At 43.9% G+C, this 68975-nt stretch overlaps 1 protein-coding gene across 2 annotated transcripts; it reads right to left on the minus strand.

Moving 5' to 3' along the window:
• Window positions 1-20596: 20596 nt before the first annotated feature.
• Window positions 20597-60437, minus strand: LOC121283276 (solute carrier family 13 member 2-like). 2 transcript variants are annotated; one of them, XM_041197675.1, is made up of 12 exons: window positions 60336-60437; window positions 45722-45850; window positions 39915-40051; window positions 38135-38369; window positions 34520-34659; window positions 30699-30821; window positions 29640-29852; window positions 28985-29094; window positions 27471-27592; window positions 27202-27363; window positions 25475-25612; window positions 20597-20731 (listed from the first exon to the last, which is right to left on the minus strand). In XM_041197675.1, exons 1-12 carry the CDS (start codon window positions 60435-60437, stop codon window positions 20597-20599), a joined length of 1746 nt encoding a protein of 581 aa, XP_041053609.1. The 2 variants fall into 2 exon arrangements, with proteins under 2 accessions (XP_041053609.1, XP_041053608.1); XM_041197674.1 differs by having other exon boundaries at window positions 27471-27631; window positions 29015-29094; window positions 34520-34675; window positions 38133-38369.
• Window positions 60438-68975: the final 8538 nt, after the last annotated feature.

Below are 68975 nucleotides of genomic sequence, written 5' to 3' on the forward strand. Positions count from 1 at the left end.
CATGGCAGCAGTTCAAGAAGGCAGCTCATCACCACCTACTCAAGGACAATTAGGGGTGGGCAATAAATACTGGCCTAGCCAGAGATGCCCACATCCCATAAATGAATAAAAGGTAAAGACCTCTACACTACACCTCCCCAACTCTTTATCCAATGTATTTAAGTGATTATAGTTTGCGTATGTCTTATATTGTTATTACTATCATACATTTACGTTGTCATTTACTACATTATCCCTCCCCCATTTCCCTCCTTCAAGTCCTTGAATTCAAAGTTTCAGGCAGCCTAGAGGCCTTTTAACCCTTCCATATCTCCTTCACATTAATGTCGGTGGAGAGGTGGCCTCTGTTGCTGCTGGTTCTTTCTGTCTGGTTTGGAGGTTGTTCTGGCATCTGGGTATATTTTCATACTTTTCTTCCGTTTTCCCATGTTGAATTGCACCAGGTCAATTCGGCTGTTGTGCTGGCTGGCGGTTGCTGCCCTAACCCCTTTCTTGCGGGACAGTATTCATCTCCTTGTCATTTCTTTTGTTTCTTCCATCACTGTATGGGCCGTGGCGATGTCCTCAGTGGCAGAGGATGAGCATTCCTGTCTCTGGAATGAAGCTTAGTGGTACGCTCACCTCTGCATTTCGCTGTCAGCAATGCACGTCTGCTACCAGCTTCCAGCATCTCTTGTGGCTTTGACATGCTGGCTAGGAGTTACAGTGTATGTGCGGTGGTTGCAGTGTTGACCTGCTCTACTGTCGTCAGAGCTGGAGATTGAAGCTTATCGGACTGCTGGTCGTTCTCTTTTGCATCCTTCACTGCAGGTGTCGTGGTTGCTTCCTGGATGGTCGGCTGGTCGGCTGGTCTGACCATTGAAGGTTTTCTGGCACCTGTAACAAGAATGAACAAACCTGCTCCACAAAGTGAAAAGACAGTTCAGACCTGAAGTCCCAGTCAGGATACTCTGTTTTGTTTGAATATTCAGGAACTTACAGTTCCATATGATTAATGACAGTGGTTGTCTTGACATCCTCTGCTGTTTTGAGGAGATCCAGGACTACACAGCTTTGCTCAAGAGAGAGAAAGGCTGGTTATAGATGATGTACATCAGCTCAAAGATTTGTTTGGGGTCATACCTTAGTGGTTCCAGAATAATGCCAATGTCCAGAAGTCAGATTCCTCTGGGCGCATAGAATGGTATGTCTGTTGTTCGAAGCCGGAGGTCTTTTAGCCACAGTTCTTTGCCCAAAGACTGTTACACTAGCTCCTGTGTCTAATTTAAAATTTGTTAAATGTCCATTGACTGAAATGTCCTGCAGTCCAACATGAGAAACCAAGATTTTTGACCTCACTCAAGAAACATGGCTATGTGTCTTCCAGGCTTTCAGTCTCGACTCTTTGGATAACCTTTGAGCCTTCTGTGCATTTCACAGCTTTTGTGTTGCACAGTTTGCTGCAATGTCCAATTCTGTTGCAGTTAAAGCATTGGGCTGAAATTGCAGGACGTTGATCTTGCCTGTGGGAGTTCTTTGCTTCACAGAGTTGTCAAAATTGCTTTGCTGGCTGGTTTGGGTATTGCTTTCCCTGGTCTGGAGTGTCCCTGTGTCTTAGTTGCTTAACTAGATGAACTGTGGGCTGGCCTCTGCACCACTGTTTATTTTCTCCCTTAAAACGATTCTGTGCTGGTCACAGAGTCCTGACTGCCTAACTATCTGGATTGCCTTTTGCAGGGTTAGACCTTCCTATGCTTGCATGAGGTTGGGGAGTGTGCCGTCTGCTACTCCTACCACTATTCTGCCTCTGATGAGCTCAGATTTTAAGTCTCCATGTTCGCAACCTTCTGCCATCCTGTACGGATAGTGGATGAATGAATCATCAGGTCCTCCTGGCTGCTGAACTTGCTTGTTAAATTTAGCTCTTTCGAGTATTTTATTGCTTCTTAGACTGAAATAAGGGTTGAAATATTTTGTGCTTCTTCAAATTTAACAGATGATTTATTGATTCCCTGTCTTGCAATAATGTCGTCCGCAATCTTGTTTATGACATCTTCTGCAATCTCTCCTTTGCCTCCACCTATCACTGGCCTGCCATCCAGCTTCACCTGTCCCACCCCCTTTAACAGTAAATATTTCACCACAGTTCTACTTCTCTTTAGTCCTGACGAAGAGTCTTGAAACATTAACTCTGTCTTTCTCTGCACAGATGCTGTCAGACCTGCTGAGTTTTTCCAGCAATTTTTGTGTTTGTTTCTGTATCTTGAGAATATTTTCCTCCAAAGTCTGCAATGTTGTGATTTACTGGAGCCTTGGATTAGTCTGAATTGACTCAGGAAGTACGGAATTCTGATCCATGTTCAAAATTTTAATACTGTAGGTTCTGCTTTAAGAACTTACTGAATTTCAAGATGGCATTGCCATTCACTTGGAGCCAAAGGGATTTCCCGCACTTTCCTGTATGGTGTGCTCCATAATAATGACGATGGTGCTCAGTTAGAATGTTTTTTTTAACAATGGCTGCCTGCATCAGCTGCCTGCAGACTTCTCTTGTTCAGCATTTTACTTTCTTGACTCATGAGTCCATCAAATTGTAGCTTGCTTGCCTTTTGCTGAGTTGAACTGTCATGATATTCCTGAAATATTTAAGAAACTCTTTTTTTTCTGTTTCTAACAAGCTCAAAAGACGCTGTGTGTTCAAGCTCCAACTTGGGGATCAGGTTTTAGCGATGGGCGCCTCACAAACTCCTCTTCTGACTCGGAATTACTTTAAAGATTTCTCAGGACTTGCTGCAGCCTGGAATTTTAAAATATTTAGCTCACCCTTGCAAGTTCTGCCAACTCTGCATTCTGAAGCTGGACTTCCAAAGGAGATTCCATGGAGTCTTCTGCTGCAGTAAGTAATTTTAACTTTCTGCCTACAGCTTTCAAGCCTTTCTTTAGAGATTTTCCTGGTGATTTTTCCTCAGCGCCCTTGCTTCCGGAGCTACTTTCAAGTAAGAATGCTTTTTTGAATTTTTTCTCAGTCTACCAGCACTTTTGTTTGTCTCCACATTTTAGTAAAGTTTTGACTGCTTCCTATGAGCTGCCACCATGTTGCAGGGTGTTGGTTACACTTCGGTAGGCCTGAAGAAGTCTTTGTTGTCATATGTAGGCTAACTGTAAGTCTTTATTGACTCTTAGAACTGTTTACAAATATACAGTACAAGCTAGGAACTGGCTCCATGATTGCTGGTACACACGGCTCTGTCCAACATCCAAATGATGCTCGGTGCTGGTCATGTATTTTTTTATATCATGTGTGAGCAGTACTGTAGTCAGTCCTACATTAACCCTATATGTGCCAGACATATATACTACACAAGGGGTCAATGAAATTCTTCCCATTGTCACCCAGGACATGAGGCAGCTTGTGGAAGGTGCAAATCCTAAACACAGCCGCCCTCTCTCTCACTCTGTCACTTTCCCTGTCCCTATCCATTCCTTTACTTTTCCAAGTATTTATATTCCAGTTGTCAATGACTCTCAGTTGGTGGCACTGAATCTCAAGGTTGGAGGTTTAAGTCCTACTCCAGAGACCCGAGCACAAATAGATTTCCATTTACATTGTACCTTTCATGGGTCCTCTACGCCAAAGGCTGTGTCGAGAATGTGCTTCCTTTTCTTCATTTTTTTTCAACACGCTTCATAGCAACTCCCACAGTGCAGCACTACCTCAGTACTGACCCTCCGACAGTACAGCATTCGCTTAGTACTGAACTCTGAGAGTGCAGCACTCCCTCAGCACTGACCCTCCGACAGTGCGGTGCTCCCTCAGTACTGATCCTCTGACAGTGCAGCACTCCCTCAGCACTGACCCTCCAACAGTGCAACACACACTCAGTACTGACCCTATGATAGTGCAGCACTCCCACAGTGCTGACCTGCTGACAGTGCAGCACTCCCTCAGTACTGCACTGTAGGGTCGGCTGGGATTCAGATCTCTGAAATGGGATTTTTTTGTGGTTGGGCTAAGATTGCTGAATGAGTTTTTTCAGTATCAAGTATTTTTCATCTAATGGGGAGAGTTTACAAAAACAAATGTTAAATACAGGGCACAATGGAGACATGTTGAAATAATGTTGGAATGCAGTGAAAGCATTGCCCATTTAGCACAATGTAATTACCAGGGAGTGGCCCAGGATTGTACATAGAATGTGCCAGAAAATATTATCCTTGCCTGATATTCTACTTGCAATGGATTGTTTTCCCTGAAGTCTTTTAGCTGCCATATCTTACAGAGTCTCTACAAAGAGAGGCCACTGATCCTGTGGGACTTGCTGCTTCTCTCAGGGTCTTCAGAATGGCTGAGCTCTGTGCTGCTGAAACAAGTTTGTTCCTAGTGTTGAGGCCTGTTACAGCAGAGCAGGGGAACACGTCATCTTTTCCAGGTACCAGTGATGGCATCAAACACTCCCTGGACAGGTATAGCACAGTGTTCGATACAGAGTAAAGCCCCCTCTACACTGTCCCCATCAAACACTCGCAGGGCAGGTACAGCACGGGTTAGATACAGAGTAAAGCTCCCTCTACACTGTCCTCATCAAACACTCTCATGACAGGTACAGCACGGGATTGGATACAGAGTAAAGCTCCCCCTACATTGTCCCCATCAAACACTCCCAGGACAGGTACAGCATGGGGTTAGATACAGAGTAAAGTCCCCTCTACATTGCCCACATCAAACACTGCCAGGACAGGTACAGCACAGGGTTAGATACAGAGTAAAGTCCCCTCTACATTGCCCACATCAAACACTGCCAGGACAGGTACAGCACAGGGTTAGATATAGAGTAAAGTCCCCTCTACATTGCCCACATCAAACACTCCCAGGACAGGTACAGCACAGGGTTAGATACAGAGTAAAGCCCTCTCTACACTGCCCACATCAAACGCTCCCAGGACAGGTACAGCACGGACAGGGGTGTAGTACTGCAGGAGTGCTCCAGAGCATCGCTCTGGCACTTATATGCCCCACTTGATTTTTCTTTCCACTGATCTCAGTGGAATCCTTCCATTAATTGTCTGACTGGATTTTAATCCTCATTGCCTCCAATATTGAAGCTACTTGTTCCCAGGGGTAACACATGCATGGGTATTAGGCTTATTGATGTCAACAATCAGGATTGGAGAGAAGTCCTCCTGCAATCACGTGGGACTGCAGGACTTGTGGAGCAGAGGTGGCCGGCGCGAGCACCATGTTGAGTGAATTCTACCTGCAATATTATGTGGGGCACAAGGGCAAGTTTGGCCTCAAGTTCCTGGAGTTTGAGTTCAACCCAGATGGCAAGAGTTGACTGGAATGTCTGGAGCTCATGTTGTGGCTGTGAATCTGGAGCCTGGGGAAGTTAAGAGGTGGTGGAGAGACCTAGAGTCCCGGGCCTCACACTGCTGCTGCTGAACATCTCTGAATCACTGTGCAGCAGCAGCAACAGCAGTAACCCTCCCGTACAAATCCCTGACTGTAAAAAGTATAGACCTAACAACTCCCTGCACACAGCTTTTTCATAAATAGGCATTTCAGGGTCTTTGAAGCTCAACATTCTCGGGATCTAAAGCAGCATCAATATCCCCAAACACCCTGCCGCAATTGCCTACTGAACATTAATTCCCTGGCTTTGATGTCCTGTGCTTGTGAAACGCAGTATAGGCCAGGATTTTCCCCTCAGCGATTTGGGGGCGGGGACCGTTCGCCGAGGGGAAAATGATGTGGGATGACGGCAGGAGGAATCCCCAACGTCATCCCGGGCCATTTAAATCTTAAGGAAGGTGGGCGGACAGCGAAATCAGCTGTCTGCCCGCCGACCTGTCAATGACCAATTGAGGCCATTGACGGACTCATTAAGGTGATTAAATGCCCTGCCTGGCCAACCTTAAGGCTGGCGGAGCCCCAGCAGCTTGTAGATTATTCATGAAACTTCATACCCTGGCGGGATGAAGTTTCATTACCGTTTTGTAAAAAATTATGAGTTTGTTATCAACATGTCCCATCTCGTGTGACATTGTCACATGAGGGGGACATGTTAATAACTTTAAAATGTCTCTATTTTTTGACTTTACTTACCTTTTACTAAACTCCCTGAGACAGGACTTTGCCTCAGGGAGCAGTGTGCACTCTGACAGTTGGCGATTCCTTCCCCTCCCAGAACAGGAAGCGCATAGCGGGCCCCATTTCGACAGTGGGGTTCAGCTGCCTGCCCTCCTCCGAGCCGGTGGGGCCCGCCCGCCAGCCAAGGGCTAAATTCTGCCCATTGTGTTTGTATTCCCTGCTGGCAGCTTTACATTGGAATTTACAGCAAAGAAACAAGCCATTTGGTCCACCTTATCTATGTTAGTGTTTATGTTCAACACAAGCCTCCTTCCGCTATTCTTGGTCACACTATCAGGGTAACCTTCAGCTTCTTTCTTCCTCATGTGTCTATCAAGGTCCTTGAATGTATTTATACCAGAATCAAAGAATGGGCTGCAGCACAGAAGGAGGCCATTCAGCACATTGTTTTTGTGTCAGTTCTCTGCAACAGCAATTCAGCTGGTCTCAATCCTTGACCTTTTCCCTGTAGCCCTGTAAAATCTTTTCTCTTCAGATAATTACCCAGTTTCCTTTTGAAAATAATGAAATGAGGAGTGGAATTTCAGTTGAAATCCACGTGGGGTATTTCGGAGACGGAAACAGTCACTGAGAAAGGAGATATGGCTGTGAAAACCGGTTTTAGTAAACATCTTGTCAAACACCAGGAGAGAAATGGAAAGCAATGAAGGTGAACAAGGCAAAAGTGAGATACAGAAATCTTGTCACAGAGATGAACAGAACTTCTTCAAGGAGGTAGGCATTTCTTGAAGAGCAGTGGCAGTCAATTAAACACAGAGATAAAAACAAAAACAAAAAACTGCGGATGCTGGAAATCCAAAACAAAAACAGAATTACCTGGAAAAATTCAGCAGGTCTGGCAGCATTGGCGGAGAAGAATAGAGTTGACGCTTCGAGTCCTCATGACCCTTCGACAGAATTCTGTGCTGTTCTGTCGAAGGGTCATGAGGACTCAAAATGTCATTTCTTTTCTTCTCCGCCGATGCTGCCAGACCTGCTGAGTTTTTCCAGGTAATTCTGTTTTTGTTTTGGATTTCCAGCATCCGCAGTTTTTTGTTTTTGTTTTTATCCCTTTTGAAAACAGCATTTGAGTCTGTCTCCATCACACACTCATGCAGTGCATTCCAGATCGTAAAGAGAATACAATTTTTCCTAATATTACTGTGGGATACTGTGAAGCAGGCTTTTGGGGGCTGTGTGTGTGCTGTGTGTGTATGTGCGTGTGACTAATTTAATTAAATTGAAGACAGTCAGACTGCAAGGTAAATTAGCAAAGCGGTTAGGTGGAAAACAGGCATTTGAAGTGGAAATGGACGAGCTATGATGGGATACAGGTAAATAGGTTAGAGCTAACATTTTCATTTGTAGATAAGTTGAGAGGTTGATTGAAAAAGGGGAATTTGAAGGTGACAAGAAAATGGTTTGCTTCTTGCAGGAGTTTTCATAGGTAAACAGGTAGTGACTATTTCATATTTTTATTGACCCAAAAGCAAAGACAGGATGGAAACATGAAAGACCTTATATTTGGAAGAGTTGGCGTTTCAAAGGAGTGTGAGAACAGTGGGTTTAAAGATTACAGAGGAAAATATATTTAAGGAAAGATTGACAGCTGAATGGTGAGTGGCCAAGTAAGATCTTGAAAGGTGGGCTGTGCAAAGACAGACCTGTGAAAAGCAGCCTGTAGCCACCCCAGAGAAGTGCTTGTTTGTTCCAGAAGGCAAGATTTTGTCACAAGCCTTGGATTTGCATTGTTGAGTGAGAGGGAGAGGGGAGCTTGTGAAACACTGTTACGACTGGGATGGGAGGAGTGCGCGAGTTATCAACCCCCATTACTCCGAAGCCCGTACCATTAAGTTAAATGCTTAATTTTCTCACCAAAATGGCCAATTGTTTACCTATACCTCTCATACCCAGAAGAAAAGAGACTCTGACCAGGCTTCTTTCAAAAACTCAATGACTAATTTATTTTGAAACAAAATTTCATTTAACACTGGTTAGAAACTTCGAAAATGGGAGCAGGAGTATGTCACTCGGCCCTTCGAGCCTGCTCCACCATTCAATATGATCATGGCTGACCTTCTATCTCAAAATCATGCTCCCACGCTCTCCCCATTCCCCTTCACACCTTTAGAGTCCAGAAATCTATCTATTTGCTTCTTAAATATATTCAATGACTTGGCCCCACAGCCTTCTGTGGTAGAGAATTCCACAGGTTCACCACCCTCTGAGTGAAGAAGTTTCACCTCATCTCAGTCCTAAATGGTCTACCCTGTAGCCTGAGACTGTGACCCCTTGTTCTAGAGCCCCAGCCAGAGGAAATATCATCCCTGCAACCAGTCTGTCCACCCATGTCAGAATTTTATATATTTCAATGAGATTTCCTCTCATTCATAAGACCATAGGACGTAGGAGCAGAAGTAGGCGATTCAGCCCATCGAGTCTGCTCCACCATTCAATGAGATCATGGCTGATCTGATAATTCTCAACTCCACTTCCTGCCTTTTTCCCATAACCTTTGATCCCCTTACTGATTAAAAATCTGCCTATCTCAGCCATGAATATACTTAATGACCCAGCCTCTACAGCCCTCTGCAGTAGAGAATTCTACAGACTAACTACCCTCTGAGACAAGGAATCCCTCCTCATCTCTGTCTTAAATGGATGACCCCTTACTCTGAGATTATGCCCTCTGGTCCTAGACTCTCCCACAAGGGGAACAGCCTCTCAGCATCTATGCTGTCAAGCCCCCTAAGAATCTTACATGTTTCAATAAGGTCGGCTCTCATTCTTCTAAACTCCAATGAGTACAGGCCCAACCTATTCAACCTCTCCTCATAAGAAAGTCCCTCCATACCCAGGGTCAACCTAATGAACTTTCTCTGGACTACCTCCAATGCCAGTATGTGTTTCCTTAGATAAGAGGACCAAAACTGTTCACAGTATTCTAGGTGTGGTCTAACTAGTGCCTTGTATAGTTTTAGCAATACTTCCCTATGTTATACTCCATTCTCTTTGAAATAAAGGCCAACATTCCATTTGCCTTCCCTATTACCTGCTGAACTTATATGCTAACTTTTTGGGATTGATACGCGAGGATCTCCAAATCCCTCTGTGCTGCAGCTTTCTGCAGTCTTTCTCCATTTAAGTAATATTCAGCTCCTCTATTCTTCCTGTCAAAGTGCATAACCTCACATTTTCCTACATTATATTCCATCTGCCAAGTTTTTGCCCACTCACTTAACCTGTCTACATTGTTATGACACAGCAGTTGGTAAAGGCTGAGTTATTTAAAATCCAGAGGGAAACTTCAAACAACTGTCATAACCTATATTTTCAATTGGTATGTTTGAGATGTGAATTCTCTCTCTGAATTCAGGAATAAAAACTACCATGCCTCAAGAGGTTTTTATATAAATTAATTTAAACATTTATTGTTTAACAACAAATTTAAACACATACACATGCCTACAAATTGCTACCATAATAACTTTTAAACAAACCCCTGAATTAATCACTCCCAGGTAAATATCTTCACCAAGACAACAATAAACCCTGGACACCTAACAGACGCCAGGCAAAGCATATTTTATCTTATGAATTCAAAATGAGGTTCCTTTCAATTTGGTCCTTCATACAGTTGTAGGCTTACAGGTGGCATACCTCTGACCACACACACACAACTCTTTTCTGTATATACCTAACCTTCCCTTTAAATGCAAATTCTCATTGTATCACCAGGCCCTTTAAACACCACCTCTTCAAACAATAAAACTTTTTCATAGTACCAATTTTATTAATAATATGAACATATTGCTTGGGGTTTCCTAGCTAGTTGTGAGAGCTCATCCCTAGTATTTGCATGGTTTATTCAACAAAATGCAAATGTACTCTTTAGCTTAACTTCCTTACTGTTTAACATCTCAAAACTACTATACACCAAAGCATCCAGACTAGCTGGCTTTAATCCAATTAAGGCCCACACATTCACATCCACAGCTACAGACCCTACCACAAGTCCAATTTAAAATAATTTCCAATAACATTATACACATTAATATCTTCATGACAATATCCCTCTATGGACTCCTTGTATCATCCTCACCACTTGCCTTCCCACCTATGTTTGTGTCATCTGCAAACTTGGCAATAGTACATTCATTTCCCTCATCCAAGTCATGAATGTATATTGTAAATAATTGTGGCCCCAGCACTAATCCCTGTGGTACTCCACTAGTTACAGGTTGCCACCCTGAAAATGCCCTCCTTATTCCAACTCTCTATCTCCTATTAGTTAGCCAATCCTCTACCCATGCTAATATACTACCCTGACACCATGGGCTGTTATCTTATTAACTAGCCTTATGTGTGGTACCTTAGCGAACGCCTTTTGGAAATCCAGATATATTACATCTACTGGTTCCCCTTTATCTATCCTGCCTGTTAGCTCCTCAAAGAATTCTAATAAATTTGTCAGGCATGATTTCCCCTTCATAAAGCCATGCTGGACTCTGCTTAATTATACTATACATTTCTAAATGCTCTGCTGTTACATCCTTTATAATAGATTCCAACATTAGCTTCCCTAGCTCTTTTTCTGTAGTGATAGTTATTGTATTTATTTCCTCCCCCTTTTGCCCCTTGATTATTTAGTATTTTTGGAATGCTATTCATGTCTTCTGCTATGATGACTGATGCAAAGTATTTATTCAACTCCTCTGCCATTTCCTGGTTCCCCATTATTATTTCTCCAGCCTCATTCTCATTCTCTAAGGGCTTATGTTCACTTTGGCCTCTTGCTTCCTTTTTATATATTTAAAGAAGCTCTTACTGTCCATTTTTATATTACTTGCTAGTTTACCCTCAAAATTTATTTTCTCCCTCTTTATTATTATTTTTGTTATCTTCTGTTGGTTTTTAAAACTTTCCAAATCCTCTGGCTTATCACTAATTTTTGCCACATTGTATGTTTTTTCTTTCAATTTGATAGTATCCTTAACTTCCTTGGTTAACCATGGTTGGTTTATCCTCTTCCTAGAATCCTTCTTCCAGACTGGGATATATCTTTGTTATAAGTCATGAACTATTTTCTTAAACGTCTGCCATTGTTCATCAACCGTCTTTTCTGATAAACTCCATTCCCAGTCCACCCCAGCCAAATCTTCCCTCATTCCTTTGTAATTACCCTTATTGAAGTTTAGCTCAGTTGTTTCCGACCCAAGTTTCTCACACTCACACTGAATGCTAAATTCTACCATGTTATGGCCACTGTTTCCTTGGGGAGCATTTACACTGAGATCATTTATTAAACCTGCCTCATTACACATTATCAGATCCAAAATAGCCTGACCCCTGGTTGGATCACATGCCTAGTCGGCCCAATCTCTCCTCATACAACAATCCTGCCACCCCAGGGATCATCTGGTGAACCTTTGCTGCACTCCCTCCATGGCAAGTATATCCTTTCTTTGGTAAGGAGACCAAAACTGCAGACAATACTCCTGCACTCAAGTCCTCTTGCAACGAAGGCCAACATACCATTTGCCTTCTTAACTGCTTGCTGCACCTGCATGCTTGCTAAAAGTGACTGGTATACAAGGATACCCAGGTCCCTTTGTACATTAACATTTCCCAATCTATCACCATTTAAATAATACTCTGCCATTCTGTTTTCCTACCAAAGTGGATAACTTCACACTTATCCATGTTATACTGCATCTGCCATTTATTTGCCCACTCACTCAACCTGTCTAAAGCACCTTGAAGCCTCATAACACCCTCCTCATCGCTCACATTCCCACCAAGTTTTGTGGCATCAGCAAACTTGGAAATATTACATTTGGTTCCCTCATCCAAATCATTGATCTATATTGTGAATAGACGGGGCCCAATCACTAATCCCTGCGGTACCCCACTAGTCACTACCTGCCACTCTGAAAAAGACCCATTTATTCCTACTCTCTGTTTCCTGTTTGCTGACCAATTCTCAATCCATGCCAATATATTATCCCCAATCCCATGTGTTTTAATTTTACACTGTAACCTCTCATGTGGGACTTAATCAAAAGCTTTCTGAAAATCCAAATACACCACATCCACTGGTTCTCCCTTATCTATTCTGCTAGTTACATACTCAAAGAACTCCAGTAGGTTTAGTCAAACATGATTTTTCTTTCATAAACCCATGCTGACTTTGTCTAATCCTATTGATATTTTCTAAGTGTTCTGTTATCACATCCTTTATAATAGACGAGCATTTTCCCTACTACTGAAGTTAGACTAACCGGCCTGTAATTCATTGTTTTCTTCCTCTCTCCTTTTTTAAATAGCGGGGTTACATTTGCCACCCCCCAATCTGCCAGGACTGTTCCAGAATCTACAGAATTTTGGAAGATGATAACAAACGCATCCACTATTTCCATGGCCACCTCCTTTAGTACCCCGGGATGTAGATTAAATTCAGACCCTGTGGATTTATCAGCTTTCCGTTCCATTAATTTCTCCAGCACTATTGTTTTAGTAATACTAATATCCCTCAATTCCTCCTTCTCACTCAACCTTCGGTTCTCTAGTATTTCTGTGAAGTTATTTGTGTCTTCCACCATGAAGACAGAACTAAAGTAATTGTTTAATTGCTTGGCCATTTCCTTGTTCTCTCTTATAAATTCTCCCGTTTCAGATTGGAGTGGACCTACATTTGTCTTTACTAATCTTTTTATTTTTGCATACTTATAATAGAAGCTTTTACAGTCTGCTTTTATACTGCTTGCAACTTTACTCTCATACTCTATTTTTCCCCTCTTAATCAATCTCTTGGTCCTCCTTTGCTGAATTCTAAACTGCTCCCAGTTATTAAGCTTGCTACTTTTTTCAGCAACTTTATATGACTCCTCTTTGGATCTAATACTATCCTTAATTTCTTTTGTTAGCCATGATTGGGCCACTTTTCCTGTTGTGTTTTTGCGCCAAAAAGGAATGTATAACTGTTGTAATGCATACAGTCGTTCCTTAAATATTAGGTATTGCCTTTAAATTAGCCATTCACCAATCTATCTTAGCCACTCATGCCTCATAGCTTCGTAGTTTCCTTTGTTAATATTTAGGACCCTAGATTCAAATTGGACCACTTCACTTTCCATCCTAATGAAGAATTCTATCATGTTATAGTCACTGTTTCCTAAAGGACCCTGTGCAACAAAATTATTTATTTACTCCTTCTCATTGCACAGTACAAAATCTAGGATAGCCTGTTCCCTAGTCGGTTCCTCAACATACTGGTCTAAAATATCATCTTATACACACACCAGGAATTCATTTGCCCCAGTATTATTGCTAATTTGGTTTGCCCAGTCTATATGTAGTTTAAAGTCACCCATGATTACTGTGGCACCTAAATCTTAACAAAGGAAATTACGAAGCTATGAGGCATGAGTGGCTAAGATAGATTGGTGACTGGCTAATTTAAAGGCAATACCTAATATTTAAGGAACGACTGTATGCATTACAACAGTTATACGTTCCTTTTTGGCACAAAAATACAACAGGAAAAGTGGCCCAATCATGGCTAACAAAAGAAATTAAGGATAGTATTAGATCCAAAGAGGAGTCATATAAAGTTGCTGGAAAAAGTAGCAAAACACGCATCTCTAATTTCCTGTTTAATGCCATCCCCTACCTTATCATTACTGTTTGAAGGCCTATAGACAACTCACATTAATGTTATCTGCCCTTTGTTGCTTCTTAGCTCCACCCAGATTGATTCTACATCTAGATTTCCTGAGCCAATATCCTCTCTCATTATCGCACTGATTTCATCCTTAACTAACAATGCCACGGCACCTCCTTTTCCTTTTCGCTTGTTCATCCTATATATATCGAGCACCCTTGGATATTCAGTTGCCAGCCTTGGTCACCCTGCAGCCATGTCTCCATAATCATAATCATATCGTACCCATTTACATCTATTTACACTGCTAACTCATCCACCTTATTGCAAATGCTCGATGCATTCAGACACAGTGTCTTTAGACATGTCTTTTTAACATTTTTACACATTTCTTTTGTACCATGGCCCTATTTTCTGCTAGCCCTTGTTTCTTCTGCCTTACCACACAATGGTATTCGGGAAGTATAACTATCTATCTCTTCCTAAAGAATTCTCCCAGCACACACAAAGACAAACAAAGGATAAACAGATAGAGTCTCTCTGCATAGATGGGCTTTGGAGGATGGGCGTTATAAAATAAAGGATAAAGTCCGCAGGGTCTCGATGCATTTGATTTGGAGTTCTCTCGTGTGAAGACCGGTCCCAGTGGATGCCGGGAAGTTCTCACCAACTCTCAGCCTGCAGGTCCAGATGCAGACTAGTTACACTCAGATGACGATTTTCTGGCTACAGGTTGATATCCACACATAATTTTAGGCAAGGTAGAGCGAGGGATCCAGTCAAGGTAGCTTTCCTTCCTCAGCTTATTAACAAGACAGCCTTCCAAACAAGCAGGTTCACAATTTAAGTTTTTATCCTCTGCCATGTGATTGCCTTTTCGCCTCCCAGCTTTCCATTAATTAAACTGCTTTGCAGTTCAACAAACAAACAACTCCTTCTCAAGACCATGGAGGTCAGGTGATTTCTCGGAAGAGGCCTGCTTGTTGACAGTTCCAAGCTGAACTTATAGCCTTTTTTAAAAAAATCCCAGGTTAACATCCAGATCATGCCATGCCCTTCCATTTTTTAAAAGAAATCTTCAATCTTGAGAGATATGAATCTAACACCTCCCTTATAGCACCAGTGGCTGCTTGGTTATTTTACTGATTAGGAATCTATTAGGACTGTTGCCTGAAAGTGGTGTTTATTTGTGAGTAGAAATCTATTGGGAAATGTTGTAAGACTAAATTTTATTGTGTAACTGTAATCTTGTGTGTTTAAGTTTTCTTTCCTTAGTAATGTTTTAATTTAATATTTAAAATCTCCAAAAGTGGTAGTGGAATTTTTACTTCTGAATTCAGTGCACATAGCTTCTCTTAATAAAATGTGAGGTTATCCATTTTGGTAGCAGAAACAGGAAGGCAGATTATTATCAGAATAGCTATAAATTGAGAGAGGGGAATGTGTAATGAGACTTGGGTGTCCTTGTACACTGGTTCAGCCTCAACAGGGAGAACATGAAAGTTTTAGAAAGGTAAGCATGCAGGTGCAGCAGGCGATAAAGAAGGCAAATGGTGTGTTGGCCTTCATAGTGAGAGGATTCGAGTACAGGAACAGGGATGTCTTGCTGCAATTACACAGGGCCTTGGTGAGACCATCTGGAATATTGTGTGCAGTTCTGGTCTCCTTATCTGAGGAAGTATGTTCTTGCTATAGAGGGAATGCAGCAAAGGTTTACCAGACCGATTCTTGGGATGGCGGGACTGACATTGAGTCGTTTAGGATTGTATTCGCTGGAGTTCAGAAGAATGAGGGGGGGATCTCATAGAAACCTATAAAATTCTAACAGGACTAGACAGGGTAGGTGCAGGGAGGATGTTCCCATGGTGGGGGAGTCCAGGACCAGGGGTCACAGTCTGAGGATATGGGGTAGACCACTTAGGACTGAGATGAGGAGAAATTTCTTCACCCAGAGAGTGGTGAGCCTGTGGAAATCCCTACCACAGAAAGTAGTTGAGGCCAAAACATTGTATGTTTTCAAGTAGGAGTTAGATATAGCTCTTGAGACTAAAGGGATCAAAGGATATAGGGAGAAAGCAGGAGCAGGCTATTGAGTTGGATGATCAGCTGTGATCATAATGAATGGTGGAGCAGGCTCGAAGGGCCGAATGGCCTACTCCTGCTCCTATTTTCTATTTCTAAATTGCAAATTGTTGTGATAGCTTGGCCAAGTTTCCCTTTGTGTTTTGGTCAGCCCGGCAATTACCACCTGCCATATCATAACAAGATCCAAATCACTTGTTACATAAAGAAGTTTTTCCGCATGTCACCTCTGGCACTATTGTGAATTACCTTAGGGTTCTCAACCTTCTGATGATGGGAACAGTTCCTCCCCATTTACTCTGTCCAGCCACCTCATGATTTTGAACACCTCTAACAAGTCTCCTTTCACCCTCCTCTTCTCCAAGAAGAACAGCCCCACCTTAGCCAATTTAGCCACATAACAGAAGTCTCTCATCCTTGGAACCATTCTCGTAAATCTTTTCTGCACCCTTTCTAAAACTTTCACGTTCTCCCTGTTGAGGCTGAACCAGTGTTTTATGAAGGTTCATAACTTACTTGCTTTTGTACTCTATGCCCCTATTTATAAAACCCAGGATTCAGTATAATTTATTAACTGTTTTCTCAACCTGCCCTGCCACCTTCAATGGTTTATTCATATATACACCCAGGTCCCTCTGCTCCTGCGTTTTCTTTAGAATTGTACCCTTTATTTTATGTCACCTCTGGCCAAAATGTAACACTTTGCACTTTTCTACGTTTAATTTACTCTGCCAGGTGTCTGCCCAATCCACCAGCCTGTCTATGCCCCCTTGAAGTCTATCACTATGCCCCTCATAGTTCATTACACTTCCAAATCTTCAAATTTTGAAATTATGCCCTGTACATCCAGGACTAGGTTATAAATATAAATCAAGAAAAGCAGTGTCCCCTCTATATACTACCCCTCGGTCAGAAGTAAGTAAAGTTTTCTGTAATTCATGTTTTTAATAGGTTTGAATTAAATAATTAAACTGTTGCATAATGAAATTCTAAAGACAATTGATTCAAAATCACATGGTTCAAAATAAAATGCCTACCGATACTAATATTTTTCACTTAAAAAGCATAGTTTTACTGTTGTTTGGGTTCTCAAATGATTAATACATAGAAAACAACACAATTGTAAATTTAGAAATATGGCCAGCACATTTTCTTAAAGCTACTGCACCTCAAAATTTGGCACTACACCACTAAACATAGATAAGATCCAGAGTAAAGCTCCCTCTAAACTGCCCCCATCAAACACTCCCAGGACAGATACAGCACAGGATTAGTTAGATACGGAGTAAAGCTGGCATTGTGTTAACTATAATGAGTTCTGGATCCCTTTCAAGTTGCCTATTCTGTTTGTTAGATGAACACGCCCAGTTGATTCTTCTAAGAAAGGATTTGGATCAGTGCCTATGGAGGAAGGAGGGCTCGAGGTTTGTTGATGTGTTCATGGTTGGGTTTGACTCACATGAGCAAAGTTCAGTGACTCTGAGAGTATCAGGTGATGCAGAGATTGGAGATGGAGTCAGTTGTCTTCCAACTTTGTGACCCTCCTCTGGTAAATTGTGTGAAGGAACAATTACAAACAGGAAGAGGCCATTTAGCTCCTCAAGCCTGTTCTGTTGCCATTCAATGAGTTCATGGCTGCACTGTGTCCTGTGGTGTGGGACTAATTGGAAAGCTCTTTTAAAGAGCCAGCAGAGACATGAATGGCGGAGTGCTCTCTTGTGTTGTATCATTCTCGACCTTCTGGATCGAGCATTTCTTCCCCCTGACAGCCATGTGTTGGGGGCCTGGGTGTGGGGAGGGATAGGGCATTGAGGTTCTGATTCAGCAACAATAAACATAAAAAGGCTTGTAACTTTATTTTCACATTTCTACAAAAAGTGCAATCCTCTGCAAACAATAAATATTTTGCAGTAGTCTGATTTCTCCAGGTTCCTGACATTGGGGTGGTGATGGTGGAAATATTCAATTAGACGGGACTGATAGTCAGATGTTTGTACCTCACTCCTGGAGTCAGACTCCCCGACATTCTCTCTCATGCTGTCAGAAGCATTTTCTTTCTTATTTGTTTCCATTTTGGTCTGAATCTCTCCAGATATCTTCCCTACTTGCTATGAGTTAAGTCCCAGTCCTGTCCGGTCTCTGCATACCCCTAGGGTGAGACACCAGGAGTATAATGGGACTGAAAGGGTCAGATCAGAGAAAGTCCATATGGGATCTAATTGGATAGCTCTTTCAAAGATCTTGCACAGGCTGAATGGGCCGAATGGCCTCATTCTGTACTGTATGATATTCTGCTGTTGAAGTTTGAAGACTGCAATAGGAATGCCTGCGATAGGTGAGGAAATGCCTCCTGAACTGTCAGCTGGTCCAGCGGCAGCTCTTCGGAAGCTGGGGGCCAGAACACTGGCTTAGATCCCTCTGGAGAAAAGGAAGCCACATCAGGCAACTGGAGGTAACCAAAAACCACATGGAGAGCAGGCAGATATATCTGCTGGAGGCAAAGGATGCACACACCCACACTCGCTCACACACACACACACACACACACCCACTCCCACACACAAACAAACCCACCCACTCCTGCACGCACCCACACTCACTCCTATCTGCTCCCACATACAGACACACCCACCCACTCCCACACACACCCACACCCACACCCACACCCGCTCCCACTCGCTCCCACACCCACACCAACCGACTCCCACACGCTACCACCACACCCACCACCCACTCCCACAGACATTCCCAATCCCACACACACCCACACACTGACAAATACCCCACACTCTCCAACACCCACACCCCTACAGCCCCCGACACCCACACTCTGACACCCCCTAACACCCAAACACCTACACCCCCTGACACCCACACCCTTACAGCCCCCCAACACCCACACCCCTACACCCCATGACACCCACACCTTTACACCCCCCAACACCCACACACCTACACTCCCTGACACCCACACCCCAAACCCCTACAACCCCTGACACCCACACTCCTACACCCCCCACACCCACATCCTTACACCCTCACCAACACCCGCATCCCTACACCCCCCCCAACACCCGCATCCCTACACCCCCCCAACCCCTACACCCCCTGACACCCACACCCTTACACCCCTCTGAAACCCAGACCCCTACACCCCCTGACACCCAGACCCCTACACCCCATGACACCCAGACCCCTACACCCCCTGACACCTAGACCCCTACACCCCTGACACCCACACCCCTACACCCTGCTGACACCCACATCCCTATACCCCCTGACACCCGCATCCCTACACCCCAACACACCTCTACACCCCTCTGACATCCTTACACCCCCAACATCTACACCCCTACAGATGCCCACACCCCTACACCCACCAAAACCGGCACCCCTACACCCACCCAACACCCACACCTTTACACCCCCCTGACACCCACACCCATATGACCCACTGACACCTACACCTCTCTGCCCCCCTGAACCCCACACCCCCTCTGCCCCCCGATACCCACACCCCTACACACCCTGACACTCCCAGCCACATGCCTACGCACTCTTCTACACACCCTCTCCACAAAATCACACACACTAAACACATGTAGACTCACTCTGAAACACACATTCTCATCAAAACACATGTTGACTCTCACATGCCAACACACAAAAACACAACCCAATACACACACCGACACACACTCCCACTGTGGCCTCACACTGTGACCTGAACACATCACTGACTCACAAACACACCTTCACACACACTGACACACTGTTCATTCTCTTCAACATCATCCAGTAACTCAGGATGAACTCCAGAATGGGGACAATCATTCATTTGAACGGTACATGTAACAATGACGCAGATTCACTTCCTAGTTCCCCTGTAATATGAAGAAACGTGAGTGGGCAATCACCCATGCATAAGCACACACACAGACACAAGTACACACACACACACACACACACACACACGTACAAAGACATATACCAGACAGATGCACATGTGCATCTACACAGCCACACACATATACAGACACACACACACACACACACACACACACACACACACACACACACACACACACACACACACACACACACAGGTACAAAGACGTATACCAGACAGATGCACATGTGCATCTACACAGCCACACACATATACAGACACACACACACACACAGACATCTATATACAGACACACACACACACACACACACACACAGAAGCACCCACACACACCCCCGCCCCCAGACACACAGGTATAAATATATACACAGATACAGACAAGTACAGAGACATATACCAGACAGATGCACAGATGCATCCACACAGCCACACGCACATACAGACACACACAAACAAAGACACACTCACATACACACACACACACACAAAGACACACACATATACACAGACACGTACACACACACAGAGACACAAACACTTTACTGCAGTAGTTTCCGGGCAACATGAGTTTGTAGAATTAACTTGAATATCACGGCTACAAACACCTGCACCATCATTCAGCCAGCAAGTGCTCTCACTATCCGGTCACAGCACATAGTCCAGAATGTATACATTGACTCTCATCATATTAAAATCTGTGAGCAAATGATGCAACTGGATAGCACCATTTCAATAATTAAAATGCAATTAACAGTTTTATCGCAGATTCTGTGCAGTGGTGGTGGTTTGATTGATATTTCCATGTGCATGTGGTTTTCCATGTCCTTTGTTCAGTTCATGGTAAGATTGTAGAATTAGAATTTGCCCAGGTAGGAAAGGTTCCCAGGTCAAACATCACCATACCCCAAGTGTTCACAGCCAGTGTGATTACCATGACACCAATCAGATTGACGACAATTCCAGTTTTCGCCTATGAAATATCAGAAAAAAGTGTGAGAATAGTGATAGAAATCACAGCTGAGATCAAGAGTCTGAGAGGCTAGTGCAGCCATACCATGGGGTTAAAAGGACAGGTACGGGGTTGGATACAGACTAAAGCTCCCTCTACTCTTATCTTATTGAAACGTACAACATTCTGAGGGGTCTTGACAGGGTAGCTGTTGAGAAGATGTTTCCACCAGTGGGGACATAGTTACAAAATAAGGGGACACTCATTTAAAACTGAGATGCAAAAGAGTTTCCTCTCTCAGAGTGTAGTGAGTGTCTGGAATTCTCTACCCCAGAGAGTTGTGGAGGCTAGATCAACGAAAGTATTAAAGAGGAGGTAGATAGATCTTTGAAATATCGGGGAGTTGAGGGCTATGAGAAGCTGGCATGAAAGAGGAGTTGAGGCCTGGGGCAGATCAGCCATGATCTTATTGAATGGCTGGGCAGGCTTGAGGGGCTGAATGGCCTACTCTTGCTCCCATTTCTTATGTTCTTATACTGTTCCCATCAAACACTCCCAGGACAGGTACAACACGGGCTCAGGTATAGAGAAAAGCTCCCTCTACACTGTCCCAATCAAACACTCCCAGGGCAGATACAGCATGGAGTTAGATACAGAGTAAAACTCCCTCTATACTGTCTCCATCAAACACTCCCAATACAGGTACAGCACCAGGTTAGATACAGCATAAATCTCCCTCTACACTGTCCCCATCAAACACTCCCAGGGCAGGTACAGTAAAATTTTGACTGTTGGATCTTTTATAGCCATCTGGAAGAGCAGACAGAGTCTTGCTTTAACTTCTCCTCCAAGTGACAGTACCTCTGACAATGCAGCACTCTGTCAGTACTGCACTGGGTAAGTCAGCCCAAATTATGGAGTGGCATTTGATCCCACTACCTTCTGACTCAGAGGTGAGAATGCTTTCCACAGACCCGTTAAGAGTCATGCACTGTGCTGAACTCCCAGGGCAGCTGAGTGATGTTCATAAACTGCTGCTGGAATGTGACTTATTGCCCTCCTACTTTCTCTGCCCCCTGTAATTCGGTCACAGCAGAAACTGGGCCAGAAACCTTCACCATTGCTAAGTCAAATCCTGGAACTCCCTCCCTAACAACAGTGTGGGTGTACCCACACCAGATAGACTGCAGTGGCTCAAAAATTTGACTAATCACTACCTTCCCAAGGAGTATTTAGGGAACAATAAATGTTGGCCTTGCCACCAATGCCCATAGTGCAAGGCTGAAGAATATTTCTCAAGAACACTAGAATTAGGAGCAGGAGTAGGTCATTCAGCCCCTTGAGCCTGCTCCACCATTCAATAAGATCATGGCTGATTTGATTGTGGCCTCAACTCCACTTTCCTGTCTGCACCCCCCATAACCCTCAATTCCCTTGTCTATCAAAAATCTATTTAACTTGCCCTTGCATAGATCCAATGACCCAACCTCCACTGCTTTCTGGGGAAGAGAATTCCACAGGCTAACAACCTTCTGAGAGAAAAATTCTCCTCATCTCCATCCTAAACGGGAGACCCCTTATTTTTAAATTGTGTCCCCTAATTCTAGTCTCTCCCACAAGGGGAATCATCCTTCCAGCATCCACCCTGTCAAGACCCCTCAGGATCTTTTATGATGCAATAAGATCGCCTCTCACTCTTCTAAACTCCTATAGTTACAGACACAATCTGCCCAAACTTGGGGAGATGGTGGGAAGTGGTAGTATCACTGGGCTAGTAATCCAGAGGCCCAGATGAATGGTCATGGTGATATGGGTTCAAATCCCACCATGGCAGCTGGTGGAATTTAAATTCAATTAATAAATCTGGAATACAAAGTTAATCTTAGTAATGGTGACCATGAATCTACCACTGATTGTAGTAAAAACCCATTTGGTTCACTAATGTCCTTTAGAGAATCTGCTGACCTTACCTGGTCTGGCCTACATGTGACTCCAAATTCACAGCAATGTGGCTGACTCTTAATTGCCCTCTGAAATAGCCTAGCAGGACACTCAGTTCAAGGAAATTAGGCAACAAATGCTGGCCTTGCCAGTTGACACCCACATCCCATGAAAGAAAAAAAAACCTTTCCTCATAATATAACCCAGGTTTTTACCCAGGAATGAGTTGAGTGAACCTTCTCTGAACTTCTTCAAATGCAATTATATTCTTTCTTAAGTAAGGAAACCAAAACTGTGTTCAAGGTGCAGTCTAACTGACACTGTGTACAGCTGTTGGACACTGCTCTACTTTTAAATTCCATTCCATCTACAATAAACACCAACATTCCATTTGCCTTTCTAATCACTTGCTGTATCTGCATACTAACTTTTTGTGATTCATGTACCAGGACACCCAGATCCCTCTGCACTGCAGAGTTCTGCAATCTCTCACTATTTAAACAGTATGCTGCTTTTTATTCTTTCTGCCAAAGTGGACAAGTTCACATTTTTCCACATTACACTCCATCTGCAAAATTTTTGCTCATTCACTTAACCTGTCTAAGTCTCTTTGTAAGCTCTTCATGTCTTCTTGACAACTTACTTTCCTACCTATCTTTGTGTCATCAGCAACTTTATCTACCATACATTCGGTCCCTTCATCCAAATCATTGATGTAGACTGGCTACAGTTGAGATCCCAGCACTGATCCCTATGACTCTCTACTAGTAACAGCTTATCATCCCAAAAATAACCCATTTATTCCTACTCTCTGCTCCCTGTTAGCTAACCAATCCTCTATCTGTGCTAATATGTTACCCTTTACACCCATGATGTGATTGTGAGAAGTGGATGTCTTTAAAAATATTTTTGGGGAATATTGTTATTCTGTGAAAAAGTCTGTCTATGTGTGTGTGAGTGTGTGTGTGTGTATGATTTAATTAATTTGGGCAGAGATTAATAGGAGACAAGTTGTCTGAGGAGGTTAAAATATGAATAGGATAGAGGTGTTAGCTTTGAGGTACAAATAAATAGGTTAGATCCATCATTTGCATTTTCAGGTAAGTTGAGAGTTTGTTGGAATATCAAAGGGGAGTTAGAGGTGTCATCAAACATATTTGCATCTTGCAGGAGTCCCATGGATAAATAGAAGGGGGGCATATTATATTGTATTGACCTGAAAGCAAAGACAAGATAGAGACATGAAAGATTTTATATTTGGAAGGATTTCAGTTTCTATATTTGGAAGGTTTTCAGCTTCAAAGAGGTGTGAGATGAAAGGGGAAAAACGGTATTTTAGAGTTGCTGTTTGAGCTGTTGAGGTAGCAGCTGGAGCTGAGTTAGGAGCTGTTAGCTCTGGGCTGGGAGGAGATGCAGTTTAAATCAAACATCCAGTCAAACTAGTAAAGTCTTGGGCTGCAAAAAGCAATTTTATTCAGAAATTTGGTTTTCCACAGCAGAGTGGAAGTGAGTTACACATCACGTGGTATGCCTTTATTGAAGCTGCAGCAGTTTGCCTCGGGTAATGTTACTGAATTTTGTATAGTTAAATATCTATAAGGGAGTGTTGCATAGAAGGTGTTTACTTGTGGGTCTGACCAAGTGGAGAGTTTTTTGGGGAAACGTTTGTAAGACTAACCTTAATTGTGTAACTGTAATCTTGTGTGCTTAAGTTTTCTTTTATTCTTGTTCATAAAACTTTTACTTTTAATTTTTTAAATCCCAAAAGTATTACTTGACCTCTTACTACTGAGGTCACTACGCCTTCTTCTTGTTCTCAGAATACACCTAAAATGGTATGGCCCAAAAGCCAAGTTTCCCTCTGTGATTTAGTTTGCGCAGCAATTAAGATTGGCTGTGTTCATAACAGTGCGAGCTAATTGAATGCCTTTTGGAAATCTAAGTACACCACATCTACAGATTCCCTATTATCCACTGTGCTTGCTACTTCCTCAAAGAACTCTAATAAATTAGTCAAACATTACTTCCCTTTCACAAAGCCATATTGACCCTGCCTGGTTGTATTATGATTTTCTAAATTCCCTGCTATTACCTCTTTAATAATGGATTCTAGCTTACTGACGATCATCTTCTTTATAAGACTATCACTTCAACTAAAGCATCAACTTTACATAAGAAACTACAGTCCTGCCATGAAAGACTGAGATAACTATAAGTCGTAACCACAATTTTTTACCTTCATCCTTATCTAATCTTTGGGTGTATGATAGTGTGAGTGAGATGTCATGTTTTAAATATTTGGTATAAGTGAGTGACAATAAAGAACCTTCTTTATTTTTAAACTCACAAAATGCTTGCTGCTGGTATAATTTAATTAGGACAATCACTCTGAAGGTAAGAAAACACATGCCTCTTACACAAAAATACTGATCATGAATCACCTACATAAATTGTGTCCATGGCACTATGACAGACATTAGGCTAACTGGTCTATGGTCTCCTGCTTTCTGTCTACCTCCTTCCTTGAATAAAGGTGTTACATTAGCAACTTTTCTCTGCTGTTGCTTCTCTACTGTCCTACCCTTTAATCTAATTTCCCAATTCACTTTAGCTAACAATGTCATCATACCCTTGTAATTGCCTTTATTTATGTTTAGGACACTAGTCTTAGGCCCACACTTCTCACCCTCAAAATGAATGTGAATTCTGAGGAGCAAAAGGGAGACACGTGGCCCTAGGTGAGAGGGATTCCAATCCTTCAAAGTCACCAGAATGTTCTCTAACTCTGATGAGTAGTGATGTTTTGACCTTTTGAACACCTACCATATCAGCCACCTTCAGGTACCCATAGGAGAAGACAATGGAATTTGGAGGAGTTGCCACTGGCAGCATGAAAGCGAACGAAGCACAGAGAGTGCAGGGAAGCATGACGTAGAGCGGGTGGAGGTGGATACGTTTTGCCTGCGAATGTAAAACAAAAATAGTCACTAAAAACTCAGCAAAACCACCCACACACAGTACTTTCACACTGAGCCCTGCATCTACCCACTGCAGAGTTGTTGCATGTAAAGCCATGTCGGACATATTTCTAATAATCAATGATATTGATCATGTCCCTGTGTATTCACACAGCTCAATCTAAGTCTGAGCTCTATGTTTATCAAATTCTCTCTCTCACTTATCCCATCTATCTTGCTTTCTCTCTCAACCTGTTCCTTTCTCTTTCTATCTTTGTGTCTATCACATTCTCCTTTCTCTCTATCGATTGATTACTATCTCAATGGAGCCAAATTTCCTTGGGTTAATACCCCAGTTGTAACCTTGATGGAACGCCAGGCACACTCTGGATCACTGACCTTTCGCCAAAGTCACAACAGCAGTGTGGAGATTCTCCCACTCGATCGCATTCTCGCTATCGGCATACTCAATGGGCTGAATGGCTTCCTTCTGTGCTGTAAATGACTCCCTAACCATCTGTTTTTAATCTATAGATCTGTCTGCCTGTTGACCTGTCCAAAACTATTAATCCATCTTCACACATCTATCATTATCTATCAATTTTAAAATTCTCATCCTTGTTTTCATATCCCTTCATTGCCTTGCCCCTTCCTATCTCTAATGTCTTCTAGCCCCACGACCCTTTGAGATCTCTGTGCTCCTCCAATTCTGGCCTTTTGCACATCCCCGATTTTAATCTCTCCACCATTGGTGGCTGTGCCTTCAGCTGCCTACGTCCTAAGTTCTGGAATTCCCTCCCTAAACCTCTCCACCTCTCTCTCTCTCCCGCTTAAGACGATCTTTAAAACCAACCTTTCTGACCGAGCTTCTGGTCACTTGGCCCTAAAATCTCCTTGTCTGGCTCGATGTCAAACGTTGTTTGATAATCGTTCCTGTGAAGCACTTTGGGAATGTTTTACTGTGTTAAAGGTGTTTTATAAAGCAACTGTTGTTGCTAACAGAACTTGATCTCAGAAGATGGAATGAGTGTGGAGAGTCCATGATGGTGGAGAATGTGGATGGCCTGTGGCAGGATATCGAATGGTTGGGTAGATCCATATGAGAGTAGGGCTTATCTTATAGCGAACAAAATAAAGAGAACTGAACAGACAAGTGTTCAGCAGCATAGTGGATGTGTTACAAGGCCAGTAATCCAGAGGCCTGGACTAATGATCGGGAGACACCTCTGCAACTGGGAGAATTTAATTAAATTAATCGAAAAACTAGCCTCAGTCATGGTGACCATGAAGCCACCGGATTGTGATAAAAACCCACCTGGTTCACTCAGGTTCTTGAAGAAAGGGAATCTGCTGTCCTTACCCAGTCTGGCCTACATGTGACCTCAGACCTACAGCAAAGTGGTTAACTCTTAACAGGCAAGGCCACCCTTGCTCACCACCACCTTCTCAAGGAGAATGAGTGATGGGTAATAAAACAGGGCTTGCCAGAGGTGCTCACATCCCAAGAATGATTTCCTAAAGGTTCCACAGGCAGGAGAAGGTGGAAACATGATGATAGTTAATGTAAGGTTTCAAGGCAGTGACTGGACTCACCATCGCAGCTAGTATCGGAAGGAAGAGTGATGTTGTTGCAACATTGCTAGCACATTCCGTGAAGGTAGCAATCATCAGGCAGAGGATGATGACGATGGCCCATGGGGGAATGGCCTCAAGTGGGGTGAGTTGATCCCCAAGCCACCGGGAAAGACCAGATTCCTGGAGGGAAAAATAACATACTCCTGTTCCTATTTGTTATGTTCTTATGATCACACCCATTCCCCAGTCTCTGAGAATGTGTCTCCAATAGTAACAGACAGAGTTACCTCACTGCCTTTAGCCAGTGCAAAACCTCCTCCCAATAGTATGACTACGTTCCAGGCCAAGTTCTGTTGGACAACTTTCCAGTTCAGTAAGGCAGGAGCAGGACCATACTTGCGTTTGTGACCTGGAAGAACAAAACATCTGTCACTAGTTGCACCAGGGACTTTTTATCCAGGCCAAAAACAGTTGAATTGGCTGCATAATCTGGTGCCTCTCCTCTCGTCGGCCTCCCTCTCTGTGCAGTAACCCATGTCACAGCGCGCCAGTGCAACAAAGCCCTACCCAAAATGTATCCCTCTGGAGTCAGTAACTCCAATCGTGTATGTGCTGGGTCTGTGAAGGAGTTATCTGATTAGTCCCAAATCCCCCACCCCACCCCACCCTCGCTAGCCCTATAAATTTCTCCCTTTCAAGTATTTATTTAATTATCTTTTGAAAGTTCCTATTGAATCTGCTTCCAGGCAGTGTGTTCCAGATCACAATAACTCGTTGTGTAAGAACAATTCTCATTTTCCCCTCTGGTTCTTTTGCCAATTATTTTAAATCTGTGTTCCTCTGGTTATTGACCATCCTCCACGGAAGCACTGAGATAGTGGCCATTGGAACTGGTGGGGGGTGCAGGAGTCTTGTGGTTGTGTTACTGGATGAAAAATCCAGAGATCTCAAATCCCATTGTGGCAGCTTGAGAATCTGAATTCAGGTTTAGAAATGTGGGAATGAAAAGCTGGAATCATTAAAAATGACCATGCAGCTGCCAGGTTGTAGTTTAAAACCCTTCTGGTTCACTAGTGTTCTTTAGGGGGAAGAAAATCTGTTGTCCTTACCCAGTCTGGCCTACATGTGACTCCAGACCCACAGCAATGTGCTTGACTCGTAACTGCCCTCTGAAATGGCCTAGCAAGTCACTCAGTTTATGAAAATCACAATCAGTGGAACTTGAATACTTAATCTAGACTGACACACTAAGTACAGCACTGAGGGAGTGCTGCACTGCTACAAATGCCACCTTTCGAATGAGACGTTAAACTGAGACCCTTCTCAGGCAAGCCGAAAAGATTCCTGGCCACTGTTTTGAAGAAGATCAGGAGGGGGAATCCTCCCAATATCCTGGGGCCAATTTATCCCTGAAGTAACATCACAAAAAACAGAATATCTGGTCATCATCACATTGCTGTTTGTGGGATCTTGCTCTGCATAAAGTGGCGACCGAGTTTCCTATATTAACACAGTGATCACATTTCAAATCAAAACGGACTGGTTTCATTGGCTGTAAGGCGCTTTGAGACATCCTAAGGTCATGAAAGGTGCTATATAAATGCAAGTCTTTCTTTCATTCAAGACGTTGACTGTTCTCCACCATTTCCTGAAGATAATTGGTGAGGGGGCAATAAATGTTGGCGACCAAATCCCAAGACTGAATGGAAACCAAAACCAGATGGTAATGAAGCTGATCCTCAGGCCGGGATCAGACTGGAAACACTCCCTGATCCCAAATGGTTGGTACCTGCATCGCTGCTCTCCAAGTCCCCGCTGCCGCTGTTGAAACACGGGAGCCGCGGCTTGTCCGACGGGACTATAAACATTATCACCGCGATGAAAATCACCACGGTAGCATCGGTGACAACACTGAGGAAAGATAAAGGAACAGAGTTTTAGATGAGTCACCAGAGAGAAGGGGATGCACATCATAAGAGAGAGAGGGGGGAGAGAGAGAGAGGGAAGGAGAGAAAGAGAGAGGAAGAGAAAATGGGGGAGAGAGACAGAGAGAGAAGGGATGGAAATCATAACAAGAAAGAGATGGAGAGAGAAATGGGGGAGAGGGGGAAGAGAGAAAACAGAGAGAGGGACAGAGAGGGGATGGAAATCATAACAAGAGAAACGGAGACACATGGAGAGTGACAGACAGACAGAGGGGGAGGGAGAGATCCAGAAGGAGATAACAGTCGGACCAGTACTTTTATTTCCCAGTTTTTACTGTTTTTTTTTCCTTCTGGGGAGGTAAAGGGAGAGAAGGGGAGAAGGAGAGGGAATGAGAGGGGGAGAGTGAGGGAGAGACAGAGAGGGACAGTGAGAGAAGGGGAAAGAGGGAGGAAGAAATAGGGAAATAGAAAGAGGGTGAGAGAGATAGAGCAAGGGAAAGATAGAGAGAGAAAGAGCAAAGTTTCACTTACTTTCCTTCTTTGTTGAAGAGGACGGTTGCCCAGCCGGGCATGAAGCCAGGGTCCCTGGTGAACCACAATATGACTAACAGGACAAAGAGGGTCAGAACCCCAATCTCTGCAAATGTCATTTTCCCCAAGTTCTTATACTCATCCTTCATCACCTGGTAGGCAGAAATATCCTTCTTGGATTTTGCAATCCCACAACCGAAATTCTCCTTCATGCTAAGAGGACATTGGGGAGAGGAAGGGAAGAATCAACACCAGCATTAATGTGAGAACATAAAAACTAGGAGAAGGCATTCAGCCCCTCAAGTCTGCTCTGATATTCAATAAGATCATGGCAGATCTTCTTTCTCAACACCCACCTTCCCACATTATCCCCACATTCCTCAATTCCCTTAGTGTTTAAAAATGCATCACTCTCTGTCTTGAATATACTTAATGACTGAGAATCCTCAACTCTCTGGAATCGAGAATTCCAAAGATTCACAACCCTCAGAAGAAATTTCTCCTCATCTCAGTCCTAAATGATTCTCCCCTTATCCTAATAATAAGGTGTCTGGAGTCAGTCTTTCCTTAACATAGTTTTATTCACAAAACCTGGAGAACAGACACAGACTCCCTTTTCCTCTCCACCAGCCAGTCACTACTCTTTGTCTCCTGCCACTCAGCCAATTTTGGATCCATGTTGCTACTATCCCTTTTATTCCATGAGCTCTAACTTTGATCAGAAGTCTGCTGTGTGGCACTTTATCAAATTAACCAATCAGACGATTCTTGACTGAGAGTCAAACAGCAATTTTTCCCCATAACCTCCAATAATTTTACAATCCTGAAAAAGGGCACCAAGAAAATCAATAAAAAAACTCACAATTTTTAACGCTCTTTATGATTTACCTCCCGTGTGTTGCTCACAGCAGATTAATCCTTAACTACTGGAAACACTAGAACAATTCTGAAGCGTTGATGACCCATTAAAACTAAAAAATTGACCTAACGCGTCCAATTTGTCCCAGGACTCCCATGGAACTGCAGATGTGTGAGGACAAGAGGAACAATGGCACTTACTCAAATCCCAGAAACAAAATCTGTAGCCAAATCCACGTCAGTATCAATGTGATGAACATACAAGGGAAGGAAAAACCGAACCAGGTTGCAAAATTTATAATGTCTCCATTGTCTGGGAAGATGCTGAAACCAAAGAAACATCAGTGTAAAATATTTACTGATTTCTGTAGACTGAATTGACCGAAATAAACTAAAGTGATCCCAGTTAACCTGAAATAACTTACATACATAGGAACAAAGGACTCAGAAGCAGGAGTAGGCCATTCAGCCCCTCGAGCCTGCTCTGCCATTCAATAAGATCATGGCTGATCTAGTTGTGGTCTCAACTCCACTTTCCTGTCAGCCCCCCTAAGCCCTTGACTCATTTGTCGATCAAAATTCTGTCTAACTCAGCCTTGAGTAAATTCAATGACCCAGCCTCCACTACTCTCTGGGAAAGAGAGTTCCACAGACTAACTATTCTCTGAGTGAAAACATTTATCCTCATCTCTGAATAAAAGGGAGATCTCTTATTCTTAAACTCCTTAGATCTCCCCTGGTTCTAGTCTCTCCCACAGGTGGAAACATCCTCCCGGTATCTATCCTATCAAATCCCCTCAGGATCTTATTGGCCATAACTTCTGAGCTCCCCAATGTCGGATTTAGAGGCTACCCCGAAGATGCGCTGGTGAATCCCCTTCAGAAGTTCCCAGGCAAGGGTTTGCATAGCAATTGCCTAGAAGAGCAGACTTCCTCTGGGCAATTGCCCTGCATTGGGAACCATCCGAAAATGCGATTTAAATTGCAAACTTTAGATGGTTCTGATTGGGTTATACCAATAGTTACCTAGAGAAAGTTAGAAGAATTAAAAACTCTTCTAACTTCTGGGGTAAATATTGTACAGACTCACACCAATCCCTCATGGAACTACCCGTGCCCCCTGTAACTACCCACCAACTGTATTCTCCACCCCCCCACCCCCCCAACCACCCCTGGAATTCCCCCCACCCGCACAGGGCATCTCCCCCCACCCATGAGGGCCCGACTCTCACCCCGACACCTGCCTGACCCGATACCCCCCCACACCCTGCAGGCCTGACCTAACCCTCACAAAGGCCAGACGCAACCTGACCTGACACCCCCACTGACCCGACATGACCAAACCCCACCCCTGTAGGTCTGACCCCCCCCTCAACCCCCAGTCCACCCCGCAAGGTCCAACCTCCCCACACCCTCTGAACTGAACCAGACACATGCACCCTGACCCTTTCACACTCTGGGCCATTTTTATTAATTACCCTTTTGTTTAATATAACAATTTATTGCTATGACATTTTTGCTTGGCAATTCTTTCTTTTCTTAATACTTTTTTTGACATTCAGTTTGATGTTCTGCTAAATCTTATCTTTCTAAAATTTGTTCAGTGGCCCCGTGAGTGAGAAAAAAATGGAAATGTGCCCCCTCCCCCCCCCACCCACCCCCACCATCATGGGAAAAGCTTGGATAAAGCTGCTTTACCTCCTTTTGACAAGTTACTTTCCTACCTATCTTGGTGTCGTTGGTAAATTTATCTACCATACATTCGGTGCCTTCATCCAAGTTATTGATATAGATTGTAAATAGTTGAGGCCCGAGAACTGATCCCTGTAACACCCCACTAGTTACAGCTTGCCAATCCAAAAAACATCGTTTTATCCCTACTCTCTGCTTCCTGTTATCTAACCAAACCTTTAACCATGTTAATCTGTTACCTCCTGCGCCATGTGCAGTCCCAGGGCAGGCATATAACGGGCTTAGCCATAGAGTATATCTCCCTCTACATTGTCCCCATCAAACACTCCCAGGACAGGGACAGCACAGGATTAGATACAGAGTAAAGCTCCCTCTACACTGTCCCCATCAAACACTCCCAGGACAGGAGCAGCATGGGGTTAGATACAGAGTAAATTTCCCTCTACACTGTCCCCATCAAACACTCCCAGGACAGATACAGCACGGGGTTAGATACAGAGTAAATTTCCCTCTACACTGTCCCCATCAAACACTCCCAGGACATGGACAGCAGGGGTTAGACACAGACTAAATCTCCCATTACATGGTGCTGATAGAAGTTCCAGGATTTTGACCCAGTGAAGGTGAAGGTTTATTTTTCCAAGTCAGGATGGTGAGTGCCTTGGAGCGTGGTGGTGTCCCCCTGTATTTGCCGCCCTTGCCCTCCTATATGGCAGTGGTCGTGAGTTTGGAAGGTGTTTTTGAAGGAGCCTTGGTGAGTTTCTGCAGTGCTTCTTGTAGGTGGTACACACTGCAGCTACTGTGCATTAGTGGTGGAGGCAGTGAATGTTTATGGATGTGGTGCCAATCAAGCGGGCTGCTTTGTTATGGATGGTGTCAAGCTTCTTGAGTGTTATTGGAGCTGCAGTCATCTAGGCAGGTGGGGAGTATTCCATCACACTCCTGACTTGTGCCTTGTAGATGATGGGCAGGCTTTGGGGAGCCAGGAGGTGAGTTACTTGCTGAACGATTCCTAGCCTCTGACCTGCTCTTGTAGCCACAGTATTTATATGGCTAGTCCAGTTCAGTTTCTGGTCAATGGTAACCCCCCAGAATGTTGATAGTGGGGGATTCAGTGATGGTAATGCCACTCAATGTCAAGGGCGATGGTTAGGTTCTCTCTTGTTGGAGATGGTCATTGCCACTTGTGTAGCGCGAATGTTACTTGCCACTTGACAGCCCAAGCCTGGATATTGTCCAGGTCTTGCTGCATTTAGACATGGACTGCTTCAGTAACTGTCGCAAATGGTGCTGAACATTGTGCAATCATCAGCGAACATCCCCACTTCTGACCTTTGATGGAAGGAAGGACATTGATGAAGTAGCTGAAAAGCTGCTTATAGCTGTGATCTGGAATGCACTGACTAAAAAGAAATTGGATAAATACTTGAAAAGCAAAAAATGGGCAATGAAGGAACAGGGAAATGGGACTAATTGAATAGCTCTGTCAAAGAGCCAGCACAGGCTCAGTGAGCCAAAAGCCCTCCTTCTGTGCTGCATGATTCAATGATTCTAAGGTGTGTGGATACAGAATGTTCCTTCTTGAGGTTAAATTGTGGAATAGAAGCTATGATAGGGTATCGTGTACATGGGCTGTGGAAGAAGATTAGATGGGTGGGTAGATTCTATAGTGGTAGGTGTTAGGGTGGGAGTTTTTGTATTTATTCTTATTCTTCCAGAACAAATATTCAAAGTTGGAATCTGTATCTTAAAAAACAGACCAAAAATTGGTTGAGTGTTCAATTAGCTAGGGAACCAAGAGAACATCTCTGCTCTTCTTCAAATAATGCCTTGGTATCTTTTATTCTATCTGAACAGACAGACAAGGCCCCAGTTAAACAATTCATCTGAAAGACAGCACCCCTGACAGTGTAGCACCCCTATGATAATGCACAGAGTTCAGGTCTTTCATGGGACAGGTAACCACAGTGGTCAAATTCAGAGGTGTGATTGCTACCAACTGTGCCAACCTGACATGACATGTCACCAATTCCATTCAAAGAGCCCTTTCATATCACAAAACAGCCTGGAACTAGATCACTGTCTCCAAGCAACAAGAACTGATGGGAGACAAGGTAGCAGGATGAACTCAATCTGAAGACAAGGACAAGGGTTTTGAATCTGATGCATTAGCAGATGGAAAGCTGATTAAAGTTAGTAAGATCAGGGGTGAAGTGGTGGGGACTTGACCAAATGAAGGTGGTGGTTGGTTGATTGCTTGACTCCATGGCTTGGACAATGGAGTCACTGTTACAGCAGCAGGTCACCTGGGATGCTGAGCACATACTCACTCAGTTAACTGTCCAGTCAGGATGAGATTTGGACTGGTACCAGTGAGAGTAGCAGTGCCCCCAATGCTTGCTGCGTAGCACACACTCAGACTCATTCCCTTGGATAGATTCAAATGTTTCTGTAATTGACTGTCTTTTTCCTCCTCTATCCTGGCTCTGTCCTCTGCTGGATGCAGCTGTCCGTTACCTGGAAAAGACACAAAGTCAGAATTTCAACTTTGAAGGATAATAGTTATCATATTCATTCATGAACTGGTTCTGGAGAAAGAAAACCTCAAACACTCCCAGGTCAGGTAGAGCACAGGGTTAAATACAGAGTAAAGCTCCCTCTACACTGTCCCCATTAAACACTCCCTGTAGAGGCACAGCATGGGGTTAGATACAGAGTAAAGCTCCCTCTACACTGCCCCCATCAAACACTCCCAGGACAGGTACAGCACGAGGTTAGATACAGAGTAAAGCTCCCTCTACACTGCCCCCATCAAACACTCCCAGGACAGGTACAGTACGGGGTTAGATACAGAGTAAAGCTCCCTCTACGCTGCCCCCATCAAACACTCCCAGGACAGGTACAGTACGGGGTTAGATACAGAGTAAAGCTCCCTCTACACTGTCCCCATCAAACACTCCCAGGACAGGTACAGCACGGGGTTAGATACAGAGTAAAGCTCCCTCTACACTGTCCCCATCAAACACTCCCAGGACAGCTACAGCACGGGGTTAGATACAGAATAAAGCTCCCTCTGCAGAATGCTGATAGAAGTACTGCAGGATTCCTGAACTGTTCCCAGTCTCATTCCTGAACTCAAGAGTATGGGGAAAATTGTTCACCCTGGTTCTTTATCCTCAGCAGAAAAGGGAATGGATCATGGCCTTTAGGGGTTCCATATGTCCAGTTGTTGAGCTCAGACTCTGAAAACTAGGACACATCATTTATAACTCAACGTGTGTAAGAAAAATAGAAAATGTGATTACCATTTCCTTTATATGAGTTTGATTGAATTCTGGAGCAGATTATCAATGGGAATAGGGTGGAAGAGAAATCTATTGTAAAATTGAAAAAAGGATGGGATGGATTCTTGTCTTGAAATGAGGGCATTGGCTGCCACAATATGGACCAACCTCCTTCCCATCCATTCCCTTTGGACATGATCCCAATCCACCCAACCCCTTCCCATTCACTCCCTTTGGACACGATCCCAATTGACCCATCCCCTTCTCATTCACTCCCAATCCCAAAGGACGAAACCCCTTCCCATTCGCTCCAATTGGACACAATCCCAATGTATCAAACCCTTCCCAATACACTCCCATTGGACACAATCCCAATCCACCCAACCCCTTCCCTTTCACTCCCATTGGACACAACCCCAATGGACCCAACCCCTTCCCATTGACTTCCATTGGACACAATCCCAATTCAACCAACCCCTTCCCTTTTACTTCTATTGGAAAAATTCCCAAAGGATGAAACCCCTTCCCATACAATCCCATTGGACACAATCCCAATGGACCCAACCCCTTCCTATTCAGTCCCATTGAACACAATCCCAATGGATCAAATCTCTTCCTATTCACTTCCATTGGACACAATCCCAATGGACCTAACCCTTTCCCATTCACTCTCATTGGACACAATCTCAGTTGGTCAAACCCCTTCCCATTCACTCCCACTGGACACATTTGCAGTGATTTCTGAGTCTTGAGGAGGTGAGTACTGATTGGAGCTTTCAAAAAGTCATTTAGGTGGGTCAAAGGTCTTCTTTGAAAAATACTAAGGTCTGGAGGCCACAACTTTAGTTTGAAAAAAAGGTGCCTCCCATGTCAGACAGAGATGAGAAGAAATTTCTTGTCTTAAAGGATTGTTTCAGTATTTTTTACCCAGAGTGCTTTTGAGGTTAGACCATTGACTATATTTAAGGCTAAGTTAGGTTAATTTTTGATCTACATGGGAGTCAAGGGCAGGCAGGCAGGAATCAGATCAGCCATGATCTTTTTGAATGAGGGAGCAAGCACAAGGGGTCGAATGGCCTACTCCTCCTATTTCTTATGTTCTTCCCTTCACACTGTAAATACTTGGTGAAATTTTGTATGTTGTGGCCAATGGAAGTGAATGGGCTGTGGTTGGATCCATTAGGATTGTGTACGGTTTTACAAACACAGAGTTTATAAATTTGTCATGTTTTGGGACTGTCTGTTTAATTTAAGGTAAAATGATGTAGTGAAGCAGGTCACGTGACCTGCAGCAAACCCCTGGGGGTTTGGTTGCTATGGAAAAAGACAAAGCATAGGTTGTTTTGCTGGGAAGAAGGTGCAAGATGTTCACACCTATAGAGGGTGGCAAGAGTATCTGTGCTGACACTGAGTAGACTGACAGTCTCCAAGTTTCACAGGGAGGTGTTAGGAAAGGCAGATTCTGTAAATGGTTGTACTTATAACTTTCTATTTAGTTTCAAGGTGGAATTGAGCTGGGAGTGGTGGTCTAAAGGGTAGCTAATTAGCATTTCTACCTGGATAAAAGGCCCATGTGATTCATGTTGCCATGGAGATGGGTGTTGGGGAGGGAGAAGTCCATAGAAAGGCATTGTAGGATTGGGTTGCTGGTTTCCCTAAGAGACCTCTGAACCTCAAACATGGTCAATCTGCAAGAATCTGAGGGAGAGAGAGAGAGGCAGTCAGTCTCAATTGTTCACTATGCAGAATGCGGATGGGAGCTTACACTCGAATTGAAGAGATAAGTTCATGAGAACTTAAACAAGGCTGGGAGATTCGCTAACCGAGGAGCTCCTCCAGTGTGAGTTGGATGCTGTTATTTTACTAATTAGATGTACAGAGCATATACAACACAGAAAGAGACCATTCAACCCAATCATTCTGTGCTGGTGTTTATATTCCGCACAACCCTCGTCCCATTCCATCCAGCTCATCGTAGCCTTTCAGTGTACCTTTCAATTGCCTTTGCTCTCCTGTACTCACCTGGTCTCCTTTTCAAAGTATTTAAACTATATTCCCCAGCCTGTCCCTGTCCTAGCGAGTTCCACATTCTAACCACCCTCTGGGTAAAGACGTTTCTCTTCAACTTTTGATTGGATTTATGAGTGACTATCTTGTATTAATAGCCCCTTGTTTACAATTCCCCCACAAATGGAAACATTCTCACGGCATCCAGTTTGTCCAATCCATTCAGAATTTTCTAGAACTCTATCAGATCACCTCTAAGACTTCTCTTTTTCAAAGATAAAAGGTCCAAACTGTTCAACCTTCCCCGATAGTTGTTACCTCTCCATTCGGGTACCATCCATGTAAATCTTTTTTGTACTTTATCCTCTCTCTATTGTACAGAGAACAGAACTGCAACTGTAACTCTAAATCTGGCCTGAGCAGGGCCCTATACAAATTTAACATAATGTTACAAATTTTAAGTTTTATACCTCTGGAATAAATACCATTGTTTTGTTAGCATTTTTAATGTGGAAAGCAAAAGAAAATATTTTAAAGCTGGTTAAACTGATGACTCTTACATTTGTCGGCATTTTTATCCTTGTTCTGTTCTGAGCCATTTCCTTGCTTGAGATCCTTTGTGTCAATGCTGCTGCTGTAAATGTTCTCAGGCACCATTTCAATAGCATGGGAATTGATGATGATTTTATCTCCAGGCTCCACTGGGGCCTTCTCTTGCAGTTCCAGTTCCTCATCTCTGCTGACGTGATCTTGCTCCCCACAGTTGCCTTCTGCTTTGTTCAGCTGGTCCAGCACGGCCTGTGCGATGGGGACCATCATGGCAGTGGTGGCTGTGTTACTGATCCACATCGAGAGAAAGGCAGTCACGGCCATGAACCCCACCATTAACCTGGAAAGAAAGGGCCCACCAGAACACACATTGGCTCTCAGTCAAGGCTACACCTCAATTTTAAAAATTCTCATTTTTGTTTTTAAATCCTGGCATGGTTTCGCCCCTCCCAGCTCTCTAACATTTTCCAACCCCTTGAGGACTCCAATATATGTTCTCCTCCAATTCCAGCTTCTTGAGCATCTCTGATTCCCTTTACTCCACCATTGCTGATTGGCTGCCTGGATCCCAAGCTCTGGAATTGCCTCCCTAAACCTCTCTGCCTCTCCTCCTTTAAGATGTTTCTTAAACCCTATCTCTTTGACCAATCCTGTCCAAGCATCTCCTTGTATGGCTCAAAGTTAAATTTAATCTGATAATGTTCCAGTGAAATGTTTTGAGAGTTCTATATTAACATTGTTGTTGAGTTTGACTGAATGTATGTCCAACACAGGAGCTCCTTGAAGAAGATTGAAAGTCTATTCTTTTGATCGGATCCAATATTTCTACCTTGGCTTTGGACCATCAAGTCCCAAATCAATTCTTCACTAACTCAAAACATGGGCCAGGATTTTACGGCCCCTCCTGCCCAGCGGGATATTACAGTCCCACCGAACCCCGAATGGGAATTTAAATGGCTCGCACCATCCGTTATAAGGGGGAGACACACCATGGTGGAGCCGTAAAATTCTGGCTATGCATTCATCAGACAGATTTCTGGCTGTTAGACGTTACGAAAGGAGAAAGAAAGACTTGCATTTCTATAATGAGTTTCATGGCCACCGAGTGTCCCAAAGCCCTTCCCAGTCAATGAGGAATTATTGAAATGTAATCACGGCTGTTATGTAGGAGACACCTGGTAGTTAATTTGCACGCGGCCAGATCTCACAAACAGCAATGTGATAATGGCCAAATAATCTGTTTTGCTGATGTTGATTGAGGAGTAAATATTGGCCCTGAGACACTGGGGAGAACTCCCCAACTCCTCATCAAAAAGATGCCATGTGATCTTTTGCATCTCTCCGAAACAGCAGACAGGGCCTTGGTTTAACATCTCATCCAAAAAACAGCACCATTGACAGTGCAGCATTCCCACAGCTGTGCACTGGAGTGTCAGCTTTGATTTTTGTGCTCAAGTTCTGGAGTGGGACTTGAACCCACAACCCTCTGTCTTCAGCAAGAGTACAACCAACTGAGCCAGGGCTGACACACTTTAGGATGTGAGAAGGCACTAAGTAAATGCAAGCCTTTTCTTACTTTGCAAGATGGAAATACTGACCAGGCTGTGGCTCTTTTCTCTGGAAAAGAGAAGGATGAGGAGGTGACATGATAGATGCTTTTAAAAGTATGACGCGATTTGATTGGGTTGACATTAGGAAGGGCAGCAGGTGCATGGGAGCATCGCCACCTGCAAGTGGGTGTACCTACACCACATGGACTGCAGCGGTTCAAGAAGGCAGCTCACCACCACCTTCTCAAGGGCAATTAGGGATGGGCAATAAATGCTGGCCTAGCCAACGATGCCCACATCCCATGACAACAGATGAATTATTCACGGAGCCTTACAGAGCTGGTTTGACTCCGACAATGAGCAGCACCCTCAGTGCAATGCGTTTGTGAAGATTCCAGTGTTCCACTGCTATTGCCACCATCAACCCCCCAACAAGCAGCATGTTGGTGTCCTTCAGGTACTGCATACACACCTGGAACAAAAAGCACACAGCAACACAACATCTCAGTGATGCAGTATAAAGGTGTGTTTGTTGTGTTGTGAGACTGAATGTGTGTGTTTATACAAGTGTGTATGAGATCCACTCACTGAAACTGGAAATACGACATTTATAAACAAATTGTTGGTTGTCTGATTTCTGACTCTGCTGTTTTGGAGTTGTGAATCCTCATGTGTTAAAAAAGAGAGAGATAAATCTTATGCAAATGGGTTAAACATTCACCCACTAATACTGTTATATTTGGAAAGTGATAACAGAAGAACATGAGACAGTAACTAAATTGTTTTATTATCAGTTGATTGAAGTGGGAATATTTCCACAATGGAATTACTGTCATGAACCTTATGGTTCAATCTGAGGAGTCAGCCATGGCCCAGATTCTCGTCTGTGTCAGCAGGTTGCAGGTTCAACCCCTACTTCAGAGACTTGAGCAGACAATCCAGGCGCACACTCCAACTGCAGTACTGAGGGAGTGCTGCACTGTCAGAGGAACAGTACTGAGGGAGCGCTGCACTGTCAGAGGATCAGTACTGAGGGAGCGCTGCACTGTCAGAGGATCAGTACTGAGGGAGTGCTGCATTGTCAGAGGATCAGTACTGAGGGAGTGCTGCATTGTCAGAGGATCAGTACTGAGGGAGCGCTGCACTTCAGAGGGTCAGTACTGAGGGAGTACTGCACTGTCGGAGAGTCAGTACTGACGGAGTCCCGCACTGTTAGAGGGTCAGTACTGAGGCAATGCTGCCCTGTCAGAGGGCCAGTACTGACGGAGTGCTTCATTGTCATTGGGTCAGTATTGAGGGAGCGCTGCACTGTCAGAGGGTCAGTATTGAGGGAGCGCTGCATCGTCGGAGTGTCAGTACTGAGGGAGTGCCACACTGTTGGAGGGTCAGGACTGAGGAAGTGCTGCACTAACGGAGGACCAGTACTCAGGGTGCGCTACACTGTCAGAGGGTTAGTACTGAAGGAGTGCTGCACTGTCGGAGGGTCAGTACTGAGGGAGTGCTGCACTGTCCAAGGGTCAGTACTGAGGGAGTGCTGCACTGTCCGAGGGTCAGTACTGAGGGAGTGCTGCACTGTCCGATGGTCAGTACTGAGGGAGTGCTGCACTGTCCGAGGGTCAGTACTGAGGGAGTGCTGCACTGTCCGAGGGTCAGTACTGAGGGAGTGCTGCACTGTCGCAGGGTCAGTACTGAGGGAGTGCTGCACTGTCCGAGGGTCAGTACTGAGGGAGTGCTGCACTGTCCGAGGGTCAGTACTGAGGAAGTGCTGGTCTATGGGAGGGGCTGTTCTTTGTATGAGACATTAAACCAAATCCTAATCTCTGGTTGATGTGAAAGGTTCTGTGACGGAACTCGGACAGCAGGGGGATTTTCTCTGTGTCTTGGTCAATGTTTATCCCTCGAGCTATATCACTGAAACAGTTTATCTGGTCATCTGTCACATTGCTATTTGTGGGACCTTTCTGTGTGGAAATCAGTTGACAAATTTCTTACATGTCAGCAGTGACTGCACTTTAAGCTTTCAAATTGCTGTGTGTTATAAAGGTTAGTTCATAGATCTCACTAAGAGATTCAGAGGGTGTAAGGTTGAACGGTAGTGTTTATTGGTAACACATAACTATTTATACGCACAAAGTAAAGCCTAGAATAAGAATATACTGGTCTCTGCATACTCATAGGCTGACCCAGGTCCCTTGTCATGTGACCTTTATATTACACTGTGTTGTACTGCTCTCCAGTCCCACATTAACCCTTGCTATGCCAAACACCCTTACATTACACCTCGTCCCAAATCATTACCCAGCATACTTACAGTAATGTGCTACACCTTCTCGCCCCCTCAAGTCTCTGAATTTATAAATTCAGACTGTCTGGAGGCTCGACAATTCTTCCAGATCTCATTCTGGTCACATGGGAAGAGTGGCAGGCTCCGTTGCTTTGCACAAGCTTTGTTGATTTGCAGTTCAAATTATAGTATTCTGTGTTTCTGGCATTTGGTTGTCCCGTCCCAATAGTTCGCTTTTTACACTCCTTGGAGTTGAACTTCTGTTTATCAACCACCCATCTGCTTTGTGCAGACACATAGGCTTGTTCCGTCCTTCCAGACAGAGCGCTCATTCCATTCCTTTGTTGTATGAACATGGGTTTTCTGTTTCTGTGGGGTCTGCCATGATCTTTTTGGGAATTGACAGTGTACCCCAATTCTGTTTGAATGTTCCTTGTCCATTAGCGCAAACTGCAGTTTGGTTTTTATCACCACACTACGTTCGTTTCTGTACCCTTGTACTTCAAGTAATGGATTGTTAGTGCACATTGAAGTAAAGAAGTATGACCTGCTAGCCGTTACGGAGACATGGCTCAGGAAGACAAGGACTGGGTCCTGCATATTGAGGGGCATATGTCATTCAATAAGAACATGAAGTTAGGTAAAGGTAGATGGGTAGCAATGTTTATCAAGGATGGCATTGGCACAATATTTAGAAATGATCTTGGTTCAGGAGATCAGGATGTAGAATCGGTTTGGGTGGAGATGAGGAATAGTAGGGAAAAGAAGTCACTGGTGGGTGTGGTCTACAGGCCCCCTAACAGTAACCACAAGGTAGGACAAAGTATACAAGAAGAAATATTGGTTACTTGTGATAAAGGGATGGCAATAATCATGGCTAATTTTAATCTACATGTAAACTGGAAAAATTAGATTGGTAGTAGCCTGGATGAGGAGTTTGAGGCTTTTGAGATAGTTTCTTACAGCAGCACATTCTGGAACCAACCAGAGAGCAGGTTATATTAGACTTGGTATTGTGTAGTGTGACAAGATTAACTAACGATCTCAGAGTAAAGGCACCCCTTGGTACCACCGACCGCACTTAAGTGAGTGAAGTTTACATCCAGTTTGAAAGGGAGAAGGTTGGGTCGAAGACTAGAATTTTAAACTTAAATAAGGGCAATTATGTGGGCATGAAAGCTGAGCTAGCTGAAGTGAACTGAGATACTAGGCTAGGGGATAGATCAACAGAGAAGCCATGGTAGACATTTAAGGGGACATTTCATAGTATTCAGAATAACTACATTCCTATTATAAAGAAAAATTCTAAGGGGAGGACCCACCATCCATGGTTAACTAAAGAAGTTGAAAAGCATCAAACTTAAGGAAAAAATACATAACTGCACAAAGATGAGAGGCAGGCCAGATGATTGGTCAGAATATAAAGAATGATAGAGAATGATTAAAACGTTAATCAGGAGAACTAAACTAGAGCATGACAGGAAGCTAGCTAGAAATGTAAAACAGATAGCAAGAGTTTCTACAGGTATTTAAAAAGGAAAAGAGTAAGTAAAGTGAGTGCCGGTCTTCTAGATCTTGACAATGGGGAGTTAATAGGAGATAATAAGGAAATGGCAAATGAAATAAACAAATATTTTGCTTCTGTCTTCACTATAGAGGATACAAAAAACATTCCACAATAGCTATAAATCAGGAGGTGGAAAGGAGAGGGAAACTTGGTGAAATTACAATCACTAGGGAAGCGGTACTGAGCAAACTGAAGAAGCTGTGGCTGACAAGTCTCCGGGTCCCAATAGACTACATCCTAGGGTCTTAAAAGAGGTGGCTAATGAGGTAGTAGATGCGTTGGTGTTAATTTTCCAAAATTCGCTAGATTTTGAAAAGGCTCCATTAGGTTGGAAAGTACCAAATATAACCCCTCTATTCAAGAAGGGAGGGAGGCAGAAAACAGGAAACTATAGGCCAGTTAGCTTGACGTCTGTCATGGGGAAGGTGTTAGAATTGATCATGAAAGAGGTTATAGCTGAGCACTTAGAGAAACTCAAGGTAATCAGGAAGAGTCAGCATGGTTTTATGAAAGGAAAATCATGTTTAACCAATTTATTGAAGCTCTTTGAAGGAGTAATATGCACTGTGGATAAAGGAGAGCCTGTAGATATGCTGAACTTGGATTTCCAGATGGCATTTGATGAGGTGCCACATCAAAGGTTATTGCAGAAAATTAAAGCTCATGGTGTAGGGGGGATCATATTAGCCTGGATAGAAGATGGGCTGGCTGGCAGTAAATATAAGAGTATAAATAAATGGTCCTTTTTCTGACTGGCAGAAAGTGACGACTGGAGTCCCACAGGGGTCTGTACTTTCCAAAGTGTCCCAGCCAGTCGTAGTTGAAACACTGCAGAGGTAGCTGGACATCACAGCACTAACATGGTCTCCCACCATTATGTGGTCTGTTTGAATATTGTCTTCCTTGGCCTGGAGTCTCCCTGGCTTTTTGTTGCATAGTTGGGGTTGCTCCAAACCTTGGCTTAACCTCAGCTCATAGAGTAGACTGGTTTTGTTGGTGATTTTCAGACTGCCTGACTATTTGGATAGCCTTTTCTAGAGTCAGATCTTTTTTCTGTACGCCAAGAGGGCATCATCAGCCACTCCAACTACTATTCAGTCTCGTATGAGATCTGACTTAAGGTCGCCAAAGTCCTAGCCTTCAGCCAATCTGTATAATTTGTTTATGAAAGAATCAGTGGGATCTCCAGGCTGTTGGACTCGCTTGATGAACTTTGCTCACTCTAAAATTTTGTTACTTCTTAAACTAAGGTAAGTATCAAAGGATTTCAGAACATCTTCAAACTAGCCTCTGACCTACTCTTGTAGCCACAGTATTTATATGGCTAGTCCAGTTCAGTTTCTGGTCAATGGTAACCCCCAGGATGTTGATAGTGGGGGATTCAGCAATGATAATGCCATTGAATGTCAAAGAGAGATGGTTAGCTTCTCTCTTGTTGGTCATTGCCTGGCACTTGTGTGGTGCGAATGTTACTTCCCACTTGTTAGCCCATGCCTGGATAACGTCCAGGTCTTGTTGCATTTGGACATGGACTACTTCAGTGCCTGAGGAGTCGAGAATGGTGCTGAACATTGTGCAATCATCAGCGAACACCCCCCTTCTGACCTTATATTGGAAGGAAGATGAAGCAGCTGAAGATATTTGAGCCAAGGACACTACCTGAGGGACCGCTGTGGCAATGTCCTGGAGCTGAGGTGATTGACCCCCAAAACCACAACCGTTATAGTCACAGCTGAGAAGCAGGAGTAGGAAATTCTTAGCCCTACACACCATCACTACATGTTCAGCACATGGAATTTTCAGCAAATTTGGAAACAAGGAACACAGACTCACCCCCTTCCCTCCCTCCCTCCACACCCCAGCACTGACCAGTTGCCCCCAGCACTGTCCATAGCCCCCTGTTCTGATCATTTACCCCCAGCTCTGACTGTTTACCCCCAAAACTGTCCATTAAGTCTCCAGTTCTGACCATTTACCCCCAGCACTGTCCATTGGCCCCCAGTTTTGACCATTTACCCTCAGCTCTGACTGTTTACCCCCAGAACTCTCCGTTAGTCTCCAGTTCTGACCTTTTACCCCCAACACTGTCCATTGGCCCCCAGTTTTGACCATTTACCCTCAGCTCTGACTGTTTACCCCCAGAACTGTCCATTAGTCCCCAGCTCTGACCATTTTCCCCTGGCACTGACCATTTACCCCCAGCTCTGACCATTAGTCCCAGTCTGACCTGCGTGCTCTTTAAGTCACTTGTGTTAACAAGAAAATTTGCCACCCATATGCCGGCAACTTACCTGTGATGATTTCATGATTCCGAACATTGGGAAAAGTAGCACAGGAATCAAGGCCGTGACGGCCAGCGGGAGTGCTTCTGTGCACCAGTACGCGGCCATGAGTATGATTATGTAGCCACAGTAAGCTTCCTAAAACAAGAAAAAGAGGAGCACTCAGCAACAACGTCTGCCTTTCAACCCTTTCAGAATTATATCTGGAATCTTACAACACAGAAAGAAACCATTTGGCCCATTGTGTCTGTGCTGGCCCTTTGAGAGAGCTATCCATTTACTCCCAATGCACCCCAGTCTTTCCCCACCCCTGCAATTTTTTTCATTTTCAACTATTTATCCAATTCTTTTTTGACGGTTGTTATTGAATCTGTTTCCACCGCCCTTTCAGGCAGCGCATTTCAAATCACAACAACTTGTTGCATATAAATATCCTCATCTCCTCCTCTTGTTCTCTCATCTCACCACAAAACTGAAACTTTCATTCCTGATATCACTCAGGTGTATCCCCTCTGCCCCCTGAGTCCTGCTGCCAATTATCTTCAATCTGTGTCCCTCTGGTTACTGATCCTCCAACCATTGGAAACAGTTTCTCCTGTTTACTCTATCTATTTTCTTCACGATTTTGAACACTTCAATTAAACCTCCCCTAACTCTCTGCTTTAAGGACAACAATCCCAGCTTCCCCTCTGTCTCCACATAACTGAAGTCCCTCAACCCTGGAACCATTCCAATCAATCTCCTTTGCACTCTCCAAGGGCTTGACATCCTTCCTAAAGTACAGTGCCCAGAATTGAACATAGTACTCCTTTTGGGGCCTAACCACTGTTTCATAAAGGTTCAAAGGTCCCTGCTTTTGTACCCTAATCTTCTGAATAAAGCCAAGAATCCCATATGATTTTTTAAAACCTTCCCAACCTGTCCTGCCACCTTCAAAGATTTGTGTATGTACAAACCATCAGTCTCCCGGATCCAACATTCCCTTTAAAATAAGATGCATCAGTGAAATGATCTTAGAATTAGCAGTTCCATAGTGAATAATGTGAAAAGGAGGGTCTTGTGGTGCTGTGGGTAGCGTCTCTGCCTCTGGGCCTGAAGCTTTGGGATTGAGTCCCAGCCCAGGACTTAATGGCCAAGGAAGATGCATTCATAACGTGGCCAAACAAGTTGAGTCAACCCACAAATTCTTCCAACACATGCCAATGACAGGCGATAAGAGTGGAAGAGATTCCTGATCATCCATCATAGCTTCAGACCACAGAACGCATGTAAAAGTGCATGTTGCTACAGCAGCTTGGACTCCCTGAGTGAACTGTAACACACCACCAGTGAATAATGTAAACACTGTATACTGTAACCTAGACAATATAACATAGTCACTCTAATATACTACAATATCTCCAATATATTACAATATTATTCCATCAAGCCATTAAAAAGCAAACCAAGGACCCTCTGGTCATTTCCAGAAGGATTGGCTTGAAAAGCAGAATAGTTATGTTACACGACCATCAAAGTTTGATTAGACCATGCTTGGGGCACTGTGCACAGTACAGATCTCGCTATTATAAAAAGGATGTAGAGGCACTGGAGAAGATGCAAAGATTAGGATGATACCAGAACTGAGAGGTTAGAACTATCAAGAAAGATTAAACAGTCTGGGGCTCTTTTCATAGAAAAGAGAAGGCTGAGTGGTGATCTGTTCGAGGATTACAAAAGGGTTCGTTAGAGTCAACGTAGGGATGTTTCTACTTGTGGGAGAGGCCAGAACTGGTGGCCATCAATATAAGATAGTAACTACCAAATCCAATGGGGAATTCAGGAGAAACCTCTTTACCCGGAGAGTGGTGAGAATGTGGAACTCACGACCACAGGGAGTGGTTGAGGTGAACAATATAGATTCATTGAAGGGGAAGCTGGATGAACAATAATTTTGCTCTGCCTTTAACAGGCCAATGACCCCCATTACAGCAGAGAATTCTTGCAGAGGTTTGTGAGGGGAAAGTTTCCTGACTCCCTGGCGTCAAGTCGACCCTATGTACCACTGGAGGCCAGAGAACCTTCAAAATGAGCACAGGTGAGCACCTCTCAGGAGCAGGCACATCTGGGCCATGTATCAGAGGTGAGCACTCAGCGCCTGGGTCAAATCCCCACTTCAGAAGCTTGAGCACAATATCTGGTCCGACATTCACAATGCAGTACTGAGGGAGTGCTGCACTGTTGTAGGATCAGTGCTGAGGGAGTGCTGCACTGTTGTAGGATCAGTGCTGAAGGAGTGCTGCACTGTTGTAGGATCAGTGCTGAGGGAGTGCTGCACTGTTGTAGGATCAGTACTGAGGGAGTGCTGCACTGTTGTAGGATCAGTACTGAGGGAGTGCTGCACTGTTGTAGGATCAGTACTGAGGGAGTGCTGCACTGTTGTAGGATCAGTACTGAGGGAGTGCTGCACTGTTGTAGGATCAGTACTGAGGGAGTGCTGCACCGTGGTAGGGTCAATAATGAGGGAGCGCTGCACTGTGGTAGGGTCAATACTGAGGGAGCGCTGCACTGTGGTAGGGTCAATACTGAGGGAGTGCTGCACTGTCGTAGGGTCAGTACTGAGGGAGTGCTGCACTGTCGTAGGGTCAGTACTGAGGGAATGCTGCACTGTCGTAGGGTCAGTACTGAGGGAATGCTGCACTGTCATAGGGTCAGTACTGAGGGAGTGCTGCACTGTTGTAGGGTCAGTACTGAGGGAGTGCTGCACTGTTGTAGGATCAGTGCTGAGGGAGTGCTGCACTATTGTAGGATCAGTGCTGAGGGAGTGCTGCACTGTTGTAGGATCAGTGCTGAGGGAGTGCTGCACTGTTGTAGGATCAGTACTGAGGGAGTGCTGCACTGTTGTAGGATCAGTACTGAGGGAGTGCTGCACTGTTGTAGGATCAGTACTGAGGGAGTGCTGCACTGTGGTAGGGTCAATACTGAGGGAGTGCAGCAGTGTCTTAGGGTCAGTACTGAGGGAGTGCTGCACTGTCGTAGGGTCAGTACTGAGGGAGTGCTGCACTGTCGTAGGGTAAATACTGAGGGAGTGCTGCACTGTCGTAGGGTCAGTACTGAGGGAGTGCTGCACTATCGGAGAGTCAGTACTGAGGGAGTGCTGCACTGTCACAGGGTCAGTACTGAGGGAGCGCTGTACTGTTGCAGGGTCATTACTGAGCTAGCACTGCACTGTCGGAAGATCTGTACAGAGGGAATGCTGCACTATCAGGAGCATCAGTACTGAGGGAGTGATTCACTGTCAGAAGGTCAGAACTGAGGGAATACTGCACTGTCGGAGAGTCAGTACTGAGGGGGTGCTGCACCGTCATAGGGTCAGTACTGAGGGGGTGCTGCACTGTCGTAGGGTCAGTAATGAGGGGGTGCTGCACTGTCGTAGGGTCTGTACTTAGGGAGTGTTGCACTGTCATAGGGTCTGTACTGAGGGAGTGCGGCCCTGTCGCAGGGTCAGTACTGAGGGAATGCTGCCCTGTTGGAGAGGTTATCTTTCATGTGAAAGATACCCACCCGGATGTATTCGCTATTGGAGAACAGAGGAGATCTCCTAGTGTCTTGGGACCAATATTTATCCCTGAACCAAAATCACTAAAAGAGATTATCTGGTCCTTATCATGTTGCTGGTTTTGGAATCTTATTGTGCTTAAATTGGAAGCCGTGTTTCCTACATTACAACGGTGAACGGTGTTCAAAAAGCACTTCATTGGCTAGAATTAATTCCTAAAATAGTGAAAGGTGCTATAGAAATGCACGTTTCTTTTATCTTCAATTTGCTGGACAAGCCTTGGACCTGCCTGAGAACCGGCCTGTTCCCGTCATGACCTTTGATGTCCGGCACCCTATTCAAATAAGGCACCGTCTCACTGACCCATCCCCCGCCCCGGACTCCAGCGGGGTCAGGCCCAAGCAACACAATCCCAGCCCACAGGCAGAGTGGTTTATCCCCTGCCAAAGTCCCACTAACATGGGTATAGGAGATTCACTTACTGTGGCTATTATCTGAGAGATATCACTATGTGCGAATTATGTGAGGAACTCAAATAAAACGCAAAGGAATAAGGGTCAATGAACTACAGAGGAAACCTCCCCAGCGACAATGGCTGGGATTTTCCCTGCCTGCTGGCGTCAGGCGTGACTGGTGGCGTGAGCGGACAATATGGCACGATCGGTTTCACTACGGCATGAAACCAGTTTGCAATCATCTGCTCCGCACGCCAATGGCGGGCTGCATTTTCCACCATCGGACATCAGGAACTTCATTGTAATACATCAGCGTATCATTATAAGGCCAGCCTGCCAGATTCATCCCTCACCCCACCCCACCCCCGCTGGATTGTCCACCCACGTTGGCGGGAACACACGCCTACCTTGCTTCGGTTAGCACTTGTGGCCATCAGTGCCAGGCTTCACAGGCAGCACCACATCACTTTTATCGGGGGCTCATGGGCAGGTCTCTACCTACCAGATCAGCCGTGTGTGGATGGCTGTCCAACTGCTGCAGGGCTAAGGCTTGATGGGGAAGGGGGAGAGGAGGCCACAGACAAAGGAAGAGGCTGCAGGGCTAGGGCTGTACTGGGGAAGGGGGGGTATCCCAGGGTGGAGGTGGGGGCACGTGTTGATCTGTGGAAGTGGCTTCACGATGGTGAGGGCTGAGGAGGCAGTCTCCAGAGGAGATGAGGCCAGATGGACATGTGAGGATGTGTGAGAGAGAATCGGTGGTGGTGTCCCTTGAGCTCGCAGAGAGTGAGATTTCAGTGAATGTGTGATGGGCTTGAGTGTGTGAGTTTAGAATGATGTGATGGTTACCGTACCCTGGCTGCATGGATCATTCATCCTCTACCTGCAGTGGATGGACAACCAACCACCGCTGCCACCACCTGCCATGCTGGATTGGTGATGCCGCTGCCCATCCTGTAGCCAGAGCGGGGATAGAAGACATCATGGCGGGACTCCACGGCGTCCAAATGGCATTCAGTGACGCGTTATTAAACCTGGGGGCTACAGTCTTTTCATCTTTCGTGAGCATCTTCCCTGCAGTAGTTGTGAGCTGGAAGCACTGAGATGTATACACGTGGCTGGACTTTAAACATGGCGCCTGGCGTGATGAAGTAGTGGGGTGATGGTATGCCGGGCGAATGAGAGCCCGCCTGCCATGGAAATGGCATGTTTCTCGGGAACGCATAAGTAATGTGGCCAGTTTGGGGTGATACGGCGTGAAAACCCACCATCGCAACCAGTGAGTAAAACAACCAATATGTTCTCTGATTAACATCTGCAATCAGCCATCAAAATGAGAAACTAGGTCAACTTGACCTCAAATTGATCTAAGCCTTGATATCCAGAATGCAGAACAATTGCCTTTTCATAATCTTAAAGGGGAACATGCTTGTATGTAAGCAGCTCAATCATTCCTACTGCACTGCTTATTATAACGTTCCTGTTTAAATATATCACTGTGTCACCAACTAGCAGCTCTACAGGAGATTCTCAATATTCTATAATTCACTACATTGTGTAGATTTTATTATCATTCTTTGGGTTGTGCTCATCGCTGGCTGGGCCAGCATTTATTGCCCATCCCTGATTGCCCTTGAGAAGGTGGGGGTGAGATGCCTTCTTGAACCGCTGCAGTCCATGTGGTGTAGGTATACCCACAATGCTGTTAGGGAAGGAGTTCCAGGATTTTCATCCAGCAGCAGTGAAGAAACAGCGATATATTTCCAAGTCAGGATGGTGAGTGGCTTGGAGGGGAACTTGCAGATGGTGGTGTCCCCATATATCTGCCGCCCTTGTCCTTCAAGTTGGTAGAGGTTGTGGGTTTGGAAGGTGCTGTCGAAGGGGCTTTGGTGAGCTGCTGCAGTGTATCTTGTATTATACAACACACTGCTGACAATGTGCGTTGGTGGTGGAGGGAGCGAATGTTTAAGATGGATGGTGGATCGGATACCAATCAATTGTCCTAGTGCTTCTAGATGTCCAGGAATTATAATTGTGAGAGCATTTTACAAAGTGTATCATTAAAGAAATAAAAATTATGGAAGAAGTAAGTAAATAAATTGTAACTAAACATTTGGTACAGAATGTGAGATGTGTTAGCAGGACATTGGAAAGGTTACTATAGTTAGGCCAAGCTTGTAACTAAGAGAATATTATAATCGTGGGGGACTTTAATCTTTCTATGGACTGGACCAATCAAGTTAACAAAGATGATCTGGAAGATGACATTTGTGACAGTTTCCAGGAGCAATACGTTTTGGAACCAACTAGGGATGAAGCTATTTTAGATCTAGTATTGTCCAATGAAGCAGGGTTAATCAGCAATCTCATAGTAAATGATCCATAAAGAAATAGTGATCAAAGTACAATTGAATTTCAGAATATGTTTGAAAGCGACATACTGCGATCTCAAACATGAGTTTTAAACTTCAACAAAGCCAATTATATGGATATGAGGGACAGCTGGATAAGATTGATTGGATAAATAGACTGAAAGATATGTCCATAAATAAACAATGGGAAACAGTTTTTAAGAATTCAAAATGTTCAACAAAAATACAGTCCATTAAAAAACAAAAACTCAGCAAGATAGATCCAACCCTAGCTTAAAAGCAAATTACTGCAAATGCTGGTATTCAGAAAGTGCTGGTAAAACTCAGCGGGTCTGGTAGCATCTGTGGAGAGAGACCCTAGCTTAATTGGAAACTTCAGGATAATATATGACTAAACAAAGAAGCTTATACTATTGCAAAGAATAGGAGTAAGTCTGAGAATTGGAAGTGTTTTAGAAATCGGCAAAGCTACCGAAAAGTTGATAAAAAGGGGAAAAATAAAATGTGAGAGTAAACTAGCCAGAAATATGAAAAACAATTGTAAGAGTTCTTATAAATATTTAAAAGGAGAGTAATTAAAGCAGAAGCATGTATCATGGAGAATGAGGAAATGACAGAGACATTGAAGAAATATTTTGAGTGTCTTCATAGTAGAAGACATAACTATCAAAGCAGAAATAGGCAGTGACCTAGGGGTTAATGAAAGTGAGGAACTTTTGAGGCTGGGATTTGCTGTGGGGTCTGGAGTCACATGTAGCCCAGACCAGGTAAGGATGGCAGATTTCCTTACCTAAGGGGCATCAGTGAACTGGATAGGTCTTTACAACAAACAACCCATGGTTGACTTTTAGTTCCAGATTTTTACTGAATTCAAATTTCACCAGCAGTCATGGTGGGCTTTGAACCTGGGTCTCCAGAGCATTACCCTGCGTCTCTGGAATATTAGTCTAGTAACACAATACCACTATGCCACCACCTCCCCATGACATCAGTAGAGAAAAAGTACTGGGGAAACCTAGGGTACTAAAATCCAACAAATCCCCAGGCCAAACGATGGCCTGCATTCTAGGGCTCGAAGAGAGATAACTACAAAGATTGTGGATATGCTAGATATGATTTTCCAAAGTTACTAAGGTTTGGGAACAGTCATCAGATTGGAAGTTAACAACTGTAACACCGGTTTTCAACAAAGGAGGGAGAGACAAAAGAGATAAAATGGTTTTACAAAAGGGAAATCATGTTTGAAAAATTTATTAGAGTTTTTAAGGATGTAATTAGCAGATTAGAAAAAGGGAAATCAGTAGATGTGTAATACTTGGATTTCCAAAAGGCATTTGATAAGGTGCCACACAAAAAGTTAATACATAAGATAAGGGTTCATGGAGTTCAGAGTGATATATTAGCATGGATAGAGGATCGGTTAACAAGAGACAGAGAGTAGGGATAAATGGGGCATTTTCAAATGGGCAGGCTGTGACAGTGGAGTGCCACAACGATCAGTACTAGGGCCTCAGCTATTTACAATCTATAGTAACAACATAGATGAAGAGACAGGGAGTAATACTGCATCCACAGTATTTTACTTTTATCATAATTTATCGAAAGGTGCTTATGATACGGAGCTAGATGGGAATGTAAGCTATGAGGAGGACACAAAGAGGCTATAAAGAAATATAAACAGGTTAAGTGAATGGCCAACAAGGTGGTAGATGGAGTATATTTGAGTATGTGTGAAGTTATTTACTTTTGTAGTAAGAATAGAAAAGCAAAATATTTTTTAAGAGTTGTGAAACTTGTAAATGTTAGGTGTACCTGTACAAGGGAAACAAAAAGCATACAGGTACAGCAAGCAGTTAGGAAAGTGAATGGCATGTTGACCTTTATTCCCAGAATATTGGAGTACAAGAATAAGGAAGAATAGCTACCACAGTACAGGGTTATGGTGAAACCACAACTGGAGTACTGTGCGCAGCTTTGGTCTCTGAAAGGATGTACTTGCATTGCAGGTAGTACAGTGAAGGTTTGTCTGGATTGAGAGGGTACCTGGAATGAGAGGGTTACCTATGATGAGAGGCTGAGTAAATTGGGTCTATGCTCACCAGAGTTTAGAAGAATGAGGGACGATCACATTGAAATGTACAAAATTCTGAGGGGATTTGATAGGGTGGATGCTGAGATATTGTTTCCATTGGTCGGGGAATCTAAAACATGGGGGCACAGTCTCCGGATAAGGGGCTGATCAATTAGGACTGAGATGAGGAGAAATTTCTTTACTGAAAGGGTTATGAATCTTTGGAATCCTCTACCCCAGGATGTTGTGGATGCTGCATTGTTGAATACATTTAAGCTGGGATAGACAAATTTTGTGTCTCAGGGAATTAAGGGATATGGGGAGTAGGCGGGAAAATGGAGTTGTAGCCCAAGGTCAGCCATGAACGTATTGAATGGTGGAGCATGTTCGATGAGCCATGTGGTCAACTCCTGCTCCTATTTCTGATGTTATTATGTTCAGAGTCAACATAGATTTAGGGAAAGGAAATCATGAATGACAAATCTATGAGAGATTTTTGAGGATACAATGAGCAGGTCTAGCAAAGGGGAACCAGTAGATGTTGTATATTTAGAGTTTCAAAAAGGTGCCACACAAAAGATCATTATAAAAATAGGCCTCATGGGATTGGGATAATATATTAGCAAGAATTGAGGGTTGGTTAACAAACAGAAAACAGAAAGTGAGAATAAACAGGTCATTTTCATGTTGCCAGATTGTTACTATTGGGATACCACAAGGGGCAGTGCTGGGTCTCAGCTATTTACAATCTATATAAATGAGGGGACCAAGAGTAATGTATCCAAATTTACTAATGGCACAAAGCTAGATAGGAAAGTTAGCTGTGAGAAGGATTCAAAAAGGTTATAAAGAGATAAGTGAATGGGTAAAAAGGTACAATTTGAATATAATGACCAGGATTTTACAGCCCTGTCGTGGCGTGTCTCTCCCCGGTGGATGCTGTGAGCCATTTAAGTCTCCATTCAGTTTGGTGAGACCGCCGAGCGGGAGGGGCCATAAAATCCTGGCCCATGTGTTATCCACTTTGGTAGGAATAATGGAAAAGCAGAATATTTTTTAAATGGTGAACGATTTGGAAATGTTGTTATTCAGAGGGACCTGGATGTCATTGCACAGTTCAGAAAGTTAACATGCAGGTACAATAAGCAATTTGGAAAGCAAATGTAATGTTAGTCTTGATTGCAATGGAGTTGGAATATAAAAGTAAAGAACTCTTGCTGCAATTAAACAGGGTCTTGGTGAGACCACACTGTGTACAGTTTTGGTCTCCTTACCTAAGGAAGGATACACTTGCCTTTGAGGAGATGCAACGAGGGTTGACTGGGATTCCTGGGATGGGAGTGTTGTCCTGTGAGGAGGGATTGAGTAAACTGGGTCTATACTCCCTGGAGTTTATGGGTGGTGAACACATTGAAACAGAAAATTCTTAAGGAGTTTGAGAAGATCGATGCCACAGCCTCAGGATAAAGGGTCAGTAGTTTCGGATGGAGGTGAGGAAAAATTTCTTCACTCAGAGAATTGTGAATCTTTTTGTGTGCCAAGGGAATTAAGGATATGGGGTTAGTGCGGGAATCTGGAGATGAGGCAGACGATCAGTCATGATCTTATTGAATGACAAAGCAAGGTGCTGAATGGCCTCCTCCTGCTCCTATTCACTTTTATGTTTTGACATGTCCTGACATTCATTGTCTACCTACCAGGTCTCAATGCAACAACTTACATTCATATAGCACCTTTAATGTAGTAAATGTCCCAAGCTGGGACATTTGTTACACAATGTTTATTGTCACACATGGTGACAATAAAATTTGACATCATGCCAAATAAGGTGGTTTTGGCCTGGATTTTCATCCTTGAGGCAAGCAGGGGGAGTTGGGAAAATTCCCGGTTTGGACCGCCTCGAGTGAAAGTGCCCGCAAATGTGGGATCTTCACCTCACGGATGCAGGCTGGAATCAGGTCAGTTGTCCCGGGAAGAAGTGTGGAGGTAGCCACGGCAGCTGCCAGGGACCTTGAGACTTTGTCTCAATTAAAATAAAAACACAAAGACCCTCTATCCCCTACCCCCAACGCTCCCCTCACCCCACAAACACTCTCATCAATGTCACCTCATTCCCCCCAACCAACACCCATGGGCCCTCATGCCCCCATGCCCCTCTACCCACCCACTTTGTCACCTCATTCCCCCTATGCCAAACTCCTCCATCCCCAATTTCTAGAACCAATGAACCCATATAGTGTAAACTGGGGATGTGTAAAAAAACTCTTGAAGAAAAGTCATTCGTTGAGAATTTTCTCCTATTGAAAAATAGTCTGAAGTGCAAACTAATAAATGTGTTAATCATCCAGGCCCTTTGAAGTTTCAAAAACCACAAACCACAAACCACAGGAGGCGAAAGCACTTAACTTGCGTAAACAAACTTTGTGAACTTGTCAGCAGAGCTCAGAAAGCCTGAGCTGTCAATCAAAGAAAGTTTCCTCTGGGGCGCAAGCATTCTTGCATTAGAATACCCGACTGGGCTCTCAGTCAGGCCTCATTATGTATCAAATCAGCTGCTTTATCCTTGAAAGAAGGAACCCTGCTGTCCTTACCCAGTCTGAGCCTGTACTACAATACACTTACAATATTACAACATTACAAACTCTTCAAAAGTTCTTCACTGGCTGTAAAGCATGTTGGAATGTTCAGAGCTCCTGAATGGGGCTACAGAAATGCAAGTTTTTTCTTTCCAATGCGACTAGAGTCCCAGAGCAGCATGGATTAACTCCCAACAGTAAGCCACTGAGCTGGATCCAAGCCGTTCCATAGGGATCCCAGAGCACAGCCCACACCACCTTCTCAAAGGAGAATAGGGACATCCTGTGAATTCCAGAATTCCCAGCAACACCCAACACCCTGAACTGATCATTTAACATGTCCTGGGCTATGGGAGAAAATTCATTTCAAAGCTTGATGAAAAGCTGAAATAACGATCTGCCCACTATGCAGACATTTAACAGATGAACAGCTTGATTTCTGCACTATTTCATTCCCAAACACAACGGAACTCTAACAGAGGCACAGACTGATGATGATTGAGGTTTACGGAAGCTGGTGTTGCACTGCATTGGCGTTGAACCCCATCAAACACTCCCAGCACAGGTACAACACAGTGTTATATACAGAGTAAAGCTCCCTCTACACTGTCCCCATCAAACACTCCCAGCACAGGTACAACACAGGGTTATATACAGAGTAAAGCTCCCTCTACACTGTCTGCATCAAACACTCCCAGCACAGGTACAACACAGGGTTAGATATAGAGTAAAGCTCCCTCTACACTGTCCCCATCAAACACTCCCAGGACAGTTACAACACAGGGTTAGATACAGAGTAAAGCTCCCTCTATACTGTCCCCATCAAACACTCCCAGGACAGTTACAGCACGGGATTAGATACAGAGTAAAGCTCTCTCTACACTGACACCATCAAACACTCCTAGGAGAGGTACAGCACACGTTTAGATACAGAATAAAGCTGCCTCTACACTGTCCCCATCAAACACTCCCAGGACAGAAACAGCATGGGATTAGATACAGAGTATAGCTCCCTCTACACTGCCGACGTCAAACACTCCCACGAGAGGTACAGCACAGATTTAGATACAGAGTAAAGCTCGCTCTACACTGTCTGCATCAAACCCTCACAGGGCAGGTACAGCATGGAGTTAGACACAGAGTGAAGCTCCCTCTACACTGTCCACATTAAACACTCCCAGGGCAGGTGTAGCACAGGGATAGTTACAGAGTAAAGCACCCTCTGCACAGACCCCATCAAACACTCCCAAGTCGGGTACAGCACGGGGTTAGATACAGAGTAAAGCTCCATCTACACTGACTCTATCAAACACTCCCAGGAGAGGTACAACACATTTAGATACAGAGTAAAGCTGCCTCTATACTGCCCACATCAAACACTCCCGGGGCAGGTACTGCACGGGGTTAGATACAGGGTAAAACTCACTCTACACTGTTCCCATCAAACATTCCCAGGACTGGTGCAGCACGGGTTAGATAATGAGTAAAGCTCCATCTATACTGTCCACATCAAACACTCCCAGGACACGTACAGCATGAGGTTAGATACAGAGTAAAGCTCCCTCTACACTGACTCAATCAAACACTCCCAGGACAGGTACAGCATGGGGTCAGGCACAGAGTAAACCTCCCTCTACACTGTCTCCATCAAACCCTCCTAGGACATGTACAGTACAGGATTAGATACAGTTTTTAAGCTCCCTCTACACTGTCTCCATCAAACACACCCAGGACAGGTACAGCACGGGGTTAGATACAGAGTAAAGCTCCCTCTACACTGTCTGCGTCAAACTCTCCCAGGGCAGGTACAGCACGGGGTTAGATACAGAGTAAAGCTCCCTCTACACTGTCCCCATCAAACACTCCCAGGACAGGTACAGTACGGGGTTAGATACAGAGTAAAGCTCCCTCTACACTGTCCCCATCAAACACTCCCAGGACAGGTACAGCACGCGGTTAGACACAGAGTAAAGCTCCCTCTACACTGTCCCATCAAACACTCCCAGGACAGGTACAGCACGGGGTTAGACACAGAGTAAATCTCTTTCTACATTGTCCCCGTCAAACACTCCCAGGACAGGTACAGTACAGGATTAGATACAGTCTAAAGCTCCCTCTACACTTTCCCAATCAAACACACCCAGGACAGGTACAGCATGGAGTTAGCCACAGAGTAAAGCTCCCTCTACACTACCCACATCAAACACTCCCACGAGAGGTATAGCACAGGTTTTGATGCAGAATAAAGCTCCCTCTACACTGTGTGCATCAAACCCTCCCAGGACAGGTACAGCATGGGGTTAAGTACAGAATAAAGCTCCATCTACACTGCCCCCATCAAACACTCGCAGGACAGGTACAGCACAGGGTTAGATACAGAGTAAAGCTCCCTCTACACTGTGTGCATCAAAACCTCCCAAGGCAGGTACAGCACGGGGTTAGATGCAGAGTAAAGCTCCCTCTACACTGTCCCCCATCAAACACTCCCAGGACAGGTACAGCACGGGGTTAGATACAGATTAAAGCTCCCTCTACACTGTCTGCATCAAAACCTCCCATGGCAGGTACAGCATGGGGTTTGATGCAGAGTAAAGCTCCCTCTACACTGTCCCCATCAAAAATTCCCAGGACAGGTACAGCACGGGGTTAGATACAGAGTAAAGCTCCCTCTACAATGTCCCATCAAACACTCCCAGGGGAGGTGCAGCACAGGTTTAGATACAGAATAAATCTCCCTCTACACTGTCCCCATCAAACACTCCCAGGACAGGTACGGCATGGGATTAGATACAGAGTAAAGGTCCCTCTACACTGTCCCCATCAAACACTCCCAGGACAGTACAGCACAGGGTTAGATACAGATTAAAGCTCCCTCTACACTGTCCACATCAAACACTCCCAGGACAGGTACAGCACGGGGTTAGATATAGAGTAAAGCTCCCTCTACACTGTCCCCATCAAATACTCCCAGGACAGGTACATCATCGGATTAGATACAGAGTAAAGCTCCCTCTACACTGTCCCTATCAAACACTCCCAGGGTAGTTGGCACCACTGGGCTAGATAGGGAGTAATGTTTCCTTTCTGTCTCTCTCTCTCTCGCAATATCCCTTTTCCTCACTGTTGTTATTGACTTCCAAGACGCACAATCGAACTTTCCTCCTTAAACCTCTCCCACTCTCTACATGGCTTTCCTCCTTTAAGACTCTCCTTAAAACTTACTTCACTGTCCAAACTTTTGGTCATTTGCCCTAATATCGCATTCTGTGTTTCAGTGTCACACTTTCTGTAATGGTCCTATAAAGCGCTTGGGATGTTTCATTCCTCTAATGGGTTTATATAAATACAAGTTGCTCTTGTTGAAATATAGTTATTCCTAGTGACCCCAGTGCTTGAGTCAGGATGAAAGAATTTCAGAATACTGTCACCTGGGCATCACCCTCGCCTGTAAACAGGCCCCATGGGTGTGAAATTAGTACCACCCTCTCTGCCACTGCCAGGTACATACACGATGATAATACCTCTCCTAAACACTCCCGCACTCCCTCCAATTAGTCTGCCTGCTGGAACCTGCACATGAGGCCGCTGGCAGCTTTTGAGGGCTCTCATCTTACCTTTGTCGCAATGACCAGAGGGAGGGGTAACAATAGAAGTGGAACCAGGAATATAACCAGCTGGCTCCTGAAAGCCCAGACGATTCTCCAACAGGAATCCATTGCTTCAGGCAGTGTCTGAACACACGCCTCTTCAACACTGTGTGAGCTGTAACAGAGCAGAGGGCAGGAGTGCTTTACCTATAACAGAGAAGCAATTAAACATTAACCTACCCATTTTTAATCTGCCAGCAGAATATTTTGACCTCAATGGGAGGGGCAGGCATTGCAGAATTTATAAATACCACAGCCGCTTCCTGCAGGAGCAAAGTATCACAATGTTGGTTTCCAATGTGCGGGAGTTTGTGGGCTAGAGTTTGGATTGCATTAACAAAGTTTTCATCTCCCAGACTGGCCAACTGTTCACATCGGCCCATCCACCTCCCTGGACTCTTTCAAATGTCAGTCCTTCTTCATCGGGGATTTAGGGAAAAGGTTTGCTTGGGCCATTCCGACTCCTGTTTCCCGTGTTCCCAGGATTCAGACTGGGGGCTCTTTCCTCTAGAAAAAAAGACCGAGGGGTGAACTGATAGAGGTCTTTAAAATTATGGAAGGGTTTCGATAGATGTAGACAATAGCAATTTATTTAGCACCTTTAACACAATGAAACGTCCCAAGGTGCTTGACAGGAGTGTTATAAGACAAAGTGTGACACTGAGCCACAGAAAGAAATATCAGGGCAGATGACCAAAGCTTGGTCAAAGAGGTAGATTTTTAAGAAGTGTCTTAAAGATGGAAAGCGCGGTAGGCAACTGAAGACACAACCACCAATTGTGGAGTGATTAAAATCAGGGATGTCCACGAGGCAGAATTAGAGGAGTGCAGAGATCTCAGAGGGTTGTGGGGCTGGAGGAGATTACAGAGATAGGGAGGGGTAAGGCCATGTAGAGGGATTTGAAAACAAGGGTGAGAATTTTCAAATCAAGATGTTACTTGACCAGGAGTGTACAGCACAATCTCCTCTGACTCTGAAAGTTGATGGTTCAAGTGCCACTCAAGCACAGGGATCAAGGCTGGCTCTCTAGTGCAGTACCGAGTGAATGCTGCACTGCCACAGATGTTGTCTTTCAGATGAGACATTTAGCTGAGGCCTTGTCTCCCCTCCGGATAAATGTAAGGGATCCCACAGCCGCGATTTTGAATGTGAGAAGGGGAGTTGTCCCCATTGTCCTGACCAATATTGACCCCTCAAACAACACCACCAAAAGATTACCCGGTCATTACTGACCGGAGCAGCTGCTGTGCGCAAGGCTGCCATGTTCCTTCCGTTACAACAGAGAGGGCAATAGTACTTCATTGTCTGGAAAGCATTTTGGGACTGCCGATTGTTGTGAAAGTGCCTATAGAAATGAAAATCTTTCTCTCTTTCCTTTGTCCAATCCTGGGAGAGAGCAGAGAGAGAAGGATTGAGTTAACAAAGTTCTTTTTTTGCAAAAATATACTTTATTCATAAATCTTCAACAACATTTCAAACCATTTCAAAATCACCATCACAAAAATACAATCAGGTTCAACTTTTACAACATGAATCACAAGGTGTATCAGTACAAACAATGAATATTACAATCATTGGCAGACATTCATTTTAAGCTGTACAGCCCGAGCGGCTCTCAACAGTTCCCAGCCCCTCGGTGCACTGTGGCAGAAAGGTCTTAGGCAGCGACCCTTCCCCATTGCGCCTTTACGGCAGCTGCCCCAAGCTTTAGTGTGTCCCTCAGCACGTAGTCCTGGACCTTGGAATGTGCCAGTCTGCAACACTGGGTCGGGGACAACTCTTTGCGCTGGAAGACCAACAAGTTCCGGGCAGACCAAAGAGCATCTTTCACCGAGTTGATGATCCTTCGGAATTGTAGGGAAAGGGTTAACCACAGTGTCCCAGTCTGCTAATGTTATACTCTCCTTGGTACAATTATTATTGATTCCTCTTCATGTTGAGGTTTTGTTTACCTTTGCCTATTCAAAAAGAAAATATAAATCAGTTTAGTTGCAGTGACCAGCGAACTGTTGAACTAAGACAATTTTATCAGTTTAATCACTTTAGTAAGACCATCTATTTCCATATAAATATACAAATGACCATGTATAATAATCATATGCTGTTTATATCTGTCCAGACTGCTTTGATTGGTCAGTTCAAGAGCTGCATCTGTTGATTGATTTATTTGGTGGGTGGAGTAAAGCAACACTCAGTTCCCGAATGTTACAAATTTTTAAAGTGTCTAATTAACCAATTATCATCCCACTGGTACAGTTTTACATGACAGCCTCACCAAACATAAAAACACAGGACAAACAGTAAAACAGTTCTGAAGGAAACCACCATGAAAACATTGTGCTTTTTAGCAGGAGATTGGTACTGTATCTGTCGGACTGATAATGAAAAGTTTCACTTGTTGATATAGAGGTTATAGTGAAGGATAAGGGGTGAATTAATTGAGGGTTTTGTGATTTTGACAGGAATTGATAGGGTGGATAGAGAGAAACATTTCTTGCTGGTGAGGCTGAGTCTGGGACAAGGGGACATAACTTCACAGTCAGAGCCACACCAGTCAGGAAAGAGGTTAGGAAAACTTCTTCACATTAAGGGTGTGGTAGAAGTGTGGAAATTATTCTGCTGCCAGATTAAAAATAGACAGGTTAATATTTAATGGTTTCTCTGTTATAGATAAATCACTCCTGCCCTCTGCTCTGTTACAGCTCACACAGTGTTGAAGAGGCGTGTGTTCAGACACTGCCTGAAGCAATGGACTCCTGTTGGAGAATTGTTTGGGCTTTCAGGAGCCAACTGGTTAATGGAACCAGCAGTGGCAGAGAGGGTGGCACTGATTTCAGACCCATGGGGCCTGTTTGTGGGCGAGAGTGCTGCCCAGGTGACTGCACCTTTTTAAGGCAGTATTCTGAAATCCTTTCATCCTGACTCAAGCACCATGGTCACTAGGAATAGCTATATTTCCACAAGAGCAACTTGTATTTATATAACACCTTCAGTGAAATGAAACATCCCAGGTACTTCACAGGAGCATTACAGAATGCGTGACACTGAGACACAGATTCCAATATTAGGGCAGATGACTAATGTTGGACTGCAGCGGTTCAAGAAGGCAACTCACCACCACCTTCTCAAGGGCAGTTAGGGATGGGCAATAAATGCTGGCCTAGCCAGCGACACCCATATCTCATGAATGAGTAAAAACTGAACATCAGTGAACCAGCTGGGTTTTTATGACAATCTAACAATTTCAAAAACCTATTCTAATATAGCAAGTGTAACAGAGCTAGACATCAGTCGCCACGTTACCAGAAGGATATGGAGGCATTGGAGAGGGTGCAGAGGAGGTTTACCAGGATGCTGCCTGGTCTGGAGATTATTAGCTATGAGGAGAGGTTGGAGAAACTCACTAGATGGAGATTGAGGGGCAACTTGATAGAAGTTTACAAAATTATGAGTGGCATGGACAGAGTAGATAGTCAGAAGCTTTTTCCCAGGGTGGAAGAGTCAATTTCTAGGGGACATAGATTTAAGGTAAGAGGAGAAAACTATAGAGGAGATGTGCGGGCAAGCTTTTTACGCAGAGGGTAGTGAGCGTCTGGAATTCGCTGCCAGAGGAGGTGGTGGAAGCAGGTACGATAGTGGTGTTTAAGAGGCAGCTTGACAAATACATGAATAGGATGGGAATAGAGGGATACGGACAACGGAAGTGCAAAATGTTTTAGTTGACGGGCAATATGATCGGCGCAGGCTTGGAGGGCCGAAGGGCCTGTTCCTATGCTGTACTTTTCTTTGTTCTTTGTTCTATCACTGAATGATACACAGATGGAGAGGTGACTGGAAGCTTTGTCAAAAAGGTCAGCTTTGAGGAGCTACTTAAAGGAAAAGAGCGAGATGGAGGGGTTTAGGGAGGGAAGTCTAAAACTTAAAGTGGAGGCTGCTGAGAGCATGGCCACCAGTGGCAGCCTAAACAATATCTGTTAATTCTAAGGATTGAGCACCTTAGTTGAACTGAATGACCTTCCTTATTTACTCATGACTGTTTTGTGTGACCTGAACCTGTAGCAACCCCCCTCCCACCCCAGCGCCCCCTTCCCCCTGATATCCTTGCATTCTTACATTTCTGGACTCTCCTGTGCCCTCTGCTTCCATTGCTCCACCATTGGCAGCACTGTTCTCAACTGCCTGGACTTTTAAGTTTTGGAATTCCTTCCTTAAACCTCTCCGCCTCTCTATCGTCCTTTAAGACATTCTTAAAATACCTCTTGAGCCAAGCTTTTGGTCAACCTATGTGGCATGGTGTCAAATTTTATTTGATAATTGCTGCTATGAAGCACCTTGGGACATTTACTACATTAAAGGTGCTATATGAATGTAAGTTGTTGCATTGAGGCCTGGTAGGCAGACATTGAGTGTCAGTAGACATCAAAACATAAGTGAATTGGAGCAGGTGGAGTCAATTCGGCCCCTCAAGCCTGCTGTGTCATTCAATAAGATCATGACTGATCGTCTGCCTCATCTCCAGATTCCCGCATTAACCCCATATCCTTAATTCCCTTGGTACACAAAAAGATTCACAATTCTCTGAGTGAAGAAATTTTTCCTCACCTCCATCCGAAACTACTGACCCCTTATCCTGAGGCTGTGGCATCGATCTTCTCAAACTCCTTAAGAATTTTCTGTTTCAATGAGTTCACCACCCATAAACTCCAGGGAGTATAGACCCAGTATACTCAATCCCTCCTCACAGGACAACGCTCCCATCCCAGGAATCCCAGTCAACCCTTGTTACAACTCCTCAAAGGCAAGTGTATCCTTCCTTAGGTAAGGAGACTAAACTGTACACAGTGTGGTCTCACCAAGGCCCTATTTAATTGCAGCAAGAGTTCTTTACTCTTATATTCAAACCCCATTGCAATCAACATTACATTTGCTTTCCAAATTGCTTGTTGTACCTGCATGTTAACTTTCTGAACTGTGCAATGACATCCAGGTCCCTCTGAGTATCAACATTTCCAAATCGCTCACCATTTAAAAAATATTCTGCTTTTCCATTATTCCTACCAAAGCGGATAACACATGGGCCAGGATTTTATGGCCCCTCCCACTCGGCGGTCCCACCAAACTGAATGGAGATTTAAATGGCTCACAGCATCCACCGGGGAGAGACACGCCACGACAGGGCTGTAAAATCCTGGTTATTATATTCAAATTGTACCTTTTTACCCATTCACTTATCTCCTTGTAACCTTTTTGCATCCTTCTCACAGCTAACTTTCCCATCTAGCTTTGTGCCATTAGTAAATTTGGATACATTACTCTTGGTCCCCTTATTTATATAGATTGTAAATAGCTGAGACCCAGCACTGCCCCTTGTGGTATCCCAATAGTAACAATCTGGCAACATGAAAATGACCTGTTTATTCTCACTTTCTGTTTTCTGTTTGTTAACCAACCCTCAATTCTTGCTAATATATTATCCCAATCCCATGAGGCCTATTTTTATAATGATCTTTTGTGTGGCACCTTTTTGAAAATCTAAATATACAACATCTACTGGTTCCCCTTTGCTAGACCTGCTCATTGTATCCTCAAAAATCTCTCATACATTTGTCATTCATGATTTCCTTCCCCTAAATCTATGTTGACTCTGAACATAATAACATCAGAAATAGGAGCAGGAGTTGACCAGACGGCTCATCGAACCTGCTCCACCATTCCATACGTTCATGGCTGACCTTGGGCTACAATTCCATTTTCCCGCCTACTCCCCATATCCCTTAATTCCCTGAGACACAAAATTTGTCTATCCCAGCTTAAATGTATTCAACAATGCAGCATCCACAACATCCTGGGGTAGAGGATTCCAAAGATTCACAACCCTTTCAGTAAAGAAATTTCTCCTCATCTCAGTCCTAATTGATCAGCCCCTTATCCGGAGACTGTGCCCCCATGTTTTAGATTTCCCGACCAATGGAAACAATCTCTCAGCGTCCACCCTATCAAATCCCCTCAGAATTTTGTACATTTCAATGTGATCGTCCCTCATTCTTCTAAACTCTGGTGAGCATAGACCCAATTTACTCAGCCTCTCATCATAGGTAACCCTCTCATTCCAGGTACCCTCTCAATCCAGACAAACCTTCACTGTACTACCTGCAATGCAAGTACATCCTTTCAGAGACCAAAGCTGCGCACAGTACTCCAGTTGTGGTTTCACCATAACCCTGTACTGTGGTAGCTATTCTTCCTTATTCTTGTACTCCAATATTCTGGGAATAAAGGTCAACATGTCATTCGCTTTCCTAACTGCTTGCTGTACCTGTATGCTTTTTGTGTCCCTTGTACAGGTACCCCCAACATTTACAAGTTTCACAACTCTTAAAAAATATTTTGCTTTTCTATTCTTACTACAAAAGTAAATAACTTCACACATACTCAAATATACTCCATCTACCACCTTGTTGGCCATTCACTTAACCTGTTTATATTTCTTTATAGCCTCTTTGTGTCCTCCTCATAGCTTACATTCCCATCTAGCTCCGTATCATAAGCACCTTTTGATAAATTATGATAAAAGTAAAATACTGTGGATGCAGTATTACTCCCTGTCTCTTCATCTACGTTGTTACTATAGATTGTAAATAGCTGAGGCCCTAGTACTGATCGTTGTGGCACTCCACCGTTACAGCCTGCCCATTTGAAAATGCCCCATTTATCCCTACTCTCTGTCTCTTGTTAACCGATCCTCTATCCATGCTAATATATCACTCTGAACTCCATGAACCCTTATCTTATGTATTAACTTTTTGTGTGGCACCTTATCAAATGCCTTTTGGAAATCCAAGTATTACACATCTACTGATTTCCCTTTTTTGTAATCTGCTAATTACGTCCTTAAAAACTCTAATAAATTTGTCAAACATGATTTCCCTTTTGTAAAACCATTTTATCTCTTTTGTCTCTCCCTCCTTTGTTGAAAACCGGTGTTACAGTTGTTAACTTCCAATCTGATGACTGTTCCCTAACATAAGTAACTTTGGAAAATCATATTTAGCATATCCACAATCTTTGTAGTTATCTCTCTTCGAGCCCTAGAATGGAGGCCATCGTTTGGCCTGGGGATTTGTTGGATTTTAGTACCCTAGGTTTCCCCAGTACTTTTTCTCTACTGATATCATGGGGAGGTGGTGGTATTGTGTTACTCGACTAATATTCCAGAGACCCAGGGTAATGCTCTGGAGACCCAGGTTCAAAGCCCACCATGGCTGCTAGTGAAATTGGAATTCAATAAAAATATGGAACTAAAAGTGAACCATGGGTTGATTGTTGTAAAAACCTATCTGATTCACTGATGCCCCTTAGGTAAGGAAATCTGCCATCCTTACCTGGTCTGGGCTACATGTGACTCCAGACCCCACAGCAAATCCCAGCCTCAAATGTTCCTCACTTTCATTAACCCCTAGGTTACTGCCTAGTTCTGCTTTGTAAGTTATGTCTTCTACTATGAAGACACTCAAAATATTTCTTCAATGTCTCTGCCATTTCCTCATTCTCCATGATACATGCTTCTGCTTTAGTTACTCTCCTTTTTATATACTTATAAGAACTCTTACAATTGTTTTTCATATTTCTGGCTAGTTTACTCTCAAATTTTATTTTTCCCCTTTTTATCAACTTTTCGGTAGCTCTTTGCCGATTTCTAAAACACTTCCAATCCTCAGACTTACTCCTATTCTTTGCAACAGTATAAGTTTCTTTGTTTAGTCATATATTATCCTTAAGTTTCCAATTAAGCTAGGGTCTCTCTCCACGGATGCTGCCAGACCTGCTGAGTTTTACCAGCACTTTCTGAATACCAGCATTTGCAGTAATTTGTTTTTAAGCTAGGGTTGGATCTATCTTGCTGAGTTTTTGTTTTTTAATGGACTGTATTTTTGTTGAACATTTTGAATTCTTAAAAACTGTTTCCCATTGTTTATTTATGGATATATCTTTCAGTCTATTTATCCAATCAATCTTATCCAGCTGTCCCTCATACCTATATAATTGGCTTTGTTGAAGTTTAAGACTCATGTTTGAGATTGGAGTATGTCGCTTTCAAACATATTCTGAAATTCAATTGTATTTTGATCACTATTTCTTTATGGATCATTTACTATGAGATTGCTGATTAACCCTGCTTCATTGGACAATACTAGATCTAAAATAGCTTCACCCCTAGTTGGTTCCAAAATGTATCGCTCCTGGAAACTGTCACAAAAGTCGTCTTCCAGATCATCTTTGTTAACTTGATTGGTCCAGTCCATATGAAGATTAAAGTTCCCCACGATTATAACATTCTCTTTGTTACAAGCTTGGCCTAATTATAGTAACCTTTCCAATGTCCTGCTAACACATCTCACATTCTGTACCAAATGTTTAGTTACAATTTATTTACTTATTTCTTCCATAATTTTTATTTCTTTAATGATACACTTTGTAAAATGCTCTCACTAATTATAATTCCTGGACATCTAGAAGCACCAGAACAATTGATTGGTAACCCATCCACCATCTTAAACATTCACTCCCTCCACCAGCAACGCACATTGTCAGCAGTGTGTTGTATA

The sequence above is a fragment of the Carcharodon carcharias genome, chromosome 10 (genome assembly GCF_017639515.1).
Source record: "Carcharodon carcharias isolate sCarCar2 chromosome 10, sCarCar2.pri, whole genome shotgun sequence".
NCBI lineage: Eukaryota > Metazoa > Chordata > Chondrichthyes > Lamniformes > Lamnidae > Carcharodon > Carcharodon carcharias.

Coding starts and splice junctions, on each gene's coding strand:
- LOC121283276 (XM_041197674.1), bottom strand. CDS start 60,437: ATGGATTCCTGTTGGAGAATCGTCTGGGCTTTCAGGAGCCAGCTGGTT. Junction 29,095..29,639: donor CTCTTCAACAAAGAAGGAAA/GTAAGTGAAACT, acceptor ATCTTTCCTCAG/TGTTGTCACCGATGCTACCG. Junction 27,632..29,014: donor GGACAAGCCGCGGCTCCCGT/GTTTCAACAGCG, acceptor CTGGATAAAAAG/TCCCTGGTGCAACTAGTGAC.